The 60948-nt window shown below is 33.9% G+C and overlaps 2 protein-coding genes, 2 long non-coding RNA genes and 2 pseudogenes across 7 annotated transcripts; 2 read left to right on the top strand and 4 right to left on the bottom strand.

The window, feature by feature from the left end:
- Positions 1–2926: 2926 nt before the first annotated feature.
- LOC146906683 (B3 domain-containing transcription factor VRN1-like) lies at positions 2927–19090 on the bottom strand. Its single transcript, XM_085730298.1, has 4 exons — positions 19010–19090; positions 17552–18011; positions 17171–17295; positions 2927–3235 (listed from the first exon to the last, which is right to left on the bottom strand). The coding sequence occupies exons 1-4, from the start codon at positions 19088–19090 to the stop codon at positions 2927–2929; spliced, it is 975 nt and encodes a 324-aa protein (XP_085586424.1).
- On the top strand, positions 3981–7385 carry LOC146906684 (uncharacterized). 4 transcript variants are annotated; one of them, XR_015020517.1, is made up of 4 exons: positions 3981–4250; positions 5706–5782; positions 6456–6887; positions 6980–7385. It is a non-coding gene; the product is annotated as an uncharacterized LOC146906684 (long non-coding RNA). The 4 variants fall into 4 exon arrangements; XR_015020515.1 differs by having other exon boundaries at positions 6456–6569; positions 6668–7369; XR_015020514.1 differs by having other exon boundaries at positions 6456–7369.
- A 6295-nt stretch (positions 19091–25385) lies between the features above and the next one.
- Positions 25386–36618, bottom strand: LOC146906681 (B3 domain-containing transcription factor VRN1-like; annotated as a pseudogene).
- On the top strand, positions 29510–30055 carry LOC146906682 (uncharacterized). The gene is made up of 2 exons (XR_015020518.1): positions 29510–29673; positions 29829–30055. It is a non-coding gene; the product is annotated as an uncharacterized LOC146906682 (long non-coding RNA).
- Positions 36619–37753: 1135 nt separating the features above from the next.
- On the bottom strand, positions 37754–42340 carry LOC146906680 (uncharacterized; annotated as a pseudogene).
- A 5058-nt stretch (positions 42341–47398) lies between these two features.
- Positions 47399–48797, bottom strand: LOC146906679 (B3 domain-containing transcription factor VRN1-like). Its single transcript, XM_085730300.1, has 4 exons — positions 48386–48797; positions 48118–48242; positions 47518–47809; positions 47399–47430 (listed from the first exon to the last, which is right to left on the bottom strand). Exons 1-4 carry the CDS (start codon positions 48795–48797, stop codon positions 47399–47401), a joined length of 861 nt encoding a protein of 286 aa, XP_085586426.1.
- Between the last annotated feature and the right edge of the window lie 12151 nt (positions 48798–60948).

Genomic DNA, 60948 nt, shown 5'->3' with positions numbered 1-60948 from the left:
GAATTTCCTTCATGGCTTGGTAGCCCCAGGCGTAGGTAAAGTTTCATCGAACTGAGTTAACAAGCAACTTGTGTTATTTTACTTCATGTATCGTTTATCTCCATTTGTTGGTTGTTATCTGTGTTATCACGATGTCTTGACATCTTTCTTGACATCACACCCGTCTTGACATCGTATATAACATCTTTAATGCGTGCCAGAATTTCAATTGGCATCAGAGCATGCACCCTGTTCTGTTTCTAGATGGCTCTAGGGAATATATTTTTCGGTACTATGGAAAGGGAATTAGGACAAGTTAACGAACCATCTATTTTGGATGGGTCCAACTATGATTACTGGAATGTATGTTTGGTGGCATTCCTTAAGTCTATTGACAGTGGGAGTTCGACAAGACTTTGACTAAGAGCGAAAAGGTCTAAATGCCTTAAAGTTCGACAAGGTGCAAGTCAAGGAGGCAAAACCGTAGAAGTCGAACAACTTGCATCCGAGGCGGGAAGATGTGAATTTCAAAGAGAAGCGGTTTCAGCAATGGAGAACGTGGGAGACTGATGTACTTTTTTATGATTAGCGTAATTGAAAAATGGCAAGTGTACCAGTCGTTTTCATCAAGTAATAAAGTGATAAGTAGAGTATCGTATCCACAGAGATTGTCCTTTCGTCCGAACAATTCTTGTTACTTATTTTTGTAAGTTTGACGATATAACAGAGCGAATTTACCTGTTTTTGTTGCAGAAAAGTATAAGCAGAGGTTAGGATTCTTCGAATCCCCTCTGTATATACGTTGTTAGATAATAAGCAATATAAATGCCGCGTTTATTTATCTTAGGTAGACTATACCAGTGATGAGGCCGCCAGGAGTTCCTATTTAGGTAAGGCACCACCCAACCCGATGGGCATCATCCAGTGGGTACCTTATCAAGTTTATCCCTCCGATGGCTAACTGCACTTGCTGATCGCACAGTGATCCTTACGTGCGGGGTCTTGCTAATTCAAAGGTAATTGAAAGATAAACTTTATATTGGCTTTCCAGTGTTTCCCAAGGCAATGAAGGCCAAGGTTCCTTTAGGTCTACCCATCTATGAATATTAGGACACTCATAACACACTCTCTCTACGCTTACATAGTAGTTCTACAAACAGGCAACCCTAATCTACGTCTACCTTACTAAGGATTTCAAGATAATGGTCTTATTATGAAAGAGCTTTAAGTCGGACAGCTAGGTGCTTGTTACCTTAATTACCAACCATCTAATTCCTAGATTCGGTAATGCACCACACGACCCAATGGGCATCGTCCACTAGGTACCTACATCTAGGGTCAACAATTCCTATAATATCTTTGACTAGTTAATAATCACATGCTTCCTAGATAGATAGTTATCAATAAAAGGATATAAATATCAAGATATAAACATTCAGTTAGTGATATCAATATTAGGTCCTTTCACAACCTAAGTACCTAATCTATGGTTGCACCTCTCACAGAAATAAAACTAAATCCTAATAAAATTTAAGAGGGAACAAAAGAATAAATAAAATAAAATAAACAACATATTATATTAAATAAATATCCAACAAAAATATACAGAGGTTCATCTTAGAACTCTAACCTAAAAAGATTTAGTTACACATGGTAACTAAAAACAAATTACTAAAGATAAAAACATACCCTAGAAAATCAAGGAGAAGATAGATTCTCTCCTTAAGCTCCAAAGTCTCCTTCCTCTTGAACTGCTACAGTTCTAAATGAGAAATTATGAATGAGAAAGGATAATATTTATAGTGGAGATTTTCTAACTGGGTTTGGGCTAAAAACGCGGGCTAAACCCAGATAAACGAATAAAATGACGATTGCACCCCTGCATTTTCATATGCTTGGGGCGCATGGAATATGCTTGAGGCGCATTTGCCTTGTTGCATATGCCCTGGGTGCATTTTGCAAGTCCTAGGTGCATGGTATTCAAAAGTATACAGATTTTTTTATGGAATGGAGTTTGTGAGGCTTTTTAGCTAAAAATACACATAACATGGTCATTCAACAATCTCACAAATATCCTTGAGACTTTTGAAGACTCCCATAATTTTTGTTTTGTTCTTGTCTCATACAACACTCATACCTTTTTCTTGTTATTATTCATAAGCCCTCACTGCTATTATTCTACTGTTATTCCCTATTCACCATGCTTATTCACAAGCCCTTTTCTTGTACACGTTCCAAATTTTTAAGTTATTACATTCATAGTAAATATTAAGTTTTTTTAAGTCGATTTTTTTCCTTCTAATTATTAATTATTATTATTTAGCAGATTGTTTTGTTGTTGTTTGTATACCTTACAGTACTTTGCAACGTTTTGTTAATATTTTTTTATTTTTATTTCGAGTAACTTGTTGTTATTATTATTAGTCAATTCAATTTTTTTCATTCATTCTTGACATTTTAAATTTTTCTTAAGAATCCACGTGATCCTCTCAAATCTTAAAATTTCATAAAGTCTATTGAAATCTTTACAAATTTGCGTTATAAATCCATTAAAATCTTGTGTTCAAAATCTTAATTGCAACAAGTAATTTTAAAAAAGTAATTTTTAAAATCAATACAATCACACAAAGTCTTTTAAAATCTGCAGGATTTTGTTTGCCAAAATAATCTTTTAAAATCCCAATCCAATACACGTTCTCGAACCTAGTTCAAATTAATTCCAGAGGCAAGTTTTGAACTATTTTAAAGTTTGGTTTGGCCCATTGCCAACCCTAATGAAAAGGCATAGTAATTCATTTAAAAGAGCATATATCATCAAGTGATGTCTAGAAATGCAAAATATTAGTTTAAAAATTTGAACGGCTTAGTAGTGTTTTCATTTGATAGCAGTGTTCCTTAAACATGGACTATAGACTATACTTTATATCCATTGTTGATTAAGCTTCACTCAATTGATCTTACTTTGAGATTTTGAACAATTTGTGTTGTCTTTGTCTTTGTCTGTGTCTCTAAAGATGCGAACGTGGAAGGCCATATTAGTACTAGGAATCTGTTCAAAGTTGCAAACATCACCAACTTTCAAGTTGTTGTCAATTGCAAATGCTTTCCATCCACTTGAGAGTTCAAATCTTAGTCCTGTAGGGGTCATCCTGATTAGGTACCTTGCAGACCAATTACTCCCATTTAACACAAAATAGATATCTCCTGGATCCGTATTTAAATCGAAGTGTGTCTTACCAAACATGGATGGTATAGTCTACCAAGCAAAAGAAAAGGAAGATGTTAATGAATAAATACTAGAAACACTAGTGCAAAATTGACATAAGAATTCTTTATATTATACCTATTTTATAAAAAAGAGGTGTGAAATAGAGTTAAGGTGGCAATTTTGTAAATATATCAAGAATTTCAATTTTAGTGGTAACCTTCAAAACCTAATTTTAAGAATAACCAGGTGTTGAATATAAAAAAATAGAAGGTGGCAAACTTGTAAATATTATTTTATACCTTTTTTTTTTAAAAAAAAGTGTGAAATATATTTTTCTTTTTGAAGAAATTAAATTAGTTTATTAAAATTGACACATGAGAGAATCGAACCGGAGACCTTTGAAGAAGAATACTCTAATATCTCAAATCAACACCATCATATCTACCTTTTTTTTTGGTAACATCCAAACTTAAGCCAACTAAATTGTTTTTTTTTTTTTTTGTAGTGTTACCTTAATATTTTTGGTAGTGTGCCAACTAAAACTCTACCACTTGCATTATTTTCCACTCCAATTATAATAATAATTGTAATTATATGTAACAAATATTTTTTTTTTTGACGGTATGTAACAAATAATTATACTTTTTCCCTCACCATATAACAAATTATTATTATAATACTCTCACCATATAACAAATTATTATTATTATTATTATAATTATAATTATAATTATCTCTTATATAATTGAAATTGTCAACCTAATTCTCACGTTTTAAATTAAAAAAAGAAACCCATTCTCAAATCTCATCAAGAAGCTTCAATCGATCTCCGGTGGCTTCAATTATCCCAATCTCACCTAAAACCCATTCTCAAATCCCACGTACAACCCCTTCAATCAATTTCTAGTTTTGCTTCTCCAATTCCTCTCTCCCATGCCATCAAACCCTTCAATCGAACTACCCCTCTCCAATCAAAGCCTTCAATCGATTCTCAATCAAACTCTCGCGATTTCCATATTTTGCAATCGCTGTCCAGTTTCGCAGTCAACTCTCTCGTCCTACGGTATTAAGTTCTTCAATCGATGTCCAATTTACTCTGTCTTAGTTTTGCAATCGCTGTGTTTTTTACTTTTTATGTTTTCCCTTGGTCATGGTCATTTGCACTTTTGAAGCTCTGTTAAGAATGGTGTCTTTGTGAAAAAATTAACAATTTTTGGTTTATTGAAAATGAAAAAAAATAGTTTTATGTGAGTGATTTAGGTAACCATATTGATGTGAGGGTTTTGATGTTTCATATGGTATTGGCAATTTTTGTAGTCTTAGCTGAAAATTGCTCATGTTGCTTGTGTTCTATTCTGACCCGAGTTCATTGATAGTTATTAAAGTGAAAACATTTGCGATCTAATACTTTGTTAGATAGATAATATGCAAGGGTTGTAAAGTTCATGTTTAGAAGAAATATTTTATGTAAACAGATTTTACAGATTATAGGTGATTATTATTCTAAGGTAGTGATATAATAGTCTGTTTTAACGGTTGAAGTGTTATTTAACAAGAAAACATATTTAGATATTGCAAAGCCTCACTAGGTTCTTTATTTGATAATTTAAGTTAATTGTACCTAAAATTTACACAGATATGAAAACAAATCTAGATATTGCATATGTTACCAAACAATAATTGAATACTAGTTGATTGCTTAGTAGAATTTCTGAATTGGTAGTTCAATTGTATATGAATAAATCTCTTTTGGCTGTGATGAAATCCACAACTAAGTCTAATCGATTGCTTCCGACTACATTTTATTTTTGTTTGTTTTTAATTGGCATGCAACCATAATACCCCATTCCCCATTCTCTTTTGATTGTTTGTTTTCAGTTGACGCTTCCATTCCGAAGCGGCTCCGTTTCCGCTCCCCAAGATTATTTGATGTGTTTTGTGTCTTATATAGTTGAGTTTTTTCTTTTTTGCATAATTAATAGTGTGAATATGACTCATGACTGGAGATATTTAGTGTGTGAGAGTGGATTTTAAATGATTTTAGGATATATTAAGATAATGGATGACATGGTTATCATTATAAACTTGCGGTGTGTATGGTTTAGAATGATAAGTATTAGGTAGGTGATGGAATGGGATCCGGTGGATTGTTTGAATAGGGGGTGAGCGGTTTGTCAGGGTTTTATTCTCAGTTGTTCTCTGCTGAGTTTCTGTTGTTGTTTGGACCAGGTTGCTACAGTTGGCATTTTGTTGAGTAATAGAATGTAAAATTTAATTAATAAAGTATTATGCTTTAGTCAAAAAAGTTTAATGATGTATGCTGAACTAATGATGTCGCCACTATAATGAGGTTTATTCATATTCATGAATCTGTGAAATATTATGAGTATTGATAAAGTAAATTAGAATAACTTGTGTAGACATGTTGGTACATGGCTCTTAGAATCACATGATTTGGTTTGTATTATGGTTTATGTAATTGTGAATGCTTTTAAGTGGTTTCTTGGATATGGTGCAGGTGAAAATCATGGCTCGTAGAATTCATATTCATAAAGACCATTATAGATTTCATTTTCATAGAGACCAAAAGAAGAGGTAAGCTAGAGACTCATCCTCCTAGATGAAAACCATGGCTGCTTCTTCTGAATTGACTTTCCTGATTTGTCAGCTAAATCATGTTTAGTTTAATTTGAATTGACATTGAATTTAGCTTTAAAGCTTAAATTGATTTCATTTTCTTGTTTGATTTTTAAGGTCTTGATTGCAGTAGGTAGTCCTTCGAATGAAAAGGCACATGTTTGCCGTTTGATTTATGTTCCATGTGTAACTGCTTCTGATCGCGAGTATGAATTTGATACAATTCTAAATTATAAACAAAATTTTTATGATGTGTGGAGATTATAAATTTACTCTTCCTATTCTCTTAACCCTCGTCTCTCTTCAACACCAATTCGCCATCCCCCTCTCCCGCAGCCGTGTATGGTATGGGGTTGAATAAATGAAGTTTCAGATATAAAATTGTTCTTGCTATTTTTTTCAAAAAAAATTGTTCTTGCTATTATTGTTAGTTTGCTCTGGATTCAACACTGCTTTTTTGCTTCATATCGCTATTTAGATCATATTTGTTTTTAGGAGCATACTTTATGATCTGTAACTTTGGTACTTAACTACTTACATGTTTATCTCAAAGGTAGGTAAAGCCAAAGAAACCATGAATCAAACTTCGTTTATTTCATTTTCTTTATGTGTAATTTTTTTTTTCCAGCAGATGAAGCATCTGATACATCCGGGTCTTACCTAAACAAGTGGAAATTTATATGTTCTTTTTTACAAGGGAGTCATAGAAACTCTTGCAAATTTTTATCATGTGATTTCCATTCAGGTATGGTGTTGGTTTCATTATTAAAACATGTTTAAGAGCATCATGTTGATACTTTTTTCTTTTCTCCATCTTTATAACATCTCTTTGTATTTTACAAGTTTTCATCTTCAGTTACAAGTTTGCCATGTGCTGGTGTGATTCCCTTGCTCTCTGTTACAGTCCCTCATTTACAAGTTTGTACATTTTGTGGAAGTAATGGTTGTATTGTTTAGTAAATTTTGCTGGCCTTGAAGAAAAAGGATTGTTACAAAGATAGAAGCAGAGAAATTTTTGAAAAAGTATCACACTTTTCTCATGGGTCAGTTTCATAAGTTTGAGGTAGGTGAAATATCCTAGAGCTTTATTTGCATCACTATCATTCCTTATTTTTGCTGTTATGTGCTGTGTTTTGTTTAATTTTGTGTTTTCAGTTTGATTTCATTGGAAATGATTAAGTACAAAATACACAAGCTTCAAGTATGAATTGGGTCATTGGTCGTCGAGGCCTTTGGCATTAGGAGCAAGAAAGGTGAAATTAGGAGGCTGCGGAATGGAGGGGACGTTTTGATTGTGGGATGTGAAGCATGGGGTTGTGTCATGGGTAAGAGCAATAAGCGTTGACTTATATAGTGTTACTAGTTATGTATGGGAGGAACTTGTGGATAGTGGATTTAGTGTTGGAGGAGCTGATATTCTATAGGTTATAAGTTAATGAGGGTGTTATGGAGTAAATTTTGATTTATGTTTATGTTTGTGTCCTGACTGGTTGTATTTTATTGTAATATTGTCTTCAATGGGATTCTTAAAAAAAAAAATGTCGAATGGTTGTATTTAATAGTAATTTTTTTTAATTGGTTGTACCATTAGATTGATATTTTATATTATATTTGGGCTATTGAGATGTTATTGTGTATCTAATTTCCATCAGTTAACCAATTAATTTTTTTGAAAAAATGGCAATTATTACTGCCATAATGTAATTTTTTTTATATAAAAAGTCATATTTCACACCTGTTTTCTACTAATAAAAAGGTGTTACATGGTTGTTTTCACACATGTTTTTGTGTAAAAAAGGTGTGATAAATACTCATATCACACCTTTTTTTTTTTACAAAACAGTTATGGTAAATGGTTTTTATACCCGCTAAAAAACAGGTGTCATATGTCAAACTTACAACACCCGCTGATATAACCCCGGTTCAAAAACAGGTTTTAAATCTCCAAAAAACAGGTCTTGTATCCCTGATTTGCACTAGTGAAAGTTCTTGTTGAAAAGGATAAATTTTTAAATGTGTTTAACTACAATGTATCAATAGTATATTTTTTTTTTTATAAATAATAATAATCTAATCAGATTGTAATATCCCGCCCGTCAGTATCGGTATATTACCCGTTGATCGTGTCAGAGGAATTAAATTCATGGAAAAGTAAGTTAACAGAAAATAATTCATGACATGTCAGCTTAATACGGATAAAGTATCAGTGTTGTAATAAACTCGCTTGAGGCAAGGGCAAAATGGTAATTTCACGAAAGGGATATTTAAGCAAGTTGGGGCCAAAATATCTCATTTTCCCTTTGTGTTTCTCTCTCTAGGTTTTGGCATAAGCTTTCTCTTCCTTCTCTCTTCTTCCATCGATTTCTTTTCTCTCTTCCCACCTCACAAATTTATCAAATCTTCTTCCCTCAAGGCAAGGCTTTGATCTATGTCTCTTCAAGATCATAGAGATGTATGCAAGCTAGAGTTTTGTTGGAATCTCTCCTTTCCTCTCATCCCTCACGCCTCTCTCTCTTTCTCTCTTTACCAATCTTTCATGACACTCCATCCTCACATGGTAAGTTCCAAACTTGTTCCTTTATGGTCACTTAAGATTAAGGAAGTGTGTATTGTGTTTGATTCTTCTATTTTCTCCTCTTGAAGAAGTGATTGGAAAACTAGGGTTTGATGTATGGTGAAGATGGATTCTAAATTGGTACAAGGAATGGTCTCTACATGATCAAGGTAATAATATTAAGTTGAATGGATTGATATTTTTATCCTTCCTCACAAAGAATTCCTCTTGATGTTAAGGTTTGATTATGTGTTTTGAGGGTGATGTTAGGAGCATGGTTTGGAGCTTGATAAGGTGTCATGGTTTGCAAGAAAATGATGACAAGTTTGAATGGCATGGGCTTAGATTGCAAGAGAATCAAGTTAGGGTTTTGATGTTTGGGCTTGGAAGCTTGGAAAGTCTCAAGAAACTTGTTAGGTGAGTTCCATAGCTAGTTTTCCTACCCTTTGGGATTATGATTATGTCCTTATTAGAAAGTATGAAGCTATGATCAATTCTAGGTTTTATGTATGAATAAAATTACCCCTTTCTATGCCATGCTTGCTATACATGTTAATACTTGCCAAATGAATGTTTTACAAGTTTCCTATGATCAAATATGTTCGTAAACACTTAGGGACACTTGGTTTGAGGTTTTTGGGTCAAAAATACCATTTTTAGGGGTTCTGGACTGTCACTACTCGCCACGGCGAGCTAATACTCGCCACAGCGAGCTTGAAGGCCGAACTGGGGGTTCTGCTCGCCTCCTACTCGCCATGGTGAGCAGTTTCTCGCCTCTCCAGTAATGTTACTCGCCTAGGCGAGCAAGTAATGCCCTCTGGTGTTGCTTGCTCGTCTCAGGCAGTTTCGGTATTTTCGTTCCGGGTTTTCTCGTGCAGTCTTTTATAAAAGTAAACTCCTCAAACCAAGGTCCTAAATGATGATTAATGAAAGCAAGATTATGATGAAATGAAGCAAGTATTAAGCATGTTAGTAAGGCGTGGCATATGAGAGAACAAGTCATGATTCGGGTAGCAAGTTATTCATTAAGCAAGGGAAAACTAGAGCCTCGACATAGTCGTCGAGAACTAGCTAGTTAGCAAGAATCCTTAGAATGATAAGACGTGAAGTTTAAGCTCTTCGCATATATATTTTAAGAGTATTATCTTCTTAAAGAAGCAAGGGCCATTCGAGTATGGCAAGACGTGAATCGATTTCATATCCATTCACAAAGTAAATTAAGCAAGCCTTTAGTTTACCTCTAGTGGGATCGTTCAAGGATCCGAGGTAAAAGAGATAGTATGATTAGGTTTAACCTTCATACATGCATAAGACCAAGATTATAATAAGAGTGTTATGTCTCTTGAATTCCTTCCAAGGTTGGGTTCAAGGGGTTCCCCTCGGGGAATGGTTAAGCCGAAAGGGAGCCGCATTCCACTAAGTTAAAGTGTCGTGTCTTTTATATACCTTCCAAGGTTGGATATAAAAGGTTCTCCAAGGGGAATGGGGTAAGCCATAAGGGACCCGCACGTTCACTAAGGGAGTCCGGTGCGCGCTTGCTAAGCATTTCACCGGTAGTAAGGGATTAGCTTCCGGGGTTACTCCACTCGGGACTAATCCGTAAAATGAACTCAAATAAGTTGTTTGTTACACGCTAACATAATCAATGAAGCTAACTATGCATATCCATTATACATGTTTATGTTATGTCTTAGAGCCTTGACGTAGAACGTCAAGAACAAGTAGAGACTTGGCGTAGTTCGTCAAGAAGTAGTAAAATAGCAAGAATCACTTAGGTGATAAGAGATGATATGTTGTAGATACAACATATTAAGCAAGTAGAAGCAAGTAAAGAAAGATATGCCGACGACGATCTTAGGTTACCCCTAATCGTCCGGTTTAGAATCGTGTCATGATAGAGTTTAAGAGAGCCTTGATGCTTAGAGTGTATTCTTGGCAATGCGGTTTTAGTTCCCCCTTCACCGCCATGACACGTATAGCAGAGAAGCCTATAACAAGTTAAGAAAATTAAGACGGCCCTAGTAAGCACCACCGTCTAAGAAAGCAAGTCCCCACACACGTATAATCAACCGGCAGGTTGTATTGTAGACACGTGGTGACCGTAGGTTTCCCCTGAGGTTACCTATAGCCTAGGATTTAGGGGAACTCACTGAGACATTATGTCTCATCCCAATCCTTATTTGTTTCAAATAAGCAGGACGCTATGCAAGCTTGAAGTCGGATGAGTGTTTCGGCAAGTGTGCGTTCGTGTCGCTGCAGGATGCTTTGGATATTGAAGGATGAAATTATATATGTATAGTTGTGATGTTTATGTGATTTATGGGCGAACGCAATTTGTTGTATAAATATTCATTCGAGTGTAATTTATGTTGTAAATATTTAATGTATCCAGTACTAATATTAACACACGTGCTAGACTTTCTAGATACGTCTGGTATGGGTGTTACATTTGGTATCAGAGCAGGTCGATTCAGACCGTGCCTTGGGTCATTAATGTTACAACCAAGGTAGTGGGACCATTGGGTTCCGGGTAAATGTTCTAGTTGTTGTTGTTAGTTGAGCCTGATCAACTCAATTTAACATTCGACGATTAGGACAGATGCCTGAGAGCTGAATAGGACCCAGGAGGAACGAAGTATGTGATGAAGTAGTTTGATCGTGCCAAAAGGTGGCCGGTGAACTAATCTAGTAGTGGTGTGAATCCTCCGGGAATGTAAGACATGTTAAGAAGGAACGTTCCAACAATGTCGGGTAATATGTTAGCAATATTTCATGTACCCGTAAGTGAGGAAGATGGATATATATATATATATATATATATCTAAGCATGACAGAAAGTTCGGTAAGATTTGTTATTGGAACGAGTTTAGGATATTCTGGAATGTCAGAACAAGGCTGTAAGATAGTGAGAAGTTGACATATGTCGACGGAGTCAGCAGGCTCTCAGGAATAGCAATAAGTGAGTGAAGTTAAGGACATGTATGCTCTGAATGTTGCGTAAGTGCCAAGGTAACGAGGTAAGTTAATCATAGTGGCGGAAGTTAAGGATTCAAGAGAAAGTTTTATGTTATCAGGATTAAGGCATTAGTTTCCGACGTGCCAAGAATTGTATCGAAAAAGGTTGATGTTGCCATGCATGTGTAATAGAATATTTCACGATGATAGGAATGAATGATGTGCATTGTATACTTGAGAATAAAAACTTTATGTAAAGAATGTTTTCTGGAAATAGAGTCGGAGAAGCTCACCAATAGCAAGCCGGGGACGAAACTTTCCGTTTTCTACCAATTCGTTCCTATGGTTTGCAATGACTATTGGAGAGATGTCTTCACAATAATCTTTTATGTGACAAAAATCTTTTTATGACATCAAGTAACCAATGCATATCACATCCTAAGATTTCCAGGGAAAAAGGCATGGGCAACCATCAACGAAATCGATACGGTTTAAGGTAACTTTGGGAGTTAATGTGTCAAGAGTTAAGAACGAACCAAGATCAAGAGTATAGAAGTTCTGGTATCTAGAAGGAAAGTCATGGATGTTTATGCATGAGGTATAAAGTAAGAAGTTAAAGTGGTGCTAAGTTATGTGGAATCATGACGTATCTCTCGAACCTATGTTTTGCTTAATTGTCTTGCTAAGGCTCATTATGAAGTTGAACTATAAAGTTTAAAGGATTTTAAAAAGATTCACACGTATGGGTAATTGAGGATGATATTTTGAAAATTTACGAGATTTTCTAGGAACCGGGTTGCTACGACACTCGTAGAGCGGACTAGACTTATTAGAGTCTAGGTTTGATGGCACGCATGTGTTATCAACTCGTTCTATGATTTTAGAGCAACGGTCGGGGCCTAAACTCAATTTATGTAGTAGAAAATTTTTCAACGTCAATGACCCGTGCGTTAATTTACGAAGTTTTCTTTAAAAGGAAAATCAACGAGCAAGCATTGGTATGATTAAGCAAAATATAGTGTGCGAAGGTACCAGGCTAGATGTTTAAGGAAGACATGTTCAAGTGCTAGGTGAGTTTGTTAAAGGAATTCGAGTTTTCTCGGAAACAAGTTCAAGTAAGTTATGTATACCTCAGTAGGTAAATCCAACCAGCAGAAATGTAAGGTTTACCCCCAAGTCAAGTATTATGAGCATAAGATAAGTTATTATGAGATTTGAATTTACCAGACAAGTGTAAGGTTGTGACGTTGGTTGCAACATGTAAGATTTCAAGAAGTAAATAATAAAGTGATAAGCATGAATTGAAGTCTCAATTGCTCTAACGGATTAGAGTAATGGCTTAAGCCAACCGGTGGGAATCAGAGTAGCGCCATGGGAACTAATCGTTAATCAGGGAACATGGAATATTAGTATGAAAGAATTTTCGTGAAGAATATTCGGTTGGTAACACAAGTTTAACAGGAAGCATCATAAGACAAGCAAGGATTTCTCGATGTGATAAGTAAGTATGGATGATTATATAGTTGGCATTGGCTAAAGTAAAAGTTTTAAGTATGTATCTCCTCCAAGGTAAGATGAGAAAGGCAAGAGTTGTCATATATGAATTGGTCAAGAATGCATTAATAATGATAGTGGAAAACATGTTAGGATCAGAAGGTTTCCTCTTGTGATTCAAGTAATGATTGAGGCATAAAGTATGATTACCGGTATTCGAAAACGGTAGTGATGTTCAAGAAATACTTGAAGAGATTAATTGAAGATTCAAGTTTAGTGTTTCGAAGAAGCGGAACAAGTTAATGTCAAGAGGTTCAGGGATTTCTTGCGGATATGTAAGTGGTATTGCAAGTACGTATATCGGTTAAAAAGGGAATAGCTCATCTTCGAAGTCAAGCATGTTATCATGAGAGAGAAGCAACTTTTGAGTAGTGTGTTATGAGATTCGTACCTTTGGATGCAATACTTGATGAGTGAAAACGATACTTGTTAAGATATGTCAAGCCATAATTTTATAACTTTTAAAAGCTCAGATTGGTATTAAGGAACTTGGGAACGATGCTTATTTTAAAACTCATGGAATTATCCATTTTCGGAACTGATAAGATACGTCGTAAGTAAACTCACTTAAGACGTACAAACTTCAGGACCAACTTGTCGTGAACAAGTTTGGGGCGAGTTGTGAAATCTTTTTCAAAATATAGGAACTCGTCCGGTGGTTCTGTGGTACCATTACGCAAATCAGTTTTGGAAATGGTAAAATCTTTTTAGTCATGTGTATATTCGTTCCAAGAACTCGTATACCAGAACTTAAGAAAAATTTCTTTAAGAAAGATTCTAGAACAAGTATCGTTAGCATTCAACAAGAGGCGGTACTTGAAAGTATGCACATGTTATGGAAATGACAATGTTAGTATGAAGCCAATATCCTACGGGATACACGGAATTGTGTTAAGAGTATTCAACGTATGTGCAAGTGGAATTACTAGAAAGTTTCAAGAGCATGTGAATCATGATGTAACAAGTTAACTCTAATTTCTGAGGGATATTAAGATTAAGAAAGCTATATGCTTATGTATGTGAATCAAGAAACAAGACGAACACAAGCAATGATGAACCTCTTGGGAATGTACGTGTAGAATAAGTATGGCTTTGACCTAAGATGATAAGTTTTTGTCATGATGATTGGTAGCCGATATCTAAATTTCGAGGACGAAATTTTTTTAAGGGGGGTAGAATGTAATATCTCGCCCGTCAGTATCGGTATATTACCCGTTGATCGTGTCAGAGGAATTAAATTCATGGAAAAGTAAGTTAACAGAAAATAATTCATGACATGTCAGCTTAATACGGATAAAGTATCAGTGTTGTATTAAACACGCTTGAGGCAAGGGCAAAATGGTAATTTCACGAAAAGGGATATTTAAGCAAGTTGGGGCCAAAATATCTCATTTTCCTTTTGTGTTTCTCTCTCTAGGTTTTGGCATAAGCTTTCTCTTCCTTCTCTCTTCTTCCATCGATTTCTTTTCTCTCTTCCCACCTCACAAATTTATCAAATCTTCTTCCCTCAAGGCAAGGCTTTGATCTATGTCTCTTCAAGATCATAGAGATGTATGCAAGCTAGAGTTTTGTTGGAATCTCTCCTTTCCTCTCATCCCTCACGCCTCTCTCTCTTTCTCTCTTTACCAATCTTTCATGACACTCCATCCTCACATGGTAAGTTCCAAACTTGTTCCTTTATGGTCACTTAAGATTAAGGAAGTGTGTATTGTGTTTGATTCTTCTATTTTCTCCTCTTGAAGAAGTGATTGGAAAACTAGGGTTTGATGTATGGTGAAGATGGATTCTAAATTGGTACAAGGAATGGTCTCTACATGATCAAGGTAATAATATTAAGTTGAATGGATTGATATTTTTATCCTTCCTCACAAAGAATTCCTCTTGATGTTAAGGTTTGATTATGTGTTTTGAGGGTGATGTTAGGAGCATGGTTTGGATCTTGATAAGGTGTCATGGTTTGCAAGAAAATGATGACAAGTTTGAATGGCATGGGCTTAGATTGCAAGAGAATCAAGTTAGGGTTTTGATGTTTGGGCTTGGAAGCTTGGAAAGTCTCAAGAAACTTGTTAGGTGAGTTCCATAGCTAGTTTTCCTACCCTTTGGGATTATGATTATGTCCTTATTAGAAAGTATGAAGCTATGATCAATTCTAGGTTTTATGTATGAATAAAATTACCCCTTTCTATGCCATGCTTGCTATACATGTTAATACTTGCCAAATGAATGTTTTACAAGTTTCCTATGATCAAATATGTTCGTAAACACTTAGGGACACTTGGTTTGAGGTTTTTGGTTCAAAAATACCATTTTTAGGGGTTCTGGACTGTCACTACTCGCCACGGCGAGCTAATACTCGCCACAGCGAGCTAGATGGCCGAACTGGGGGTTCTGCTCGCCTCCTACTCGCCATGGCAAGCAGTTGCTCGCCTCGCCAGTAATGTTACTCGCCTAGGCGAGCAAGTAATGCCCTCTGGTGTTGCTTGCTCGTCTCAGGCAGTTTCGGTATTTTCGTTCCGGGTTTTCTCGTGCAGTCTTTTATAAAAGTAAACTCCTCAAACCAAGGTCCTAAATGATGATTAATGAAAGTAAGATTATGATGAAATGAAGCAAGTATTAAGCATGTTAGTAAGGCGTGGCATATGAGAGAACAAGTCATGATTCGGGTAGCAAGTTATTCATTAAGCAAGGGAAAACTAGAGCCTCGACATAGTCGTCGAGAACTAGCTAGTTAGCAAGAATCCTTAGAATGATAAGACGTGAAGTTTAAGCTCTTCGCATATATATTTTAAGAGTATTATCTTCTTAAAGAAGCAAGGGCCATTCGAGTATGGCAAGACGTGAATCGATTTCATATCCATTCACAAAGTAAATTAAGCAAGCCTTTAGTTTACCTCTAGTGGGATCGTTCAAGGATCCGAGGTAAAAGAGATAGTATGATTAGGTTTAACCTTCATACATGCATAAGACCAAGATTATAATAAGAGTGTTATGTCTCTTGAATTCCTTCCAAGGTTGGGTTCAAGGGGTTCCCCTCGGGGAATGGTTAAGCCGAAAGGGAGCCGCATTCCACTAAGTTAAAGTGTCGTGTCTTTTATATACCTTCCAAGGTTGGATATAAAAGGTTCTCCAAGGGGAATGGGGTAAGCCGTAAGGGACCCGCACGTTCACTAAGGGAGTCCGGTGCGCGCTTGCTAAGCACTTCACCGGTAGTAAGGGATTAGCTTCCGGGGTTACTCCACTCGGGACTAATCCGTAAAATGAACTCAGATAAGTTGTTTGTTACACGCTAACATAATCAATGAAGCTAACTATGCATATCCATTATACATGTTTATGTTATGTCTTAGAGCCTTGACGTAGAACGTCAAGAACAAGTAGAGACTTGGCGTAGTTCGTCAAGAAGTAGTAAAATAGCAAGAATCACTTAGGTGATAAGAGATGATATGTTGTAGATACAACATATTAAGCAAGTAGAAGCAAGTAAAGAAAGATATGCCGACGACGATCTTAGGTTACCCCTAATCGTCCGGTTTAGAATCGTGTCATGATAGAAGTTTAAGAGAGCCTTGATGCTTAGAGTGTATTCTTGGCAATGCGGTTTTAGTTCCCCCTTCACCGCCATGACACGTATAGCAGAGAAGCCTATAACAAGTTAAGAAAATTAAGACGGCCCTAGTAAGCACCGCCGTCTAAGAAAGCAAGTCCCCACACACGTATAATCAACCGGCAGGTTGTATTGTAGACACGTGGTGACCGTAGGTTTCCCCTGAGGTTACCTATAGCCTAGGATTTAGGGGAACTCACTGAGACATTATGTCTCATCCCAATCCTTATTTGTTTCAAATAAGCAGGACGCTATGCAAGCTTGAAGTCGGATGAGTGTTTCGGCAAGTGTGCGTTCGTGTCGCTGCAGGATGCTTTGGATATTGAAGGATGAAATTATATATGTATAGTTGTGATGTTTATGTGATTTATGGGCGAACGCAATTTGTTGTATAAATATTCATTCGAGTGTAATTTATGTTGTAAATCTTTAATGTATCCAGTACTAATATTAACACACGTGCTAGACTTTCTAGATACGTCTGGTATGGGTGTTACACAGATTTTATCATGATGTTACTCTATTATAATATTTCTTATAATATATTTCAATAGACATATGTGTGTGTCAATATCTTGTTACACAAGTCAGTATACAAAGCAAATATTATCCTCATTCCTTAAGCAAATATTAATTTCTTAATTATGATCTACAACCCAAATGTTTCTATGCAGCTTACCAGAGCAAAATTGCATCCAACGTATGATGCACCCATGACAACATTAAAGGATGGATTGCAGGTTTTGAAAGATTTTGCTCTTTCAAGAGTTGTAACTTTCTTGGCAGTAGTAATCACTTGTTTCCCTGCAAAAAATGGACACCATTTCATTATGATTTTTCATGTTCCTAAAAATTCAAACCTAATCAAAATGTTTGCCGATTGCACATGTTTTACTAGACTTTTAAAAGAGAAATTGAAAAAGAGGGAATTATATTATTAAGTAAAATGACACTAAAGCTTGTTTTACAACATACTCTGAGTCCGAGAGGGTTTGAAACGTCTCTCAAAGTTACAATGTTAAACTCTTTCATGAGACAATGAAGACGAAAAATATTTTACCTTCGCACTTTTTGTGAGTATGATGCACATCTACCTTTTGTGATTTCCCAGTTTTAATATCGCTACTGCTTCCAAATTCACATAATTGAAGAAATTTAGAAGCTGAATTGGCTTTTCTCTTTTGAGATGATGTACAATTTTCACAATTCGGAGATTTATTTCCTTGACTATTGGAGGAGACCCTCTTAGCTTCGACTCTTTTGAAAGGGTAGTTTATCTCCAAGGCACTCTTATCAAAGATTTGTACCTTAAAATGAGAGGTTCTTTCATATCTGAACACTAGAAGATGGCCATCAGATAGAGAATGAAAATCTGCAAATTCTTTCCAACCCTTCTCAAACCATATTTTGCCATCATTTTTTTGCAAATTTAATTCCCAATTCCCACCATTTGGAGTCTTCAAACATATAGCTTTTGGTAAGCCTTTTCCATATTTCTCCACAAACTTTCTTGGGATTTCCTGTCAATTAATTCAACCAATATGAATGAGAGAGATTATATGATTATTTTGCATTACTTTAGGTAATATCTATCAATTTTATAGATCTGTAAACCCGAAGAGTCCAGCTCAGCTTGCTCATAGTTTCATTTGGCCACTGATTTGTTGTCCAGCCCAGCTTAAACACATCAGTTTGGGTTGCCACATCGAGAGTATCTTGAAAGCCAACCAAAGATTTCATTTGTTTTATATCATCTTTCCCAATTCTTGCCATCAAGAACGGGAAGTGAATTTGGAATACCGTTTCCACCATTCATCACTGCAACATATGAGAATTCGATCCCTAATTTTTTTGACCTATACGCACAAGAGCCAAAGGCTTGATACCAATTTGTTGGTGCAAGCTTGATGCTTACACTCAATGATGAGAGAGAAAGAGAGAGTTTAGAATGTTTCTAGTAGATATCATAAGTTCTATTTTGTGATGAGAATGAAGAGAGTTTAGATGATTGAATTGTAAAACTATAAATTGAGATTGAATTGAGATTATTCAACTAATTACAAAACTAAGTATTTATAAGCCTAGTGTGGTAACTTGCTTCACACGTTACCAACGAACTAACTAGTTAAATTCTAACTAATTAACTATTATTTACAAACATAGTTGAATTTATCAATAACATTTTTAACAACTGTTTTTATTTTCCAAAATGACCCAATTGTTTTTTCATCTGTAATATCAATTATTTAGACAGTATGTAAAATCAATTATCATATATACATTATTTAATTTAGACAGTATGTTTTCGATATAAAGTACAAATAGAGAATGCATATATACAAATAGAATCTGTTAGATTGCACTTATAACAATTACCCCTACCATTTTGGTGGTTCAAAACATCATGATACATGCTACTCCATACTATAATACCCACATTAATTATTTGTTAGTTTTCACAAAATAAAGAAAATAAATAATAAAGTACATGAACAAAGAATCTAAGTCAAGGGCTTACAAGCTTTCCTTCCTGAAGGCTTTGGGTAAGTATGATCTTGAAAAAGTGTACTGGCTTCACCTCAGAAAATTCAGTAGCCATGTGTTTGCTTAATTTGCCTTAGATGACTAATAACCTTATGAGAGAGTGCTGCAATGAAGTTTAGATGACAATCATAGTCAAGAGAATGTCAAACAACTTCTTTTTGCATTATTGTGGACACTGGAGAAATTTGGATTATTTTTTCATTTGAAATGCTTGATATTGATTTGTTAGTACTAATATGAATTTCACCTTAAAACAATTAGCAGCCAAATATATGGATATCACTGTCATGTTCTATTATATATCATATTGTTATATCTAACTCATATTTGTCCAATTAAATAAACGAACCAAAATTAATAATCATCACTAAAATCTTCATGTTTTAATTGAAAGAGGCAAATGCACACATGATATCATTCAACTTCTAGGCTAGTAATCATGCATTGAAAGAGACATATGAACACATCAACGGGTAAACAAAAGCATCACAAATCTTTACACTAGAAACCAAGTCAATGATTATTGTATATAACACAAATTGCGCTAAACTTGATACGGAAAAAGATAAAAAAAAAAATTGCAGAAAAAGGGGAAAGGTTGAGGACTCACCAGTTATCAAAACCGCATAGTATGTAAGAGAACAAACCTGACAAACAAGAATAGAGAGAGGTTTGCTTATTGTGGCGTTATTCCTAAGGACTCAAGAGGTCAAAAGACAACACATATGACTCCTTTTCTTTTGTGATAGGTCAAACCTAGCCTAAAGTCAGTGAGGCAACTTCCTTTTTAAAAGTTTGTAATTTTCTACCAACCCAATTCAGTTTCTCTATGTAATACTCTCTCCGTCCTTTTTTTTTTTTTTTACGAAATCTCCGTCTCTTTTTATAATCTTCTTCTTGGTGGATTCTAGGGTGAGGGCTCAATTAAATCCCTCACCGGTGTGCCACTTTATCTAACCATTAGATTTAATAAGACCATAAGATCTAATTATTAGTGATCACACTGGATCTAATTCCTCTTCTCCGCAACCAATTCTCTCTTGTCTGACAAATCTCCTTTCACTGAACTCCGAACCATAACCATGCTGCCGGAGCTCTGATTGCTCCCCCGCTACATATAAATTACTCCTGAGTTCACACAATAAACCCCACAAGTGCCTATCATTTTGCCTTTAGATGTAAATATTATCCTTCGTTTTGTCTCAAATTAATGATTCATTCTTCTTGGCCATTGCCCATTGATAACCATGCTCTGGTAGTGTATGGGTAGAAGATATCAATTTCACGTGATAAACAACAATTCATATGGGACTAATACTCAAAAACTACAATGGAATTCTTTTCTCTAATTCCTATAAATATTCATCTGAAATTAATTTCCTAATTGAATTCCTCGACAGTTATTGTCAAAATCCCTTTTCATTCCTCAAATATTTTTTCTTAAAATTTCCCTAAACTTATTTTAATTTTACTTTCCATTCAGTATGCGGCGGTGAAATCTGCCATGAGAGAGAGAATTGGTTGCAGAGAGGAGTTATTAAATTTAAATCCAGTGTGGTCACATATAATGAAACAATATGAACTTATTAAATCCAACGGTTAAATAAAATGGTACACCGGTGAGGGACTTCATTGAACCCTCATCCTAGAATCCACCCTTCTTCTTATATTATAATCCCTCCGTTTCAAAATACATGTCCAAGTCAATCACTTCACACATGCCAATGCACAATTTTGACTGTTAATATCTTTAATTATCTAAAGTAAAAAATTATAAAAATTTAATATTTTGAAAATATATATTTGTCGAGACAAATCCAACAACATCTTACATGCTAATATTTGTATTTATAGATTAGTTAAAAAATATGGTCAAAGTAAGTCAAGTGAATAGTGCACATTGCAAAAAATGGACATGTATTTTGAAACGGAGGGAGTATATAAAAGTTAACCCTGGTGAATATTTTAGCCCTAATTTTAACCTAAACCTATTATTTACTGTTTTAACCATAATGCTTATTTTCTGGTTTAACTTTATCTGCTTCCTACTCTTTCTCTTCTTTTTCTTATTATTATTATTATTATTATTATTATTATTATTATTATTATTATTATTATTATTATTATTATTATTATTATTATTATTATTATTATTATTATTATTATTATTATTATTATTATTATTATTATCTCTTATCTTCTTATATATAAAAGTTAACTCGGGTGAATATTTTAGCCCTAATTTTAACCTAAACTTATTGCATAGATTTACTGTTTTAACCCTAATGCTTATTTTCTGGTTTAACCTTATCTGCTTCCTACTCTTTCTCTTCTTATTATTATTATTATCTTCTTATCTCTTATTTATTAAAGTTAACCCGGACGCTAACTGTTGCCCTAATTTTAACCTAAATTTTATGCTTACTTTTACTGTATTACCCCTGTTTAATTAAACCTATTTAATTTAGTTAATTTAATCAAATTCTTATTTTCAAACGGAGAGATCTCTTATCTCTTATCTATTATTTATTAACGTTAACCTGGACACTAACTGTTACCCTAATTTTAACCTAAATTCTAAGCTTACTTTTACTGTATTACCCATGTTTAATTAAACCTATTTAATTTAATTAATTTAATCAATTTAATCAAAATCTTATTTTCAAACGGAGAGATCTCTTATCTCTTATTTATTAAAGTTAACCCGGATGCTAAATGTTTCATCCTATAATCATTGCTCCTATTTTCAACTCATCGTTGCTACTTTGTTTTTACTAAACGGAGTCCATCCTATAACAGTTTCCTCCTATTTTGTTTCCCTGCTCCTACTTTGTTTACAAGATAAACAATAACAAATATATACACTACTAAATCTTGAGGTGTGGCGGTACTTGAAATTTTTAGAAATTGCAACTTTAGAATATAATTGTTCTTGAATGTATGATTTAGGGTGTCTCTATCTCCCCTAATTTCCCAAATGTTGTTGGCTTCTACTTGGAAATAGGAATAAAACTTAATAGACTGATCAATTCAATATGCTATATTTATTATTATAAAATAATATGAGTGGATGGTAAGAAAAAAGAGAACATGAGTGGACCTTTAATTAAAAAAATAAAATTTAGTATAAGTGAATCAAGTGGATATGAAAGCATGGGTGGCGAACGGTTAATATGCACATGAGTCCTATAGGGGTCCTATATATTTCATGGGTGGCGGCTGCCCCTTTTCATCAGTACCTAGCTTCGTCCTTGTACTTAACATATGATGTTACGTTACGGTATCAAGGACGATGTCATGAAAAATTATGTTATGGTACAGTACCAATGTCTATGATTCTTAATATTATGAAATACTATATGACAATCATGACATTCATCTAAACTATTTTGTTACCTATTACCGTCAAATATTACCTTCCATATGACCCGTGCGTTAGCACGGGTCGATGGTCTAGTACTAATTAATATGGACACTCGTGTCGAACATGGCTTAAAGTGCCAAACATGGCTTAGAATTTCATCAAAGCTGAGGGAGAGAATATTATGATATATTGAGAGTCAGTTAAAGCCAAAAATTGGATAAACAGTGGAAGTTTTTTTTTTTTTTTGGAGAGAAATAAACAATGGAAGTTGATTAACAAATAAGTGAAAAAAAAATATCATACTTAAGCAATACAATTTGGGATGAAGATGTAGTATCATTCTCATTTATCGTTGTTCCTTCTTCAATGTGTCGATCCACATCAATGTTGGCTCCACTATAAGGTATAGCGATGGTATGATATCCTGATTCAACATTGTGGGGAGTAGTTCTTGGTGGTGGAACACAAATACTGTGTCAAGTGAGTAAAAATTTCACATTCTATGCAAGAGTGGATATTGAGAAACATAAAAGTGAGATGACCCGTATATCTAATGTCTTAAGATTTTCAATGAAGATTGATATTCATTTCACTTGTGTGATTGGTCTTAATCCAATTAAGTGTATTCTTTTATCCATTAAAGTTACACATTGGATGCAGGAGTAAATTGTGAGAAATATAGATGTGATTACCCAACACAATTTAGCCACCCCTCAGCCACCTAGAAGTAGTCTCAATATTTTGATGAATAGTTTTCTTCGTTTTTGGATTCATTTGCTTAATACATTTATCTTAAATTTTAATTTTTAGATGTCATTTATTTTGATGCTATTTTTGTATTCATCATTCATTATTTCAATACCCTTCACTTTTGTCATTTGGTAGGATTTGATAATTGCAAAATACAGATGTATTTTGTTGAGTTAACAAAATAAATTATTATTAGAAATTTTATGTAAAGAGTAAAGATGTTGTACAGCTTCACTCGTGTGGATTATTTTGATAGTGTGTGGATGTCATTTGTTTAACTTTTTTTATTGTAAAATTCATATTTTGGATGTCATTCGCTTGCATGCTATTTTTTTTATTCAACCTCTATTATTTCAAATTACTATCTATTTGGTATATGGTATATATTTGGGAAGTAGGCTAATAAAACAACTTGGAGTTTGATTGTCAACCTATGGACTCCTACTAGACATTAAAGCATTTTCAACTTTTTATTTTTTTTTTAACTTTTTTTAATAGACCAAAACTTTTATGTTTTTTACTCTTGAATGTCTAACGTTTTATTTTTCTTGAAAATATGCAAAGTTTAAATAGAGAGCAACGCCTCTGACATTCTTCAATCAAAACCAGTAAATCACTACTGCTATGCGCAATTAGACTTAACTTGCAAAAACTCCCCTCGTTTATTTATTTATTTTTATTTTCTGTTTTAAATAAGTATTGCTTGTTGCCTAGTTGGAATAACAATCTCCGTGAATACAATAATAACTTATCACTTTATTACTTAATAACGATTTGGTACACTTACTTAAATTGTCCATCAATGAGCATGTTATTGTTTTGCTATCTTCGAGGATAATGGTATAATGATTGGTGCAAATATGACAAACATTTTATCTGAGGTCATCTGTCTAGACATGATCATCCCGTTTACATCTTGATACACGTTGCATGTATCCTTTTTGAAAACTATATTGAGATTCTTATGGTGAAACTGTCTAATACTCTCTCCGTTTCAAAATATAAGCAAAATTCGTTTTTTAGGTTCATTCATTTAATGATGTATGTGGTTCATAATATGGACCACATACATCATTAAATGAATGAACCTAAAAAGTGAATTTTGCTTATATTTTGAAATGGAGGAAGTACTAAGCAAATTATTTTCAAGTCCAAGCAAATACTCACTCCGTCTCACAATTATTGTCTCTTTAGCATTCTTTCTTTCTCTCAAAATAATTGTCACTTTATAATATTAATGCATCATTTATTATTTTTTTCCACTATTATACCCTTTTTTATTAAATTTCATCCAACTTAATTGCACCACTAACTACAATTAATAAGGGTGTTTTAGTAAATGCGACTAATTTTACCATTGAAATCAATACAATTAATCATTTCCTTAATAATCCTGCACATACCTTAAACAACTAATATTGTGAGACGGGGGAATAGTAAAGATTAGTTGTCACTTAAATCATACCACCAACGCACAACTTTGTGTTTTGTTTTCCCATAACTAATATCTTAGAATCGTCCCTAATTTCCTTGACTCTATAAAACTATCATCAAAATCAAATAACTAATCTTTTGTTCCAACCATATGATCGGAACATCAAGAATCAAGAAATCGTACCTCATATTTGGTATTGGTATTCAGTCATTATTGATCTATGAGATGCATTGCACCTTATTCAAATTCAGCAATATTTGTATTTTCTTCTCGAAGCTGACATTTATTCTGATAGTGTCCTAGCTTATGACATTTGTAGCATTCTATAATCATTTGAAATCTTCAAATTGTATTTAGTATCAGCTTATTGACATTGAGATTTCGAGTTTTGTTCTTGAACACAGAAATTACTTTGCGATTCATCAATGGAAAGTGTTGTTACATAATTTGATTATTCGATGAAGCATACCGCATAGTTGAACTTTCTTGTTAATGATCTCAGTATCTTTGCAGCCACCAAAATTTGTTCCATTCTCTCACCATGAGCAGTCATATCATTTGAAATTGCAAGAGTTCTTGCAAAGTATTCATCAATAGATTCACCTCTTTCATTGCAAGAAATTCAAACTCTTTCCGTAATACTTACAATTGAGCACGCTTCACCTTGTAGAACCTTGATATTTAGTATGCATTAAATCCCATATAGTTTTGGTTGTATCTCACACCATGATTATTTCCATGATAATTATACCAATTGGTTGATAAAGATAGTTATTGACCTTGAGATCACAAAGTTTGCTATCAATATACCCATTTTTTGGAACGTAGCAAGTTCTCCGTCAATATAGCCCAGAGATCGTAAAAACCATCAAACTTTGGAATCACAGGTTGCTCGAAATTCACTGGTTCAGCCATGGTAGAAGCTTGAATTCATAACAAGATTGATTATGATGATCAATTTTAGGTTATAGAAGAACTATGGTGGAAGAAAGAACAAGATTGACGATGATTAACGAAGGTTGGTTGAAGAATGATGGAAAATAACCATCTTGTAACCAATTTTTGGTTGCATTTGCAGAAGCAATGGTAACTCCATTCTCGATCAAACTCCGATATTCTGTGGAATGTAACAAGTTTTCCATCAACATAGCCCAGTGATGGTAAAAACCATCAAATTGGAATCATAGGTTGCGTGAAATTCATTGATTCAACCATGATAGAAGCTTGAATTCAAAGCAAGATTGATTACTGATGATCAATTGTAGGTTACAGAAGAACTATGGTGGAAGAAAGAACGCATTGATGATGATTGATGAAGGTGCGTCGAAGAATGATCAAATGTAACTAACTTCTAACCAATTTTTCCACCAAAATTGGATCTCTAAAAATTGAAGAACAATGTTCAACGAAGGCTCTTGATACTAGTAATCAAGCGTGGATGATCAATAATTATTTCAATGATAAAAAACTATGGAATTAAGACTAAAATAAATAAATAAATAACACTGAAGGGGTAAATATATATTATATAAAAGAAGCATAACAATTCATTCAAAAGAGCATATCATCAAATATTGTCTAGAAATGCAAGAAATTAGATTGAAAAGTTGAACTGCTTCTTGACTAGCAGTGTTTTCATTTGTTAGTAGTGTTCCAAAAACATGCACTAGATCCATATAAAGTTAATTAAGCTTCATTGAAAAGAACTAAAACACTTGGGTGATGGTGGTGATTTGATGGTATGATTTCCATTTCCTTTCTCTATCCTTGAATAGCTTCTCAATTCATTTGGGAAGATTCTGCATAAAATGGAAAAATAAATTTATTTAATTTATCATATGAGAAAGGGAAATAATATGAAATAAAAATTGAGCACCAATCCTACTTTGAAATGTAGAACAATTTTTGTCTTTCACTCTAAAGATGTGAACTTGGAAGGTCATATTAGTACTAAGAATGAGCTCAAATTTGCAAACATCACCAACTTTCAAGTTATTGTCCATTGCAAATGCTTTCCATCCACCTGTGATTTCAAATCTTGGGCCCGATTAGATCTTCCTCTTTATGTATCTTGCAGGCCAAACTCTTCCATCTAACACCTCAAAATAAACAACTCCTCTCTTCTTTTCCAAATCAAAGTGTGTCTTACCAAACTTAACTGGTATATTCTGCCAACAAAAGAAAAGGAAAATGTTAAATAGAAATTTCTTGTTGAAAAGTACATTTTTTATAGACAACTATCTTTTCAGATTTTATCGTGACACCACTTTGTTATATGATTTTTAAAATTTTGCTTGTTGATTTTAGTTAGTGGTGCCAACATAGTTGGTACGACTTTACCTTAAAAAAAATTTATTTTCTATATTATTTCAATAAGCATCTATCAAATTATGCTCTGTTGTAAATTTTGATTATATTTCAAAAGTTTTAAATATTTTGTGTCCCATATTTTTAATTGAGAAATATGGAAAAATATTTTAATAGGAAATTATTATCATATTATTATTTATTAAAATTTTGACTTAGTTTTGACACGTTTTTAATTCCCAATTTGGTAACGGCCTTTGACCACATTATTAGTTGTTGTTATTTACTTGGTCAATATGTGCATGTTTCTATTCCAATCCAAAAATTAACGTTACACTACCTGGTCAATATCACTCCTACTGTTTTACCGTTTTTATTAGCAATTTAATTGCCACATAACTAACATGTGTATCAATTCAATGCCTATAAAAAAGGGTAAGAAACCGGTACAGTACACAAGCTGAGTAGCACACATACTTTTCTAAAAAATCATTTTCCTCTCCTCCATTAGATTGAGTTTCTTGGGTTACATCTTCCTGTTAAAATTTCTTCTTGCGAGTTCTGCATCCTTGATTCTATATCAAGAAGGGTCTGTTAAATCCTGGGGGGTTAGCGTATAATTACGCGAAAAATCCTTAAGGACAGTGCGATCAGCACGTCTCAGACTATTCATTCACTACTACAAAATTGGGAAAATATAGCGCCTCATAAATAGCGCTTTTAACACTAAAGCACTATAAATTAAAACACGGAGGTCTTAGCTAGTGCTTTTTTGAAAAAGCGCTATCTATCATTTTAAGTATATATAGCGCTTTGTATTGAAAGCGCCAGTATAGGTTAAATAAAAATAATAGTTATTTAAATAAAAAATATGATTAATCGTATATGGCACTTTTTATGAAAAGCGCTATATATAAATCAACCTTAAATAGTGCTTATAGGTTAAAAAAAGCGTTATTGCATGCTTGAGAAAGATAGCGCTTATAGGTTAAAAAAAGCGCCATTTTATTAACTGATTTAATGTACATTAACTAACAGGTCCCCTGTTCGATCCCCTGCATAGCATATTTCAAATATTTTTTGAATTTTTATGAAAAATGGATTGCATCTTTCAAACAAAAAATGAAAAATGGATTGCAGTAACAAAGCACACCTTTTTTTTAAAAAAAAATTTGGTACAAACCTTTTTTAATTCTTTTATCATATATATAACAAACTAAATCTAAACTTTAAAAAAAAAAAACAAATCTAAACTTTTTTCCCAAAAAACAAATCCAAACTAAAAAAACAAATCAAATGTCCTGGTCCCACTAAATCCTACTTTTTCATAAATCCTACTTTACAGGTTGCGTTTTTTGTTTTTTTATTTATATTTGAAAAAAAAAACGCTTTATACACTAACAACAAAGCGTAACTTCTTTTTGTTATATACTCAAAAGTAACAAAGAATCCCAATTTTAATGGAAATCTCTAATTTAATGTATCCTAAAGATAAAATAAAAACTATAACATAATTTTCATGAAGTTTGCGTTTTTTGTTTTTTATTTATATTTGAAAAAAATGCTTTTTTTTTGTTACACAAAAAAAACGCTTTATACACTAACAACAAAGCGTAACTTCTTTTTGTTATATACTCAAAAGTAACAAAGAATTCCAATTTTAATGGAAATCCCTATTTTAATGCATCCTAAAGATAAAATAAAAACTATAACATAATTTTCATTAAACGTATTTTTAAAATCAATTAATAACATAACCCAAAACTACTTTACTCAAAACTTTCATTAGATCGTGTGCAGGCAATTCAGTCCAGAACCACCACCTCTATCGATTCATTCATCACCAACCACCTATATCTATCAATTCATTCATCACCATCACTCGACTCCTTCGATCTATTCCAAAACCATAACCGTCTCTTTCGATTCATTCCAGAACAACCACCTCTATCTCACTCTTAATTGCGGTGCATCATATCGACGCTGCCGTCGTCCGGTTACATCTTTTTCAATACTCAATTCTTCATCTCAGGTACCATCTTCATTCTTTCCTTACCTCAATTTAACTCAAATATTCTTTAATTTTTTCATATTTTCATCTGGATATTTTAGGTTTTCAAGGTTCAAACTAAATTTAAGACTGCACTGTTAGTGATTAGGATGAATTTGACAATCGAAAATTCAAAATTTTTGTTTGATGAATAATTACTGAAATTTGACAATTGTTTATTAAAGATTTTGGGTTTAATTAAACTCTACACAACCAGTAAGATGAATAATTTTTCTTTTGGTTCAAATTTTTTTTTTATATATATAAACAATAACACTTTTTGTGTGTGACTAGAATTATTTTCTAATAAACTAATTGAATGATGTGATAATATGATATACACTATGCATATGCCTTTTGTATAACCTACTAATCAATTCCTTAATCATCCATCGTGACTTCTACATGGCATACCAAATAAACTAACTTATACAATTACTTATTATTTTATTTTTTGTAGTGTCCTCGCCAAGAAAATGGTATATATGTCGGGTACTTTGTGATGAGGTTTATGAAAGATATTCTCATTTCAAAACTGAATGAGATTCCAAAGTTGGTATGTTTTTTTTATATTAAAGTATAATATCTATGTATAATTAAGTTTATTAAGTAACATGGTTATTTTTAATGTTATAATATATACAGTACATTGATGGTTTCTAATAGAAATCTAAGAAGAATGGTGTCGGTTCATGATCAGCCTAAAAGTTATATGATTTTTTTTATAATAAGGTGAGTTTAATGTTTCTAAATATATTTGCTAGAAGTGGTAGTTGTTTTAATTTATAATCTTGCTTTAATTTGTACTCATGATCAGTAGTACTTTGAATTTATCTCTAATATAATATAGCGTTATTGCTTAATGGCGTTTTCTGGTATATATTCAGGTGGAGGAGAGTGAACGAAATTTGGAAATGAATGATGATTTGCATGCTTGTTTTGGATAAAAATGTTGAGAAGACCAAGAAGATAGATGAAGACTGCATGATACCATAGAAGATTTTGATCTTTATGTCAACTAATTAGTTGTAACTCTTAGAGATATCCATGTTACCATATTAGAGGCTAAACATTTCTGACTTTTATGCTATATATATACATACATTTTTTATGATATGGTTATGTTTTGTTTGATAAATAATAGTCTCAATTATAATGTGCCTAAATTATATACATTTCCCTTTAAATTTCAGACTTTATATATATATATATATATATATATATATATATATATATATATATATATATTACTTTAAATTAATAAAAAAACACTATCTTGATCAAAAAAATAAAAATAAAAAAAACGCTATCTGGAAAGGAATTTTTTTTTTGACAAAAATAAAATAAAATAAATGCTTTTCCTAGCGCTTTTTTTCCTTTATAAAGCGTTATCTAAACCTATTGTTACATAGCGCTTTTTAAACAAAAACGCTGTTTTTAAACTTGTCTTAGATGACGTTTATTTTTGAAAGCGCTATCTAAGGAGAACCTTTGCTTGCACTTTTTGACATAAAGCGCTATATAAACCCTGCTATAGCTAGCGCTTTATACGGAAAAAAAAAGCGCTATATTACCTTTACCAGCGCCATTTACAATAGCGCTTCAAAAGCGCTACCTAAAGCCAAGAAAAAGCGCTATATAAGCCCATTTTTGTAGTAGTGATTATTTGTTCGTTTTGTAGCTGTTGATTCTATTTGATTTGGCTGTCAAAGATGTTGATAAAGTCGTGGTCAGGGTTCTAATTCAACAACAATCTCAAAAGAGATAAGTTTATTAATCTCTCTTGTTTATATTTGATTGATTCTTTTATTTATATATATTGATTATTATATAGAGATAATTTTATGCCTAAATTTACAACAATCTTAAGGATTTTTCTTTTCTAATGAAATCTATTTGTGCCCTAATTCTCAGATCCACCACCGCGATAGGTTTTAATCAAAGAACACAAAATTAGATGGTGTGAGATTATTGGTTATGGTGTCCACGAAGTGATTGGTCGCATTTGTCATGTCTTGGAGTGACGTGTTCCAATCAAGGCAGAATTTGATCGATGGTTACTTTGAGACATGAAAGATAATGGTAAGCTTCCCAATGAAATTGATTAGGTTGCTCAAGCCATTGATGATGACAATAGGAAGGTAAGCTTATACTGAATTTTGGTAGATAACCGGAACCAGGTAACAATAATTAAAATATTACTCCTATTACGCTTTGTTATATCACTCTTGCTCCTTTATTTGTGACTTACGTATCCATTCCTCATTGCCAAAAAATTGTGCTAAACCTTCTGATCCCACTGTCACAAATGTTTCTATGAGCTATTTGTTTGTCGTACGTATATCGGCGTATATACAACCATGTGATTAAAATGTGATTTTTCTTGTGCTGCTAATGTCTTTGGTAATGTTATCTGAACATGAATATTGTAGAATTGTGGCTATACTTGCATTGGTGATTATTTGAATTATGTAAGTGATATCTTTGCTTTTTATTTTCATGATGTTATCTTTGTGGCAACTTGAATATATTTTAACAATTATAAACTGCATAATTACTATCTTAAAAGGTTAACGTTGAAATATCAAATGAGGATTGTATTTGATTTAGTTAATTGATGACTAGCATCATATGACAAGTTTTATAATTTAAAATTTCATAGTTTGAATGTGCATGTTTTGGTAGATAGATTTGAAACATGTTATACATAATTGAAAATGCATTGTTGATAATGACAAACTATGAGATTATGTGCATATTGGTTGAAAGTACTTGTATGCAATCTACCTTCTCTCTAATGATACTATTTTGAGCATAATTAACTTGACAAACCTCACAGTTTGATTACTTCTATTTCTTTAATTTTATTTTGGCTTCAATAAAAGAGTTAGTTGAGGTTATAGTTGTGAAAATATTATACTTATATTCTTTGAGGAATATTTGAAATGACTTTGACATAAGAGTATACTTGATAAATAAATTATGGATAATCCATTGTATTCAAATAATGCAATGATGTTTACTTAAATTTATTTATGAGAAAATATATATTTATCGAATTTATTTTCCATTGTTGGAGTGTTGTCACTTGAAAATTATTCAAGCAGACCTGTATAATAAATCTATACATAGAATTATATTTTCTCAATGTGGGGGTTTGTCGCTTACAATTTATCTAAGTAGACCTGATGAAGTATATCAAGAATGTCAGTTTGACAATATATAAAATATTGTTTAGAGTTGATAAACCATTGCATCAAAATAATGCAATGATGTTAATTGAAATTAAAATCCAATGAGAATAAATCAAAATGTACAATTACTTTACTTATTGCGGGGATGTTGTCGTTTGAAGTCATTCAAACAGACCTGTATAATAAATCTACAAATAGATTTATATTTATCCACATTGATAGTGATGTCACTTAAGGCAGACATGTATAAAAATATAATTATAGAGATCAAGTTTATTGTTATAAACTTTGATAAATATATGAGGATGATTGACTTAGAGACGTCTTAGTCAATCTTATATGATGAAGGAAAATTATCTTCATCATTTGTGTATAAAGTAGCTACTAAACAAAGCCCCTTGGGATGAAATAAATTTGTGTACATCGAGGGGATTGGGACCTAAGCCACTCGAAATTAATAAGTGATGGGAACCCAAACTTTGTGATTGGAGATCCCATGAATAAGGTTCATATGGGTAAGAACAAGTCACTTATTAGTTCTGCTAGCACCAAAAATTAGTTAATTAATTAATTTTTGTTTCCGTCCCTTTCCTATGGTGTGTGTGAGAAGTGCTAGACACTGCATTACTGAGAGGATAAGCCTATAAAGCTTTTAATGAATTTCATATTCCTTATGGGTGGTGTATGATTTGCAGCATACACTTGATGAAATCACCTATGTGAGTGTCAAGTGAGGCCGCTTGTATGAGATCTTGGCGATATCTCTGGAGCACTCATGAAATAATCCAGGCACGCGCACGGCCTATTCGCGCACCACAGCGCCAACGGCAAGAATTGTGGGGGTGTGATGCGAGTGGTATACCGCTAACATACGCCAAGTGATTTTGGTTCATATAGCTTGCTACACCAACTTCACTGTGTGTTAAGTATTATCATTCTAGGGCTGGTTCATATAGCTTGCTATACCAGTTTGATGCATCACATCTAGGATGTTAACCCATGAAGTTTTTTTTTTTTCTAATTTCTTTTAAACTTTTGAAATATGTGGGGGATTGTTGTAAATTTTGATTATATTTCAAAAGTTTTAAATATTTTGTGTCCCATATTTTTAATTGAGAAATATGGAAAAATATTTTAATAGGAAATTATTATCATATTATTATTTATTAAAATTTTGACTTAGTTTTGACACGTTTTTAATTCCCAATTTGGTAACGGCCTTTGACCACATTATTAGTTGTTGTTATTTACTTGGTCAATATGTGCATGTTTCTATTCCAATCCAAAAATTAACGTTACACTACCTGGTCAATATCACTCCTACTGTTTTACCGTTTTTATTAGCAATTTAATTGCCACATAACTAACATGTGTATCAATTCAATGCCTATAAAAAAGGGTAAGAAACCGGTACAGTACACAAGCTGAGTAGCACACATACTTTTCTAAAAAATCATTTTCCTCTCCTCCATTAGATTGAGTTTCTTGGGTTACATCTTCCTGTTAAAATTTCTTCTTGCGAGTTCTACATCCTTGATTCTATATCAAGAAGGGTCTGTTAAATCCTGGGGGGTTAGCGTATAATTACGCGAAAAATCCTTAAGGACAGTGCGATCAGCACGTCTCAGACTATTCATTATTTGTTCGTTTTGTAGCTGTTGATTCTATTTGATTTGGCTGTCAAAGATGTTGATAAAGTCGTGGTCAGGGTTCTAATTCAACAACAATCTCAAAAGAGATAAATTTATTAATCTCTCTTGTTTATATTTGATTGATTCTTTTATTTATATATATTGATTATTATATAGAGATAATTTTATGCCTAAATTTACAACATGCTCTACAAGCCAAATGATTCTTTGTAGCTTACCAGAAGAAAACGCCGGTCAACGTATGATGCCCCCATGACAAGAATAAACGATGGATAACATGTTTTGAAAGAGTTTGCTTGGTCAAGAGTTGTAACGTTCTCATTGGTAATAACTTCTCTCCCTGCAAAATTGGAACACCATAAGGCAAATATTTCATGATCATCATTCGTGTTCTATAAAATTGGTTTTGAACATATAGCAATTATAATTTAATTTAGTTAAAAAGCTAAGTGAGTTGAATGTGAAGCTATTTATGTTTTGATACAATCACGTAAAAATGAGTTAAGCAATAAATTTTACTATAAAATTTACTCTTGGATTCAAAAGCTATAAATCTTAATTTCAAGTTACAACCAATTCTAAAGACAACTAATTTGAATCGATATCACCCAAACATTTCATAATCTATTTTACTGTAATAATTTTTGGTTCCCCTCACCCTATAACTAAATACTAAAACGTCTGCCGATTACACACGGACTTACTAGAGTTAAAATGTAGTGTATGTCATTTAATAATAACATGAATAAAAGAAGAAAAAACTAATAATTTATGAGACAAAGACACAAAATCTTATACCTTTGCACTTTTTTTGAGTATGACGCACATCTACCTTTTCTGATTGCCCAACTTTAACACAACTACTGCTTCCTATTTCACGTGGTTGATGAAATTCAAATGAGGGGTTAGCTTTTCTCTTTTGACATGCTCTACAATCGTCGTTATCTGGAGATTTATAGCTTTGACCATTCGAGACCCTTTTAGCTTCAACTCTTGTGGAAGGATAACTTATCTCTAAGGCACTCTTTTCAAAAACGTGCACATAAAAATGGGAAGTTCTTTCATATTTGAAAAGCAGAAGATGGCCATGAGCTAGTGAGTGATGCTCTGCAAATTCTTTCCAACCCTTTTCAAACCATATCTTGCCATCACTTTTTACCAAATTTAATGTCCATTTTGCACCATTTGGAGTCTTTAGATATATGGCATTTGATAAACCTTCTCCATATTTGTCCACAAACTTTCTTGGCATCATCTGTCAATTAATTAAACCAAATTAGTACTCGTGATAGAACCAAACGATGTGAGACTTTTAACTCACATTTATCACAATAATTGTGCTGTAAAAAAAGATATGGCCTTCAAACTAAAAGAGATACGAATGAATGTTTAGATCTATAACATAATGTTAAAAAATGCTTCAAACCATGAAACCACTATATGAGAATAGTCCCACGACGGTATTTTTTAAACAATTGAGAGCTAGATTGGCTATAAAAGAAAAGTTAAGATACATGCCAATGCATTGCCTGTTACTTGGTCTTAAGACCAAATTTGTTCTCAGCCTATCGCATGATTCAATTGTTAATTTGTTATGGTATTTGGGTTTTTATTTGCATACATTTTTATTTTGAAAAAAAAAAAAACTTTTTTTTGTTTTTGTTCATTTCACTCGAGTTATCAAGCCGAATCGAATTGTTTGTGAGCTTGAATCAAGTTGAATTCAAGCTAAAAGAAAAAGATAAATACAAACTCGAGCCAATTTAATTTTTACCGAATCGAGCAGAACTTAATCTCGGTTCGTCTCAGCTAGACTCATTTCTGACCCTAAGCCCAACCTAAGAGTATAAGGTAAGGTAGATGCAAAGTAGTATAATATGTTATTTTAAATCCTTTTTCGCCACTACTTGTATGTTGCTCATAGTGTATTACTTTAGCCTTATAAACCCCAACAAGAAAAAAAAAATCCCAATCTGTCAGTTTTGTGTTTATCAAAAATAGATTACAGTATAAACTCTTTGAATTAATACTCGGTAAATTAATAAACTCTCAAAAATAATAAATTTGTCCGGTCCCGGCTTGGGCCAATGTAAAAAATTGAAAAACTCGATAAAATAATAAGATAATAATTTTTCGGAAGATCCCTTTATAATTTTCGGTCCCAAGAAAATCATAAATTAATAATTCATAGAAATTGAAAAAAAATATATTAAGAATACATTGAACACATTTGTTCCTCTTGTTTACATTTACTGTACTTCAAAAGTCATTATTGATTTCCAATGCATATGAACACAGTAGTTACTAATTTACGTTGAGTCCCAAGGTTCGCTGCAACGTAATTCTAAGAGACATAGACTAATTTGTTTTTTTGTTTGGTATGTACAATATAATTACTTAAAAACTCTTAAATTAATAATTATTAATTTATCGATAAATTAATAACTCTCTAAATTAATAAATTTCTCCGGTCCCAACATTATTAATTTATAGAGTTTTAACAGTATTTAGGCACTATGTTTTTCTATGTAATGTATAATGTGTTCATCTGTTAGATGGCATATTTATCGATATGATATCCCTTCATATATTACGTCATATGGTTTTCATGTGACAGAATACAGATAAGCTGTTGCAATAAGTTCCTGTTTTCTTCAAACAAACAAAAAAAGTAAAAAGACCATTTTATAAGATAAAGAAACATAAACTGCATGAACAAAGAATCTAAGTCAAACGCTTACAAGCTTTCCTTCATGAATGTTGTGAGTAAGTATGATCTTGAAAAAGTGGATTGACTTCACCTCAGGAATTTCACTGGCCATGATCTTGCTTAATATGAATGAGTGAGTACTGTCTCCAATAAATGAAGTTTAGATGACAATGACAACCAAAAAGAATATGGAACTTAATTAGAGTAAGGATTATATAATAGAGTATACAAAACTATGGCTTTTCATATTCCAAATTAGTTGAGATTTAGGGGTTTTCGCCGGTAGAGAAGGAAATGGGTGGAAGATTAAATTAGTTGAATTAAAACTTTTGAGAATAAACCTACACTGGTAGTATTAATTACTACCCCTATTCTATACTGCTGTTTAAATGCGTATATCCTTTAAATGTGTATATGCTCAAGAATTCTTGGAACTAACGGAAAAATATACTCCCTCCGTTTTAAAATGAGTGTCGTTTTAGCAAAAAAAATTGTTTTAAAATGAATGTCGCTTTCAGTTTCCAATGCAATAATAACTTTTTCTTTTCAATTGTACCCTTCAATTAATATTATGTTACACTACTTCCAAAGTATTATTTTTTCTTTAATGAAAATTAAACCAATAGTTGATTAGGATAATTTGGTAAAATTGCTATGACATTTGACTACTTTATTTCATTCCTTAATATGTGTGTAATTGGCTAAAGCGACACTCATTTTGAAACGGAGGAAGTATTTTTTTTTTATGAGTTTTTCTAACCTATGCAACATTGCATAAGATAAGATGCAATAAATGTATTTCTTTTTTCAATATAAATTATTATATTAATTATTTTAATAGTTCTTGAAAAATGATTCTTTTTCTCTATCATATTAATCATTCTATTTTATTTTTTTTTTGCAAAAATCAAAATGGTACTTATAGTAACAACAACAGTGAAGCTCTCTGCACAAGGAGTGCAAGAAACACCACCGATCGAAGTTTACAGGAACAGTGTGCCACATAAAAAATAGCACCAGCAAAACAAACAAAAAAAATAATTAGTGGACACTCATACAAGGTAGCGGATGTTTCCATCAATCATGATAACAGTAACTAAAGGTTCCCTGTTTAGCTTTCAACCACAAAAAAAGAGAGCAACTTTACCTTCTCAAGAAGAACCAATGGAGTTGACGCCATATTTTCGAAAGTAAGATTATTATGTTCCTTCCAAATCACCCAAACGCAAGCAAACCAAATGACCTTAAAGAATGAATTAGTACCACGAGGCATGCCCACCATGAAAGAACACTGAATAAAATGAATCACGGAGCTGACAAGGATGAACCACCGAGAGCTCCACCCAATTCCAGACATGAAGCCATAATGCATATGACAAATTGCATTCTAGAAAAAGGTGGTTAACAGTTTCAGAGGCTCCACACCTAATTACACACTCCAAGTCGTTAACATGAATAACATTCCACCGCAATAGATTATCTTTTGTTGGAATCCAATTACGCAAGAGATGCCACACAAACAGAGACACTTTCTCAGGAATATGTATGTGCCAGACATCATCACACTAGAAGAAATCCTACATTTTGCCAGGGAATTATGCCAGGAGCATGAGTCCCTGGGAAATTTTCCAGGAGCAATGCCAGGGAGACTCCTGGGAAATTGCAAACCGTATAAAGACCATAAGCCAAGGTCAACCCCTCGCAAAAACTCCTGGCAAATTGAAGGCGGGAAAATCAAATTTTGAATTGTCTGCCAAAGCTGATGCAGATTAGATACCACCAGCCTGCTTCACTGCGCCAAAGCCTGTTCTCTGCCATTTCTCTGCCATTGTTGACTGTTGGACAATTTGCCAGGGGTTTCCCCACGTATAACCCCTCGCAAATTACATGATAAAGCTACACCACTTCTGCATAGTTTGCTGGCATAGTTTGCAAAAGCTAAATGGCATTGTTTGTCCTATATATTGAAATCACCGTGTTTGAGATACCATTTCTCAAACACTTAGAAAATTTTCCTCCTCTCATTTCTTCTTTCTCTCTAATACATTCATCTTCTATTTTCTAATTTTGAGGTAAAAAATTGTTTTGTTATAATTGTATTATTTTTACAATAAATATTACACTCACTTATTTTTTTTTTTTCTTGTTTGCTGCATCAGTGTTGTATCTCATTTGCCAAAGTAATTTCCACCACCTCCTGTGATGGATCTATTTGTTGTTCCTCTTTGACTGGTTAGTATAAGTGTGTTGTGTTGATTATGTAAAAAATAAAAGGGTTTTATTGTGTTGATTTTTTTCTGGCCGAAAAAATAAAGAAATGTGGCGCTGTCTGTGTTGAATTATTTTATCCTTATATGATCTATTCCAAAAAAATAGATTTGTTATGCTGTGTTGGTTTTTTTGTTCCTCATAAGATCTTTTATTTTGATTTTTTTGTTCCTCTTAAGATCTTTTCTTTTATGTTATGTTGTGTATGCATGTATGCTGTTGCTGATGGTTGAAATGAGAAATAAGATTCCTATCCACCTAATCACCTGAAGATGTGAGGAAGCGATAGGAACCCTGCACTGAATAGCCATGCACAGGATCTAAAAGCCATCGCCACGTATCAGTAATATCATCCTACAAAACAACGTTATGTAACACTTCGGGACACACCCTCACACTCTCCTCCTCCTAAGCTAACAAATGGCGTATCTACTCCCACGACCTTCCCTCCGCCTCCCCACCTAAACTAACCATCTCCTCTACCATGCAATCCTTATTCATGGCTAAATCAAAGAGTCTAGGAAATTGAAAACGCAAAGGCGTTCCCCCGACCCAATGATCGAACCAAAATAAAGTTGTACGACCATCTCCTACAATCCGATGAACGTTGTCGTCGAACCAACTGCCCACTCCCTCTCCAACCCCTCCTCGGACACGACATAAAGTCCGCCACCACATAGAATCAGTCATTCCCCCCTCCCTGAAATGGCCACCTAACTCCCCATAACGGGCCTTCAGAACACAATACCACAACCCCTCCTTGTCAGTCAACATCCTCCAACACCATTTTCCCTACAACGACATATTAAACTCACCTAACCTCCAGACCCCCAACCCACCATCCTCCTTCATATTAAACTCACCTAACCTCCAGACCCCCAACCCACCATCCTCCTTCGGAACACAAACAAAATTCCAATTTATCCAGGCTATTTTCCTATGATCCTCACCACCCCCCTGATGAGTCAATAATTTAGTGTTTTTAATATATTATTTGAGTCTATTTTATTTAGATTTCATTTGCTTTTATTTCCTTTTTTAGAACTATTTTACTTCAATTGCAAGTTATTTAATTTCAGTAATGAATATTCTAAAGATTGAGTCTTGGAGCAAAAGAAGGGAGATTTCGAGATGATTCGGGCTAAAAATATAAAGATTTGGTACAAAAATATGAAGCTAACCATTCAGAAGGCTTGGCACGGCCACAAACTTCCTTTTGCTACTTTTGCTTCTTCGACAAGCTGCCTATTTAGTTTATTTCTAACCTAAAGCCCATGGTTTCTTGTGGAACACTCTATTGTTGTATTTTTTGGGGCTTAAGTAGTTGTAGACTATAAATAGAGCAGCTAGAAAACATATTCATTCATCTTTTGTTCTTGGAAATAATAAGTGACAATTGTTTCTTTGAATAAAAGTTGATCTTTATTTTCTTGTTATTTACTTTTATGTTCTTCTTCTTCTTCTTCATCTCTATGTCTACAATGAACGTGACTGAGTAGACTCTTCTTGTCTTGGGATTGTTGGATGAGTCTAATGACCTAATCTTAATCAAACCAAGCCTCAAACCCTAATTTTATGTAAATCTATTTTCTAATCTAATTTCACTGTTTTTATAATGAATTAACAAGTATCAAACTCATAATGCGACTGTGGAGGGTTAGTACTTGTTAATTCATCATCACAAATATCAAAGTGAAGCATCGAAAGAAGAAGTTTTGATATTGGAACAAGTTAAATCAGACAAGGATCGCGAAACATGAGAATAGTCTAGCAAACCTTAAGACAATAAAGTTTCGATCTTCAAGGATTTCAATAGCAATCAACCATGAGAATAGGCATGATTGCTAGAGAAACACACTCACTGAAACCGAAAGGAGATGTGATAGGCCAAAGATAAACTTGTCTTTAGAAAATATGTCCAACATAAAGTTATAGGTTTAGGGTTTGGTTTGTGAAGGATTTGTCACCATGACGAACCAATAATCCCAAGACACCTTTTTATTATTATTGTTATTTTCCTTTTAAAAAAAAATCCAAACTTTTCAACTCAAACTATTTTCTAGTCATTGTTGAAAGTTAATTGAATTTATAACTTCCTGTCGGAACGATACTCTTTTATTACTTCATCGGTAAACCATGCACTTGCGGATTTACTACACCACCCCCCCCCCCCCCCCCCCCCAAAAAAAAATCTTTTAAATATAGATTCAATAGAAGAGATTATACCTGCGGGAGCCTTGAAGAAGGAAAGAAAGTAAACCGGAAGAGAAGACAGGACAGATTTCAACAATACCAGGCGACCACCAAATGAGAGAAATTTATTATTCCACAAGGACAGGCGATCAACTATACGATCAATAACCGGTTTCCAACAACACTCAACTTCCTGAAATCCCCCCCAATAGGAAGTCCCAAGTATAAAAAAGGAATGGTCCCCGTTCTATAATTCATCACCCTAGCTGCCTCTATCAACCAAGAATCAGTAATATTAACACCAGTTAACATGCTCTTTTGGAAGTTCAACTTTAGCCCCGATATTTGTTCGAACAAAAGCAACACCGCACGCATTGAACACACGTTCTGCCAACTCTTCTCACCAATAATCAACATGTCGTCGGCAAACTAAAGGTGAGTAAGATTAACCTCACCCATGCTGCAAACTCTATAACCCGTGAACCTATTCACGCACACCATAGCCTTCATCAAGATGTTAAAACCTTCGGCAGCCAACAAAAATAAAAACGGCGAGAGAGGGTCCCCTTGACAAAGACCGCGCTCGATCGAAAACTCTTCTGTTGGACTACCATTAACAAGAACTGAGGCCATTGTCGTTCCTACACATTCTAATATCCACTTTCGCCATAAAGTTGGGAAATTCATATTAGCCATCACGGAGTCAAGATAATTTAAGTCCACCGAGTCATAAGATTTTTCAAAATCAACCTTAAACATAAGGAGTTCCTTCTTCATGCGCTTAGCTTCGTCGACCACTTCATTGGCAATAAGGATTCATCTAAAATTTGTTTCCCTTTAACAAAAGTTGATTGAGATTCGGAGACCAAACTACCAATAACTTCATGTAATCAATTAGCTAAAACCTTCGCCAAAACCTTGTACATAGACCCCACCAAAGAGATAGGTCGAAAATTATTTAGCCGTTGCAGACTAGTAACCTTCAGAATTAAAGCAATAAAAGTAGAGTTAACCCCCTTCGATAACTTGCCGTTACGATGAAATTCCAGAATAAATCTCATAATATCATCTTTCAACAACTCCCAAAATTCTTTTATAAATCCAAAAGTAATGCCATCCAAACCTGGACTATTGTAACTATCGCAATCCCACACAACCCGCCTCACCTCTTCCAATGAAAAGGGTTTGATTAAAGTTCCCGCTTTGCTACAAAATATCTTACGAAAAGATAGGCCCTCCACACCTGGCCGAGCAGCACCAACTACTTTAAAATGGCGAGAAAAATGATCATATACAGTTGTTCTGATATTTTGGACCACTTCAATATTAATTCCATTCACGTTCACCAAATTAACAGTATTACATCGCTGTTGGTTTGACATGACTCCATGAAAAAATTTAGATTCCGCATCCCCCTCCTGTAACCAATTCAACCTAGACTTTTGCCAATTAATACTGGTTTGAACCCGAGCCATGGAATGCAAACTCACTGATAGTTCGTGAAGTTCGTTTGCTTCCTCATCTAAAAGCCCAAACACTTCCCCTTTTGTGTCTAAATAAGCAATACGATTTTTCACTTCTTTAATCTTTCCTTCCATATTCTGTGAATGTGTTTAATGCTACTCTTTTAAACAAGCTTTAATCATTTTTAACTTCTATTTCAACACATAGCTTCCCCAACCCTGAACATTAAAAGACCCCATCTGTCACGAAAAAAATCAGCTTATCCCGGATATTCCGACCAACACTTCAGCATCCACAGAGGACGAGGTCCCCAATTAGACTCATCTGCATATAAAACCATATTCACATGATCAGAAAGACCTCGTTGTAGGGCTACCTGAATACAATTGGGCCATCTCTCACACCAATTTTTTGATAACAAAAACATGTCTAAATGACTCATCGAAATGCCATCTCCACGATACCATGTGAATAAACAACCACAAATAGATAATCCATCAACAAGCTATCATCAATAAATGTGTTGAACCTATCTGCTTCTGACTGTCTAAAAACCAACCCTCTTCCTTTTCTCTCATCAATACTTCAAACAGAATTAAAATCCTCCCACACACACAGGCATGAATCCTTCTTGCTCAACACATAGGGAGACAACCGATCCCATAATAAAAGTTCAGCCGCTGAATCGCACGGTGCATAAATTTATAATAATGACATCTTCACCAGTGAGCATAACCGTGCCACTAATTACCAGAACATGATCAAAACTCGTTGAAAACCACACATTAAGACGAGTAGAATCCCACACTGTGATCAAACCTCCTGAAGTTCCCACTGATGGTTGATATGAATAGCCACATGGTGCGTCACCCAAGAAATTTTTAACACAGAAATCATCGACTGAGCTCAACTTTGTTTCCTGCACACACAACACTAACGGACTCTTCTCTTGAACCAAACGCCTAACCTCCACCCTCTTCTCACCACCTCCTAACTCCCTCGCATTGTAAGATAACACCTTCATTGAAACCACTCTCCATCCCCACCCCAACAGACACCACCACAATCAACTCCCTACCCCATCAATCGAACTCCCTCCATCACCACCCGCTGCCCTCCACTATTTCCTTCCCTCCCTCGTCAACAAATTAAAACTGTTATTGGGATCACCACTGAATTTTGCCCCAAGCACCTTTCCCAACTTCGTAACATCCTTTTGTGCCGCACTTGATTTCTCATTTAACACTACCAAATTCGTCCAATCGTCATTATAGACTGAAGCATTTGAATTCTTAGAATATTCAGAAGTAGAATTAGAAACTTCCTTTGACTTATTAGATAACATGCGGTCCTTCCGTTTCCGGCCTTTTTTCTTCAGAATTTTTAAAATTTCTTTTCGACCACGAGACGACATTCTAGCCACTAGCTTCAAAAAACTGGCCGAATGCTTAAAGTTATTAACAGACTGCTTCTTAGATGCTTGCACCTCCCCTGAAAGTTCCTCACTTGCTGTAAAAATAAACCTGTCAGCACATTTGCTGCCGTGTATTGATGTTTCACGTCCAGTTACTTTGTCTGATAATTGCGAGCGCCAGTCAAGGCTCCATGGTTCGGTTTTGCCTGGATGGGAGTTGCACTGTGACGGCTGAGCAGAATTAGAAGGATGGGTTTTGTCTGGAATAATGTTGTCTGCATTCAAAACAGGTTCCAAGAACAGTGAAGCTTCGCATCTCTGGTGTATAACGTGTTCCAATGCTTTAGCATGCTGGGCAGAATTATATTACTGTTGGTTGACAGGAGAAACAATGGTAGCAGTCGCAACAGGTTTTAAAACAGGGGAAACATCTATTGTATGTTGTTTCATACCCTCCATTTCTATGCCATCAGAAACAGCAGTTTAATTATCAAGGAAAACATCTATTTTTTTTATAATTTCATACTACAACAAATGCAAGGAAAAATATCCATTGATTAAATACAACAATATTATTTTAGATAAGGGTGTCATCATTATTAAATAAAAAATCCTACTTTTTTTATATCCCTTACATCTTCTTCCAACGACATAACAAGATGAACCAGTTCATCTTTCTCCACCACAGTCATATAGTGAGCCAAATGCCTCGAAAATTGAAAATTGCTTTTCTAACAACTAAAACTTCCTATAAACACATGTAAAATACTAAAATGCCCCCAGCGGTAGTTAACTATTGCTGACTTATAACTAGAAAACTGGCAGCAGTTAACTACCGCTGGGCTTTTTAGTCTTTTTCATTTGTTTCTAGGAAACGTTCAATGCCAGAAAAGTGACCATCCGAAAAATTAGTGAGCCAAATACCCAAAAAAAGGTAATTAGACGACAATTTATTTTAGAAGTTGCATGCTTATTTTATTCTTCAGGATTAGATAATTTTCCTTGCATTTGTTACTAGAAATAATCTTGATTGTGTTTTATCATTGATTTTCTGGGTTGTTGCTTATAAGGTTGTCATGAAAGAAGGCTAAAACACTATTTCAAGTCTTATTTGTTTGGTTACGTTTTTTATCAATGCCGTTGTATTTGGCTCAGAAAATTTCCCAGAAAATCAATGTTGTTGTATTTTTTATAAGCAATGTTGTATTGTTTTCCTTACTCCCACAAAATCAATGCTTAGCCATAACACTTATTTTTTAATCATTAGGAAAAATGCCCAGAAAATTGGTGACACCCTTATAAAAAATAATGTTGTATTTTATCAATGGATATTTTTCCTTGCATTTGTTATTAGATGTAATCTTTATTGTTGTAGTATAAAGTTATAAAAAAAATATTGATTAATTTGATAGAGAAAAAGAATCATTTTTCAAGAACAAAATAATTAATATGATAGTTTATGTTGAAAAAAAATGTACATTTATTGCACCTTATCCTATGCAATGTTGCATAGGTTATGGCTAAGCATTGATTATTTGGGAGTATGGAAAATTCAACAACATTGCTTATAAGGGTCTCATCAAATACGACAACATTGATTTTTTGGGAAATTTTTTGAGCCAAATACAACAACATTGATAAAAAAAAAATGTAACCTGACAAATAAGACATGGAATAGTGTTTTAGCCTTCTTCGATGATAGCCTTATAAGCAACAACCCAGAAAATCAATGATAAAACACAATCAAGATTATTTCTAGTAACAATTGCAAAGAAAATTATATAATGTTGAAGAATAAAATAAACATGTAGCTTCTAAAATACATTGTTGTCTAGTTACGTTTTTTTGGGCACTTGGCTCACTAATTTTCGGGATGGTTGCTTTTCTGACATTGAATGTTTCCTAGAAACACATGAAAAAGACTAAAAAGCCCAGCTGTAGTTAATTACCGTCAGTTTTCTAGTTATAAGTCAGCGGTAGTTAACTACCGCCGGGGAGCATTTTAGTATTTTACATGTGTTTATAGGAATTTTTTTATGTTAGAAAAGCAATTTTCAATTTTCGCGGCATTTGGCTCACTATATGACTGCGGTGGAGAAAGATGAACAGGTTCATCTTGCTGTGACGTTAAAAGAAGAAGTAAGGAATATAAAAAAAGTAAGATTTTTAATTTTAATAATGATGACACCCTTATCTAAAATAATATTGTTGTATTTAATCAATGGATAATTTTCCTTGCATTTGTTGTAGTATGAAGTTATAAAAAAAAAATAGAGTGAATGATTAATTTTATTTTTACTTCTGAACCTTCTCAACCAACCCATTTTAATAAAAAAAAAAACACACACAACTACAAGAACCCAACGTCAACCCCACATTTTCGCCTCCAGCCTATCTAGGAACTCCCTCCAATGCAACAATACAGTAGCACGTAGGCGCCCTAAACCCTTAACCCGAACGTAACGGATTAAGCTAATATTCACGGGCAACATATGCGGATAAAGATAACGCCTACACACCCTCCAATATAGGAACAAACCAACTAGGCTTAGAAAGGAAGCTCCCAAGTCGTTATAACTAAAAGGAGGTTGAAAACGCTATAAATAAGACCATTGAGATCTTTCTCAAGGCATGGTCTAACTAGACACATAAAACCTAAGAGGTTTAACTTAATCACGGGCTAGGTTCTCATATTGTATTCACTTGGAGTGAGTTTGACGTCCACCGTGGGACCCCAGTAAAACTAACCTAGGCACACTTATCAAACATAAACTCGCAAATTATCTCATAACGATGGTCAACAAAGCTAGAAAAAACATTGATCCAAACATTATTGCAGTGATGCATCTTTAGCTGGAGCAGCTCCAACAACAAAACAAAGTCGTACAAGCTTCCATAACAACGACTCAACAACAACAAGATCACAACAACGGGAAGGACCACCCAGAGGGAACGCACAAAGTAGATCCCTGACTCATTAATTTGTATCATCATCAAATAAGATACTACTTCGGTCTCTATTATAAAAGAAATTTCACTTCTCAGATTCATTCAATTAATGATTTTGGTCTATATGACCTAGCCTGTGAGTAAGTTAAACCTATATAATCAATCACACTTGGAGAAAGACGAGTAGATTTTCTATCAATCTAAGTCAAACACTCAAACCTTGTTTTGGCTTGATTTCCTCATGTGCAGAACTTATGACACCAAAACATTTATAGCAAGAGTGGATGACCAATTATTATTTCAATCATAAATAACTACAAAACAAAGATTAAAACAAAAACATACTCTAGGGATAATATTTGCCAAAAAAGCATTATAGTTCATTCAGAAACATAGCATATACCATCAAGTAATGTCTAGAAATGCAAAATAAAGTTGAGTTTCTTGGTTACATGAAGTAGACTAATAGTGTTTTCTTTTTTTAGTAGTGTTCCTAAAACATATGCACTAGATACATGCAACATTAATTAAGCTTCATTAAGATCTAAAACTCCTTGGTGGTGGTAGTGATTTGATTGTAGATTTGCAGTAATGAGAACGATTCCCTTTATCCTTATGTAGCTTCTTCTTTCATTTGGAGAGATTCTGCATAAGATGGAAGAATAAATCTATTTTTCAAATGAAAAAAAAAGAATTAATTTGAAAAGAAAATTAAAAATCAATTGATCTTACTTTGAGAAGTTGAACACTTTGAGTTGTCATTGTCTGTATTTCTAAAGATATGAACAATGAAGGTAAGTGTAGTGCTAGAGATGAGCTCAAATTTGCAAACATCACCAACTTTCAAGTTATTGTCCTCTGCAAATGCCTTCCATCCACTTGTGATATCAAATTGTAGTCCTGTACTGGACTTCCTGATAGAAAACCTTGTAGGCCAAACTCCTTCATTTAACACCTGAAAATAAATATCTCCTCTTTTCTTATCCAAATCAAAGTGTCTATAACCAAACATACGTGGTATATTCTGCCAAACAAAAGAAAAAACGAATGTTAATGAATAAAAAATGTGTGGTATACTCTAATTATTCTTAGTCAGTACATACATAGTCGTTAAAATTTTTTATTTTTTATTTGTAGAATATACCACCAAAATTGCACCGAGGTAAATCTTACCTGAGACCTTAAGAGAAACACACTATGAGGACTGAAGCCAAAACCACAGGTAAATTATTTTTAAATTATCGTTACATATATCTCACCCCTTAATCTACTAAAGACTAGAGAAAGATTTGGTTATTGGTTCTACAAGCAAAATATGTCATTGTAACTTACCATCAGAAATCTATGTTCAACATATGATGCACGCATGACAACAACAAATGATGGATTTATTATTTTGAAAGATTCTGCTCTTTCAAGAGTTGTAACTTTTTCAGCAGCAGTAATCACTTGTTTTCCTGCAAAATTGGAACATTATCAGGCACATATTTCATGATCAAGACTTAACATGAAATGCCTACTAAATTGGAACATTATCAGGCACATACTTGTGAAGCTTTCATGAGACATTGAAGACGTAAAATCCTTTTTTTTTTTTTACCTTTGGACTTCTTTTGTGATTTCCCAACTTTAACACAACTACTACTTCCAAATTCAAAGGAGTTAGCTTTTCTCTTTTGAGCTGCTCTACAATTTTCACCATTTAGAGATTCATTTCCTTGATCAATGGAGATCTTTTTATCTTCAACTCTTTTGGTAGGGTAATTTGTCTCCAACGCACTCTTTTCAAAAATATGTACCTCAAAATTGGAAGGTTTTTCATATCTAAAAAGCAGAAGATGGCCATGAGCTAGAGAGTGATGCTCTGCAAATTCTTTCCAACCCTTTTCAAACCATACCTTGCCATCACTTTTTACCAAATTTAATTTCCATTTTCCACCATTTGGAGTCTTTAGACATGTTTCTTTTGGTAGACTTTTTCCATATTTCTCCACAAATTTTCTTGGCATCATCTGTCAATTAATTACACCATATATATTGATATGTACGATAGAAATCATATAATTATTTTGCATTACTTTAGGAAACATCATCTACTCGACACAAATTGAACTAGCCAAATCATAATATTATTTTTCGTTTCTCTCACGCCCTACGGTATTCAAATTTTATAATCAAAAAAGAGCTAAACTCTCTCCAAAACACGTTAAAACACCGCCAGAAACCCTTCATTTTTTCATATTTAACAATATGAATAGGATGTATGAAAAGAGAGAAGGGTGGGAAACAAAATTCCCTAATTAAATTGGCAAGACCAGTTCACAGTTTCACACGCCACAAATTTGGTGGCCTAACCTAGCTTGAAACACATCAGATTGGGTCTGTGTTGCTTTGAAGCCTCCTCAGTTTCTAATTAAAGCAGCTAGCTTCTGAATCTGATATACTATTTTTTACCTAAGAGCAACCATCATTTTTAGCAAGTAAACTATTTTAATTATTTTCCAAAAAATACATAAAATTAAGGTCAAGCGAGCCAATTCGAACCGGGGTAAAATGACTCAATTGCTTTCAGGTTTGTAATTTATATATCACTATGTCATGCTATCCTTCTGTTATGTCATCATAAGGTGTTCCTGTGAAGTAATATTAAAGTTTGCACTAAGCTCTCATATTTCTTCAAGCCAAATACAAAGTAACATCATGTTATAATATATAAAAACATAAATAACATGCTCTTTAATAAAAAACAATAGAAAAATAACATTATCAAAGAATCTAAAGGCTTACAAGCTTTCCTTGGTGAAGGTTTTGAGCAAGTATGATCTTGAAAAAGTGAATTGGCTTCACCTCATAAATTTCACTAGCCATGATCTTGCCTAATATAAAAGTATAAAATCTTATGAATGAGTGAGTACTGTGTTTGAAAATAATGAAGTTTCGATGCCAAGAGGAATAACTAAGCTATGATTTTCCATATTCCATATTAATAGGAAGATTGATTTGTTTTAATTAAAACGCTTGATTACTGTACCCTACTCTATTCTACAAATACTTTAATTCATTTTTCTACTGGATCAAAGCTCAAGGCTTTTTATTTATTTTTGAGAGGGAAGCTCGAGGCTTCTTGGAACAAGTAACAGAAAATCATTTATTCAAGAAAATGAGAAACAGAACATCACATCTAAAGTGTTTGTTTATAATTTTTTAGGTCTTGTTAACAAGTATCCTAAGAGCACTCTTTAAAGATTCTTAATTAAAAAAATGTTTATTTAAAAAGTTAAATAATTTAATTTTCAATGCATTAAATTCATCACTTTGTATCAAAACTTACAATTTAAAGTTGTTAAAGAGTGTCATAAGGCACTTGATATCATTTCCCATCTTTTTAAACGAAAAAATAGCTGTATACAAGATCAATGTCAATAACGACTTAATTTAAAAATTGTGCATATTTTGAGAGCAATGATATTTGAACGATCATTGGATAAAACTTTTGTGGCTATTTTCCTTTTCTTCTTTTTGATTGGTAAAAGACAATAAAGAGAAAATAAATATCATTTCTCATCTTTTAATTAATGTCCTCACACAAAAGGGGTAAGATATCGGTTTTTTTCAATTTTTGAGAGAAAATAAATTCGAGTGAATAAAAAGTACTACAACGTCTATACATATATACATTCAGCGATGAGTAAATTTCATGAGGGGGCCAAATATAAAGATTTTTTAAAATACTTATAATAAATTTAAGAGTTGAATATATTTTTAATCTCTACACAATTATATTTCTCTACATCTATTAAAGAGATTGAGAGTGTCAAAGTAAGACAAATAAACTTATCGATCCAGGGATAACTTTCAAACTTTTTGTTTTTCTTACTTTTATTTGGTAAATAGATTTGTTTGAGGTGAATAATAATATATTATTATGGTAGCTTAAAATAAAATGTACTCAAATCATTCAATGTAAATAAATTGTTTGGGGTAGCCAAATTAAGGCAACCCCATCCTAACAAGAGGCTCCTCCCCTGTATACATATTAAAGATACTAGTGTGTATACCCGTGCGTTGCATGGGGAAAATGTTAAAGAGTCAATTATTTTATAACGGGAGAAGTATATCAAACTTTTAGAGTAACAAATTACTCCCTCCGTCTCATTTTAATTGTATTTTTAGCAATTTTTTTATGTCTCAAAATAATTTTGACTTAAGAATATCAATGCAACATTTATTTTTTTTTCCAATAATATATTCCTATTTATTGAATTACATTCCACTGAACTACCCACTTGGGTTAGCCTAGTTGTATTGGCTTGGGACCTGGGAGTGTGATCCTCCTCGAGGTCTCAGGTTCGATTCTTCCTAGTGCTAATTTAGGTGGGCTAATTTAGCTTTTTCAAAAAACATTCGACTGAACTATTTCAATAACCACAATTAATAAGATTGTTTTAGTAAACTATACCAATTTTACCATTAAAGTCAACTCAACTATTCATTTTTTAAGAACCGCACACGACTCTAAAACGACTATTAAAATGAGACGGAAGGGGGAGATGGTTAGTGCTATATTTTTTTTTTGTCAAGTAGCCTAGCGGCTGGAGAAATTCACAAGGTGAAATAGTGGGGTGTCCGGGGTTCGAACGCCGGCCCCTGCATACATAATGCATTATCTCTTACCAAGTGAGTTAAGCTCACGAGGACAGTTGATGCTTTATTAATACATATTAAAACAATAATATCTATTAAACGCATACATATTAATGTATTTTTATGGTAAATATGTTCAAAGAGAATAAATAATGATAAATATGTACCGTTGAGATATGCGTAATAAATAGTATCATTGACTGATATATTATCTCTTTATTTATATTATCTTCATTTCCTTATAAATACTACCTCCGTCCCAAAATATTATACCCTTTTGTGAAAAACACGGGAATTATGAAAGTTGATTATTGTATTAATTTTTTTTGACAATTGCTAATGTTTTACAAATTTACCCTTTAGGAGAAAGGGATTGTTAATGTTTCCAAAAGTATTTATTACATAGTATTAAAGAAAAATATGTAAAATAAATAGGGGTATATTGGTGAAGAAATAATTAATGTACTTTGAAAATTGAAAAGGGTCTTGTAAAAAGGGACAAAGAAAAAACTCAAAAGGGTAGATTTACTCCCTTTGCTCATGGGATTTACTTTGTACATATTCTTATTATAAATACAAAAGGCCGAGATCTAATCTATCAAGTAATTCAGCACCAAAAATCTTGTTCTCAATTTGGAACCAGAGCTCACGATCAATGGGCTTGAGAGCAAGTCTAAAATCTCAAAATCCTAGCCGTTAAGTCACCAACCTAGTTGTCCCGTTGGTTGATGTAACACCCATACTAAACGTATCTAGAAAGTCTAGCAAGTGTGATAATTTAGTACTAGATACATTAATATTTACAACTATAAAAACTTCGAATGAATATTATACATCAATACACGTTCATACAAAATGATACAACACCTTTTGTTTAATATAATAACCAATACATCCTTGAGAATTCATATCCATTCCGCAGCGTGTACGAACGAGCATTTGCTGAAATATCCATCCGGCAACTAACTTGACTTCCAACCTGTTTATCTGAAACAAATAAGGATTGGGATGAGACATAATGTCTCAGTGAGTTCCACCTAATCCTAGGCTATAGGCAACCTCAAGGGAACCCTACGGTCGCCACGTGTCTACTTTATAACCTGACGGTTGATTATACGTGTGTGGGGACTTGCATGCTTAGACGGTTGTGCATACTAGGACCGTCTTAATTCCATCTTACTTGTTATAAGCTTACTACCATCATATGTGTCATGGCGGTCAAGGGAACCTAAGACCACTATGCCAAGATACAGTAAACGTATCGAGGTCTTCATGTAACATGTTCATGGCACCTTCCTAAGCCAGACGATTAGGGAAACCTAAGAACGTCATCGGCATCACATTCTTTACTTGTCCTAGTCATAACTTGCACTTAACATATCATACATGAGTTCATTTGTGATCATAATCATAGCCATATCATACATATACGCATCTAAGTTCATTACTCATTATGTTAGCGTTGAACAAACATTATTATCTTGGTTCATTTTACGGAGAGCCCCGGGTGGAGTAACCCCGAGAACAATCCCATCATGACCGATGTACGTACATCGGACTCCCTCGGTGTCGTGCGGGTCCCTTGCGGCTTGTACCGTTCCCCTTGAGTCGAGAACCTCTCGTATCCCCTTGACGTGGATAACAAGAGACACGAGCACCGCCATGCGGTTATAATCTTAGTCTTATCATCGTGAAAGATTAAACCTAATCATACATGCGAGTTACCTCGGAACCTTGATCGATCCGATTAAAGGTAAACTCATACTTGTTCATGGGAGTAGAAATATTCTTCGCAATCTAACTTACATAGTCATTCATGATTAACATTCTAATTCTCGACAACTAGTCGAGGCTCTAGTTCATTCCCTTACTTAAGGAATATTTTGCCACCCGATTCTTATCGTATTAACTCTCATTTACCATGCTTTACTATACTTGCCTAATACTTGTTTAGTTTATAAGAAAATCGCATTTTCAACTTTAACAATGAGGATCTTGGTTTGAGGGGTTTACATTTGTAAAAAGATACCTCAGAGAAAACCGCCTCGCGAATCCCCACGCCTGCCAAAAGCAAGCAAAACAGTGAGATGCCTCACTGTCTTACTCGCCATGGCGAGTAGATTTGCTGGGGAGGCGAGCACCAGCTCGCAACTGCGAGTTGGGGGCGAGCAGGACCCCCAGTTCGGCCCTCTAGCTCACCTAGCGAGTTATTTGCTCGCCGTGGCGAGCTGTGATAGTCCAGCAACCTCAAAATTGATATTTTTGACTTAAAAACCTCAAACCAAGCATCTCCAAGTGCTATATGACCCTTAGGATCATTAGAAACCTATAAAACAGTCATGGAACAAGTACATACAAGTATAGCAAGCATGGCAAGAAAAGGGGCAACTAACTTACACTTTAAACCCTAGAATTCATATAGTTTCCTTACATAAATAAAACACATAAACCAAGGGTGGTAAGCTATCTAAGGAACTCACCTTGCAAGTTCTTAATGCAATTCCAAGCCTCAAGCTCAAGCAAGCATCATCTTCCATTTACAACCAACCCTAGTTTGCTTCCTTGTTTCCAAAGCTTCAAGCTAACCAAGAAACACAACCCATACTCTGGCCCATGCTCCAATTCCCACTAGTTGCTTCCAAATTGCCATACATACCATAAACATCATCAACCTACTCCTTGATTCTCTTGGAACCCTAACTCTTGATCTTGACCCCAAGTTGACATCAAACTTCAAAACAAACTCAAGGCCCTAGCTTCTTGTTCCATGAACTCATGAAGACTAAAACAACTCATATTTCAATTTCCAACTTTGCCGAACCAAAACCCTAGTTTCATGGAGGAGGGGAGAAATAAAGAAATCAAACCAATTACACACTTCCTTAAGCTTAAGGGATCATAAAAGATCATAGAATGAAATCTTACCATGAGAAGATGAAGTTTCATGAAAGGTTGTTGAAGAGGAGAAGAAGTAGTGAAATCTCCCAAAGTTTCTAATTGTTCTTGAAAGAGGATGAGAAGGAAACCATGATGTATGATCCATCACCAACTTAAGAATCCATGGGGAAGAAGATTTGATGATTTGGTGAGGTAGGGAGAGAAGAGGGAGGCCGATGGTTAGAGAGAAGAGAGAGCAAAACTCTTTTCTCTAACCTAAAGAGAGAAAGAAGTTGAACAATGAGATATTTTGGGCCTTTTTCCAAATAAATATCCTTTAACGCGCAGTTACCATAATGCCCCTGCCTCAGGCGTGCGATATCTGACTCTGATATTTATTACGTAATGAGCTGACATCACATAATAAATATTTTCCACTACACTCGTTGAGCATAAACTTTAATCCTCTGACACGATCGACTGGTAAAATTCTGATACTGACAGGCGGGATATTACAGTTGATCTATACCGCTGGCCCTAGGTGTTACACAACATCTGATAGTAAATCCTTCTTTGACTGAGTTTGGTCCGTAGGTTCCACGTTTCCGCTGTTTTTTTCTCTATTTTGGTGATTTGTGAACAGTGTTTTGCACTGTTCTGAATTTGTCCTTGGTCCGACTTACACCGAAGTGCTGTCAAAGATGACTTCAACATCAGATAAGGTTTAATCCTCTGTTAAGAGTCTTGTGTCCTAAGTTTTCTCCAGCAACCCTTCTAACGTCGAAGAAACTAAATGGTGATACTTATCTCAATTGGTCAGTGTAACGCCCCGTTTTTCAGCACCAAATATTGTGTGTCTATTTTTTTTTTGAAAGAAAGGAAGAATGAAGTTAAACCTTTTTAAAATAAGTCATAACTTTATTTGCAAAATATATTTAATGTTCCTTTTAATGTTTTTTTTATAACGAAAGAAAAGAATAAACCTTTTTTTTTAAACACAAGTTATATATTTTTATTCACAAAGTAAATTGAAGTACTTTTCAAAATAGACGTGAGAGTTATATAGAGCTTTACATGACAGTTCAACAATTTACATGACATGATTACATCCCTACGCAGAGGGAGGATTTTCTTTCAAAAGTACTATCCAAAATTAGAGGACTACAAAGCTGAACTTTGACTTTAAAATGAAGTAAGTTGAGTACTAGACCCTCTAATGACAATAAGCTCACATCTGGCTCCCTAATAACTATATGTAGTTGCGGTTACGTTGACCGTAAATGTGACCCGTCCTAAGGCCGGGTCAAATCCCTAAGACATAGTAGTTCCGTTGTCAGAGAAGTTGAAGTTCGTCGCCTCCCATGGAAGCATCTCGGGATCCCATGGTGCCATCTTAATCTATGGCATATAGCCCACACATCCACTGAAAGGGTCACCATTTCCGAATATAACAAATATAAAGATAACATGAACAAAGCAAACATTATACAAGGATTAAAGATCGCATTTTAACCCTTGTATGGAAACAACTAGAAAAATAAGATTAATACAAAATTTATTATGACTCGACTCCTAATGCAATGCCTATATGTCAATGCATATGTTCCGGAATTAATACACCTCCACAGAGGGTCCTGGCCACGCCACTAAGGAGATGAGTATCTACTCATCTATCAGACTCGATGATCCACTACGGGATAAGGTGGTTTTAAAACGCACCCTGTGCCACCTCTCCGGTGTGCACCTCGTGACTCCTCTTGGTGGTCACGTAACTATGAAATGCATGGACATAATATTTTTCAATAGGTATATGAACTTCTAGTCACATGTTACGACTCAGAATATACCATAAGTAATTTATCTCATGCATAAATGATTTCATATACATATACATTCATTTATTCACCTTGAAATTAAAATCATCAGACAAGTATGAAAATACGGAGCAGATATACATAACAAGGAATAGTGTATAAATATATCTAAAAATTGGATAGGTGCCCTTACCTCGAGCAAAAGCATTCCCTTTTATTTCTCTTAGTCATGAGAGACCCTCGAGAATCCAATATCATTCGCAAAGGTTATATACCCATTTTTTTCTTACCCCAATAGAAACTCCAAGTAAATGTTTTAATTCCTCTTCTTACTCACTTCATCAAACTCTCACAATCTCACTTTACTCTCACTCAACTCTCACTTGTGATCTCTCAAAGTTCACGACAAAGACACAAAGAAGGAAAAGAAACCGAAGCAATTAGAGAGAGATGATCAGACATTAGATAGAGCAAGAAAATACAACTCGACAATTTCCTACGAAAGAGGCCACGAGATTAAGAACAAGACTAAGATTTATTATTATTATTATTATTATTATTATTATTATTATTATTATTATTATTATTATTATTATTATTATTATTATTATTATTATTATTATTATTATTATTATTATTATTATTATTTGTTTAGGTAAAAGCTAACACTATTAGACATTTTTCTTTTCTAAAAATTAACTAACACTTCAAAAAAATACTTTCGATTAAGATAAATTTCTAACTATGTTAAGGTTGTCTTATTTTAAGCATGTCTTGAATTATGATAATCTTAATGTTTGTCTCTAAATTTCTACGAAAAATTCTATCAAGTCTCTTTTATTTTTATGTCCTTTCTCAAAACTTCTTTAAGTCGGTTAATACTTTAAGCGCGATGTCTAAATTTAACAGCAACAACATGAACATTATTTTACATTATTTTTAAAGCAATTGAGATCATAATTCAACCATTTATTCATTATTATTTCTAAAGGACTAAAGACACGCATAACGAAACTATTATTTTCTAAAACGTTACTTTGAGAAAAGAAATATAGCTGGTATAAAATTTTATTCTAAAGTTCTCTCATTCTAAAAATATTACTATCTTTATCTAATAACTATTCCTTTTAGTTACTAACTAAGTCATTGGTTTTAGACTAAAATTAATAACAAAGGTTCAATTTTAAGATTCCCTTAAAATTACCAAAAGTAGAAAAATTCAGTCATCTTAAATAATCTATTTCACACCAAAACTAAGTTTCATTTCAAATCTCATATCTACAACTCTTAAGTCCACTAAATTAACTTAACATCACTAAAATCATAAAGTCTTCAAAATTTGTAATTTTTACAATTCCTCCTAAATTTCCAACAAGTCTCCGCTTAAGTTCACTTTACTTTCATTTTTATTTTAGTTATTACTACTGTTATCGCGGTATCACATAAAACTCTAACGTCCAAAAATAAAAACATGGTATTTTTATTATTTTTCTTCTCTTCAAGATGTAGGTCCATATGTATATAGGTAGAGATGAAATAACTTCACAATTAAATAAAAAAGGAATGGAGTAATTGAAAGAAGAAATGTGAGGTAAGTTTAATAAATTACTCTACTTTATTTTTATAACAATAAAATCGTATAGATCAATTATCTTTTACTAAACCAGAAAACTAGTTTTCTTTTTTCTTTTTTTTAAAAAGAAGCACCGCCTCATGCATCTAGTCTTCACCGTTAGTTTTGATTGTTTAAGAGATATCAACACCTTTTACTTGGCTATTAAGAAGTTTAGCCAACAAAATATTTGGTTAGCTAGTAATATTAACTTTATGAAAAATTTGAGAACCATCTCTTAGTTTCTTAGTGACTAAGCTTTATTCATTTTGCACTAGAAAACTTTGTCTATAAAAGTCCACTAAGATGTCTATGTTATTATTACTCTTGTAAGTTCCTGTTTGGTCCACAGTTATGAACAAGGCTCTTCACCCACTTACTAGGAAGTATCATGTATCTATATATATAACCTAAGCTTAAAGTTGCGATTAATATATAAAACCAAAGATAAAGTTGTGAAGTAGATTAAGATATACATATTACATAAATTATGGTATTTTAAAGTTTTAAGATTTAGATTGTCTAAGAACAAAGAAGCCATGGAATCCGCCATGGATGAAGCTTGAAGAAGCTTGAAGAAGAAGCAAAGAGAATTTGAGTAAAAATGATTCTATTATTTCATCATAATCAAAACAGTTACAATCATTGTTTATATAGAAGCATAGAGTGACACATCATCACTATTACTTCTAACTAACTACATGAAATGTAAATGCAAGTTAAATGTGAAATGAAATTACAAAGCTAAAGGAAACTTGCGCGCTAAGTAATCTCTGCATGCTCATGTTGTAAGCTTGTATCTTGCATTTCTTCAGTCTCTTTCTCCAATACTCCCCCACAAGCTGGAGGTTGGTATATGTCAATCAACCCTAGCTTGCTAACACAGTCATAAAACTGGCGTGGATTTGAAGCCTTAGTGAAAACATCAGCTGTCTGGTTATGTGAAGAAACTGGTAACAACCTCATGACTCCTGCTTGCAGTTTTTCACGTACCAAATGACAATCAATGTCAAGATGCTTTGTGCGCTCGTGAAACACAGGATTTGAAGAAATGTGCAAAGCACTCTGATTATCACAATAAAGAACAGGTAAGCGTGAAGGTGATTGTTGTAAGTCATGCAAGAGGAAACACATCCATTGTAGTTCACGAGTTGCTGAAGCTAAAGCCCTGTATTCAGTTTCTGCATAGGAACAAGAAATGGTGTTTTGCTTCTTTGATTTCCATGACACCAAAGATTTTCCAATAAAGAAGCAATACCCTAAAATGGACTTTCTAGTGTCTATGCACCCTCCCCAATCAGCATCACTGAAGCCAAGAAGTTGTAAGTCAGATGATTGGGGAAAAAATAAACCACGACCTGGTGACCTCTTGAGATATCTGAGCACTCTCAAAGCAGCCTGATGGTGAGTGAGTGTGGGAGAAGCCATGAATTGGCTAAGCTGCAGTGTAGCATAGGCAATGTCAGGTCTGGTGGTTGTGAGATACAACAATCTACCCACCAACCTTCTGTAGGCAGCAACATCATGATAAGTTGAACCTCCATCAAGGTGTAAACGTGAAGAGGGATCAAGAGGTGTACTAGCAGGTTTGCAGCTGGTAAGCTTGGCATCTGCTAAAAGTTCCAGGCAATATTTCCTCTGACACAGTGAAATACCTTTAGAAGAACCTGCCACTTCAATCCCAAGGAAGAATTTAAGATGGCCAAGATTCTTAATCCTAAAGGTTTGATCTAAAGCCAATTTCAGTTCATCAAAAATTGTGAGAGAAGTACCAGCCAGGATGATATCATCTACATACACAAGAAGTGCAGTAAAGGATGAAGCAGTGGATTTGATGAACAATGTGTGATCAGAGGTGGCTTGAGTGAATCCATGTGCATAAAGAAATGTGGTGAGCTTCTCAAACCACTGTCTACTTGCTTGCTTAAGCCCATAAAGAGATTTGAGCAATTTGCAAACTTGTCCGGGTTTGGGAGAAGTGACTCCTGGAGGTACCTTCATGTATACAGTTTCATGCAATTCACCATGAAGAAAAGCATTGTTCACACCCAATTGGTGAAGATGCCAACCATGTATAGATGCTAGATCCAAGAGTACTCTAATGGTAGACATCTTTGAAACAGGAGAAAATGTCTCAAAGTAATCTAAGCCTTCAGTTTGAGTGTAACCTTGAGCCACAAGCCTAGCTTTAAATCTCTCAATGCTACCATCTGCATGCCTCTTGATTTTGTATACCCATTTATTACCAATTGCAACATCACCTGAGGGCAAATCTACAAACTCCCATGTGTTATTGGCATCGAGAGCCTCCAGTTCAGTTTGCATTGCAGTTAACCACCTGGAGTCTTTACTGGCCTGATGAAAGCTGGAGGGTTCTATGTCATGTGAAATAGAGAGAGCATAGGCTTGATGTTGAGGAGTTAGTTGAGAATAAGAGACATAATTTGTCATAGGATAAACTGAAGACTGACAGACATAATCTTGCAAGTGTGTAGGTGGCTTGCTGACTCTCTGTGATTTTCTAAGAGGTGCAGGCTCTACAGCTTCATCAATATGATCAGTCTCTTCATCAGGAATAGTATCTTCTTCTGAAATAACTTCAGAAGTAGTATCTGGAATACTCACTTCTGTGTTATCAGGTAACTTAGCAGACAAGTCATGTCTGCTTCCTATGTATATATGTGTATTTGGAACAGGATTCAAGGAAAGAGAGTGAAATGGAAACTCCAAATCAAAAGACTTCACATTTCTGGACACAAAAACTTCAGAGTTGTGAACATCAACTAAAATATAACCCTTCATTCCTGATTTGTATCCTAGAAAGGCACACTTTCTTGCTCTAGGATCAAACTTATGTCTATTAACAGGTAATGTGGAAGCATAACTCAAGCAACCAAATACCTTAAGTTGACTTAAATCTGGTACTTGACCATATAAGACTTCATATGAAGATCTATTATTCAGAAGTTTAGTAGGTATTCTATTCAAAAGGAACACAGAGTGTAAAACTGCATATGACCAGAACCTTTTAGGTAACTTTGACTGAAACATTAAGGCTCTACTAATGTTCAATATGTGTTGATGTCTTCTTTCTACTCTCCCATTCTGTTGTGGTGTATACACACAACTCCTTTGATGAAGTATACCCTTTTTAGCATAAAAATCTTGCATAAAGAACTCTGGTCCATTATCACTTCTGACAGTTTTTACTTTCTT

This window comes from Medicago sativa, chromosome 7, assembly GCF_051527215.1.
Source record: "Medicago sativa cultivar Bolivia chromosome 7, Bolivia_mono, whole genome shotgun sequence".
In the NCBI taxonomy this organism is placed as follows: domain Eukaryota; kingdom Viridiplantae; phylum Streptophyta; class Magnoliopsida; order Fabales; family Fabaceae; genus Medicago; species Medicago sativa.
Note: the sequence above shows the minus strand (reverse complement) of the source record. Positions and strands in the feature narration are given on the sequence as shown.

Excerpts from the sequence above, each read along its gene's own strand:
- LOC146906679 (XM_085730300.1), bottom strand. The coding sequence starts at position 48,797 with ATGATGCCAAGAAAATTTGTGGAGAAATATGGAAAAAGTCTACCAAAA. Across the intron at positions 48,243-48,385 it reads ATCACAAAAGAAGTCCAAAG|GAAAACAAGTGATTACTGCT; the intron begins GTAAAAAAAAAA and ends CCAATTTTGCAG. Across the intron at positions 47,431-47,517 it reads AAAGTGTTCAACTTCTCAAA|AATCTCTCCAAATGAAAGAA; the intron begins GTAAGATCAATT and ends CATCTTATGCAG.
- LOC146906683 (XM_085730298.1), bottom strand. The coding sequence starts at position 19,090 with ATGGCTACTGAATTTTCTGAGGTGAAGCCAGTACACTTTTTCAAGATC. Across the intron at positions 17,296-17,551 it reads TACTCACAAAAAGTGCGAAG|GGAAACAAGTGATTACTACT; the intron begins GTAAAATATTTT and ends CATTTTTTGCAG. Across the intron at positions 3,236-17,170 it reads TTGGATGCAATTTTGCTCTG|ACTATACCATCCATGTTTGG; the intron begins GTAAGCTGCATA and ends TTTGCTTGGTAG.